Below are 72,089 nucleotides of genomic sequence, written 5' to 3'. Positions count from 1 at the left end.
AATGGAAAATCATTTAATCGAACAACAGTTAATCGAAAAAGTAATTCATCGAAAGGCAATTCCTCGAAAAAGCAATTCACCGATTCAGTCTTTCGATTAACTGTTTTTGGATGAATTTTCCTGTAACCATGCAGATGGTGTGAGGGTTACAGATGCAGAAGAGGTTGTTCAACTAATGAGTGCTCATTTTGTTAAAAGCTATCAACCTGGTGAACACGACATTGAGGTCACTACTACTACCTCTTCACTGGATGAAGAAACTCAGGCATATGAGGACGAGGTATTAGCGCTGTTGCACAAACTAAATAATAATTCTGCAATATGATGCACAGATAGGCAGACCAAGCACAGATGTTACTGATATGTAGCACTTAAAGAACGATTCGAATAGCCTGGAACACTGGACAAATCACAATGGCTATTGATTCAGTGTTAATAAGTAAAGTTATGTACTTTAGCATGATTTGATTTCTAACAGTTTTTATAGACTAACAGTTTTTACAGTTTTTATTTTATTTCTAACAGTTTACAGTTTTTATAAAATCTGTGCGATTTTATAAAAACTGATAAGTTTTGTAAATTTGAAGTTCGAAGGTCACAATACAAAAATTACAAATGCAAGTAAGAAGATAATTATGATGCTTAAACGAACATTGACATGCAAGATTGAGGAATTCATATTTTTGCCTCTTTAGAACGCCTTGATATGACCGCACCAAAACTACTGTGCACAGATTTGGTCCCCTTGGTTCGAAGTGGATAAAGAAGTTGTGGAAAGGATATAAAGAAGTGGCACGAAGATGATTTCGTGATTATGGAATGTCGATTACGAGAACAGAAGGACAAGGGAGGGGGCGTCCAACGAAGATGAGGGTGTACGCGGTTAAGAAAGAGATGAGAGCTAGAATTTTCTCTCACAGAGTGAGTGGACGAGTGGAACAGTAAATGTGTCCAGTGGGAATGAAGTGAGTAGAAGGTCTGCAACTAGAGTACATGATCTATAGTCTTCCTAAATGACTCCTTGATTCCCTGGAAGTCTCAGATAATGAAAAAAATATTTTCATGCTCAGACAATTAAGTTAGAACTCATTCCATTTTTTCAAGAATCCCATGGAATACACAAACTCGAACTACTTTCGGAAATTCGTGTGGCACTTTTACGCGATTCTTTAATTTTTTTACCATTGTCTGTGATTACAAAGTGTAATCACAGACAATTACATGTCCTTTACTCGGAACAATTTGGCTGCAAGAATGCGAAGTTTCTTTTGAAGATATTCAATGTGTTTGGTCCACGACATGAAGATCCAGGTATTACGTGTGTTACGGGAGTAGTTTCAGGACAAACGCAATTGTTGGCTTTGATAATACAGCGATGCTTGTGACTGTGCAGTTTTTTTTTTCTTTCTTTCGTTTGCATACCTGTATTATAGTTGGAACCTATGTTACTTGAATTCTGTTTTACAGGTAATTTCTGGACCAGGAGCATAGTTTTCACCGAGGTCCAATAGAGTGTAATTTGTTTAGTAATATTTAGTGGTCGAGTGTGTCGAATGCTTTTTTTTAGATCTAATAGTATGAGTCTGGCGAATTTGTTTTTAGCTAAAACTTTGTATATGGTGTCTGTAATATCTTTTAATAACGTTATTATTTTTTTTTTTTTTTGGAATCGGTATTGCTTTTGTGAGATTATATTGTATTTATTTTTGTAAGTACTTTTGTAATCTAGTGTGTACTATTTTTTTCTAGTGTTTTTGAGATTTATAGGTAAACTAGCAATGGGTCTGTAGTTTTCTAGTTTTTTACCCTGTTGGTAGAATGTTTACACCGTTATTTAGTTTGCCGGATAAAATACCCTTATCGAGTATTGCATTGATCAGTTTCAAAAATACCGGATTCGGTTGGTCAAAATGTATTATAAGATTTCTTAGACTGATGTTGTCTATCCCTGGGCTAGATTTACGGTTTATTTGTGAGAGAGCATCTTTCAGTTCCGGTTTGGAGACGGATGGAAAGAATATAGTTTGCTGCTGGCTGTGTTAGGTTGGTTTGGTATTGGGCATGAGCGGAGTGATCTGCCTGTCTTCGGTAATGTAATGTTGTTTACGAAATTTTTTGTTGAAGGATTCTGCTAGTTGTTGTTGTGGCTCTTTTTCTTGACCGAAATTATCGGCGATGAATTCTTGTGGGGTTATTTTTACTTTTTGTGTTAAACAATTCGTTGAGAGTGTCCGACTTTTCTTTTTCATATTGACACTGTCTTCAGAAAATTTCTGGAAGTAAGTTGCTTTTTTTTTTTTTTTTTTTTTTTTTTTTTGGCAGCGCGTAATTTGGCTAGTGGTTGATGTGGTTGATTTGTCTGTTCATATAATATTGTATTTGGGTGTCATTAGGTTAATTTTTTAATATATTCCAAAGATTCTTGAAGACAATGCATTGTAGTTCGCTGTTTATCCAAGAGCTTGTGTCTGTTTTCTTTTTTTTTAAATATTTTATTGACTTTTTGTATATTTCTGTAAAACAGAAGGAAACGTTTATATACAAAGTTATTGGATCTTCTAAACTAAGTAGTCTGTTCCAGTCTGGGTTTTTTTATGAGAACGTGTATAATGTTTTTTGCCATGATAGTTGAGGCTAATTTACTCTGTAGAGTTCTGTTGCCCTTGTTTATGCAGCAGCTGGTGACTATTAGATAATGATTCGCTTTTTTTGTTATTATTAATGATGATTGTATGAGTTTGTAGACCCTCTTATGTTGATGTGATCGATGCATGATTTTGTGTGTTTTTCAGTATTTCTTCGCTTGTTTGGTAGCTTATTGCTCAGTTAATGTTGTAAGCATTCGTGGCGGTAGAGGAAAGATCTAGCGTATTGATGTTGATATCTCCTATTAAAATAAGGCGATCTGTTGTTCGAGTGGTGATTAAACTAAATTTTTTATAGTCTAACCAAGTGGGAAAGAAACTTCCAACATCTTTCTCTAAATCCAGAGTAATTTAATAATAAGATTTCTCGTTCTTGAGGATTTTTGTCCAGAGGTCTATATATTGTGTTAATAAATAGCTCTCCTTAATGTATTTTAAGGCTATAATGCCATATTGTCAAGGTAATTTATACTGACTATATATTAAATAAATTATTAAAAATAACAAAAATAATATATAATAAATAAAATAATAATAATCATAAAAACCCACTTTTGATAAATTAATATTTCTGAATCTCTCCAGAAACACAAAACCCACTGTTGGAAGTTTTTTCCCCACTTGGTTAGACTAATAAATTTAGTTTAATCCTTTATCCAAGTGTAAGCAAACAAAGCTTGTGCCTGAAGTATCATTAGCACTGAGGCAACTCGTGGTAAAGGTGGACCAAGCTCTCATCACTTGTCTTAGTATCTCCCATAATGCAAAGCACATCTCCGCAAGGTGATGTATAATGCTATGCATTAAGGGAAGGCCACTACCCAGACCGGTTTCGACCTTTATTGAGTCTCGTCAGTGGGAACCAGACCCAGAGGTGGTGAATACTAGTTCACCCTTAATGCATAGTGTTATACATGTCCGTAAGGAGATGTGTTTTGCATTATGGGAGATACAAAGACAAGCGATGAGTTTACTATGAGTTGCCTCAGTCCTGAAGATACTTCAGGTGCAAAATTTGTTTGCTTACACTTGGATAAAGGATTAAACTAAATTTATTACAAAAACCCACTGGCTGATCATCATCATGGTCAACATGATGATAATGTTCGATAGCGATTTAGGACGAAGTTTTAATGTCATTACCTAATTATTTAATAGGTTTATATTAAATAATTGCCACTATATTGATGGTTGTAGATGACGCATTTGGGACACACTCATTTTGATATATCTCTAAAGTGATTTCCTTGGTACTAACAATCCAGTCGTTGTAACTGAGTTAATGAATTACCGTGAAAGGCCTGAAAGAAATTCATATGTTAACGCTTTATGTTTAACTGCGTCGTGCATGAATTATTTTTATAATATCTTATTTAACCAGAGTTAAGCTTGTAATTTTGTTTAGCTAATAAAAGCCTCCTAAAGCCATGAGATGACTGGTATTGTGTCAGCTGAGTCTGGTTTCCATCTCAGTTTGTTTGCTTCTTGTAAAAATAAAAAAAAAATAAAATAAAAAACATAAACGGTGGTTTGATTAATGCTTAGAAAAGCTGATAGATTGCAGCTAATTGACTTAGAGGAAGGACCTTCCACGTGCTTCATCGCAGCTCTACTAAGTAGCATGATCAACTATTTAGTTGGTTGGATAGTTAATTAAAATAACCCCCGAGACAGCTAATTCCAGTTCAAACTATTCTTATTATTAATATTAGTAAAAATATCCTAGAATGGTCGGTTTCTTTTGTGTAGAAAAATAGTTACCATAAAAAAGGCTCTTCTTTGTGTCCGTGTTTGGCCGATTAATTCAAACATTTTCCTAAAAATGACTAGATGCTTCCCATTTTATACTGGATGGAACTGAGCTCTCGAAGTTTGATGGTGGTGATCATCGGTCACGGTTACTTTTGGTTGGGAAAAGAGCGTTTGCATTCATTCTATCATTTCTCACTGAAAACTCACAAAGAAAAATATACTATTAGAATCTTCACTAGATTAGGGATTTCTGTTTGAAAGGAAGCGAACTTAAACGATACAGCGAGTTGCATGTATTTACAAATCATAAGTAGTCTGAGTGTTTACAGTTCCTTTCATGCAGCCTTTAATATTTTAGTTGAAAACCAAGGAAAATGTTGAAGTAACATAACGAGGAGCTATTTTTGTGCTAGATAATAAATTGCTCTTTCGCTTTTCACAAGGCTAGTGGCATTAATTTCAATAATGATTTACTATTTGAAAAACAAGCACTGGAATGTGTATATTCTGAAAAGTTTCACATTTTTAGAAACTTTCTGCGGCATATTTTAAACACTTTCGGAAATGGTGTATATTCTTCTCATAAAGAATGCCTAAAGGAAGCATACAAGTTATCTTGATCGAACAAAAAAGTATACGCATAGTTTCTGTGCTTGCTGTACCCTTTGGGCCTATTCTTCAGTCTTGCACTTAGTCTTTCAGCTTTATTGTTCCTTCATTATCTGATTCATTGTCAACCGGATTTTTTTTTTTTTTATTGAATAATGACTTCCTCTTAGCAGTATAGGTTTAGCCATTTATCTTCTGACAGATGAAAAGATCCAATGTTGAACAAGTTCTCCCTGAATTGGAGACTACTGGAAGTGATTTTCAGATTAACATAATTGGTAGTCTTTCTATTGTTTCTGTGCAAATGCAGTTGTTGGACCGAAGTATCGGATCCTGTTTACTCGAAATTAATGATCAGACGAGAATGTTTTTAAGCAGCATGAAATAAATGCCTAGATATCTTTATTTTGTTATCTGCTCTCCCTTAGTCTCTAATATTTCCTTCTTCTTCTAGCGTGATACTGGCTAAATCATTTTATTTATTTTTAACATGATCGTTAAATTCGTTTGCAAATTAATTTAGAGTATATATGCACATTTTTTGGTAAAAGCAGATATTTTAGTAGAGTGGATGGAAATGTACAATCTTTAGCTTCTAGAGGAAGATTTCCTAGCACAACCACAGTGGAATCACATAAAATATCTACCTATCGTTCTTCTGTTGTTCTCATTAAAATGATAATTATGATAGTTAATACTTGTGGTTGAGAACAGTATAATTTATGTATTCATTTGAACTGTTGTATATATCTAAAACGATTTGCATTATTCTGAGTTGATTCATACTGAGATATAAAAATTACATTTTACTGGCTTATTAGCCAGTAAAATTATCATTTATTAATGACACATAACCTTTATTCAATGCGTATGGAGCTGTATAAGTTTATATCCTTGGTTTAGCGATATTAACTTAAAAACTATAAATTATCGCTGTTGGAACGAAAGTTTACAGTAAAAACTGAATTTAATTTTCCCATCTTATGGTCCGACCACCAAAACCAGTTTGGGTTTTAATAAGGCGATGATCATAAAAAACATGGTCATCATTAATTATGCACTTTAAATAATACGCTTTATCCTTGAAGATATTCGAATACTTCTTGGAAAACAGCAGAGGATCTCAGCTGGGCATATACCAAGAAGAAACAGAGATAACGGTATTTCTCTGTTTCTTCTTGGCATATATAGCGGCTAGTATAGGTTGCGAGAAGACGATTGCGCACTTTTATTGCGTTTTGATTGACATACAATATCTAGCTTGATATCCAGGACTTTGTCCCCAGCATTTTTCGTTAGGTGCGTCCACTCTTCGGAGAAAACTTATGATTTTAGTTTTCTTAGTACAACTGTTGCTTTCAAACACCAAACACTACATAAAGCTAACGAACACGATAGGTTGTTTCTCAGTGTACTTCTATTCTGAAACAAAGGAATCATCAACTAGATTATCGTGAATATTATAAAGTGTTCAAGAAGATCTGGGTCGGATTTAAATAATGTGCGGAATAGTGCTACTTTCTGCAAGGTAGCTCTTCCGAGCAAGAACTTCGAAGGAGAAAGAGTCGTGGCGTGGGGCTGCCCCTGTTCTTACTTTAGACTGAAATTGTTAATCACATTGCTCAAAACTCTTCATTGATCATTTTCATCGTCATTGTGAGTATTGTATATTGACATTTTCTACAATCACGTGACACCTATAATTGGTGTTTTTTTGGATTTCTATCGTTCGTGTTTTAATGCTAAAGCGCCTCTGTTATAAAAGGGTTGATAATTTAGTGTGAGGCGATTCCATTTCATCTTGAAAAGTCTAATGTTTCTTGTGTTATAGATGGGAATTTGAATCCAGGTACCACCTGATGGACGTCGCCTCGCGACAAACTTAACTATGAAGTGACTTAAAAAAAAAACGTATTTCTAGAATTGATCTGGATAGCCTAGATATACATTCTGATGTAAATCCAAGATTCACGAGGGAAATACTAGATGAGGACAGGACAATTTATCTTTAATGGAACATTGTTTTGTATGTGTGTTATGAGGGGGGGAATGGACTAATCTCTAAATCAGATGTATACTGAAACAATATTTTTTTATTCCTTAACTCTGTGACTCACGGTATCTTGAAGCTCTCCTGTCCTACTTAAATTGCATTCATTGGCATATCCACTATATTCGAAAAGGAGTCTGGTAAATTATTATATCTTATTCGGATGCTTCTGTCTCCAACCCCTAGTTCCTTTCGAATAAAGAATTAATCAACTCAGGAATGTGTTACTTATCTTCAGAAAGAAACTACATATTCGACTATGATATCACATCTCTCTTTCTCCTGCTACTTTATTTTTCTCTTTTTCATGCGCCCTGCTATTGCACCGTAGGTGCAGTATCGCACACAACCTTTATAATCACAGAAAATCTTTTATTTGTCATGTATTATTTGTCATATTTGTCACGTATATACAAGTGAGTGTATTGCTGAATCTCACAACCTTTAAAGAACTGAAGTTGTTTACTCTTTGTAATTTTGCATGCTGAATTTAGCATGTCGTCCTTGTTTTTCTAATAAATATGCCGATATGTTTATGGATTTTGCGATGTAAATATTGTTGGTTGTGCAATTTAAACTCACTTGTAGTATGTTTAGCAAAGTTTTCGAGAAAATGCTAGAGTGCAAAACATTTCCTAATGTTCGTTGAGCTTAGATAACCAAGATGTAACTGAATCCGAGATTCAACTCAGTGGCTGAAATTTTAGACTTAGCTAAGCTCAAATGCAAATGTCTAACTGCATCGACACTTTGTGTCCTGTGATGAATCGAAATTCACCGGTGACAGTATCAGCAACATTCGCACTCCACAGTTATGGTTGGAAATGACTACAGTTTTCGACATCTACGTGGTTCAGTATTTCACTGCGATCAGTTCATCGGCATCTATTTCCGAAATTCATCTATGATTTCTGAAGGAAGAGTTGTGTTGTTGCTATATGATGTACCTTTGGCTACGATGAGTGGCATGTGTATTCCAACATAATGGCTCTTCTCTACATTTTTTAATGCATTGAAAAACGCATCTCGAATCATTTATATTTAAACACTTCTGAGTTTTGTGTACATGGGGATAATAAAATGACCGAATAGAAGAAAAAATGGAAACACCGCTGCAATTGTTAGGCCGCATGTTGGATGGAGCAGCCTGTACGAGAGACAGTTCTAATGATGAATGCGATCCACACACACACACCCTAATACAACACGTCATCACTTCCGGAGACAAGTATCCAGTGTCAAGACAGAGACTTATTGAAAACTATTACATAGAATTAACTAAATTTGCTAATAAAATCAATTTCCACATAAATACTGTTATTATGTGAATTATACTGTATAGTGTTAATATATGTATATATAAAAAAATCTAAATATAAATATGAAAATCAATACAAAAATATAAATAGAAATGTTAATCAGTACTTATAAGCTACATGTAATATAAACATTGTATGCAATGGAGCATGTAGGAATAAATTACCTCCTGGTAGGGTTACTATTAGGAGGAAAACGCAAAGCACGCACGCACGCACACACACACACACACACACACACACACACACACACACACACACACACACACACACACACACACACACACACACACACACCACACACACACACACAGAGAGAGAGAGAGAGAGAAACGAGCTGCATTGAGGCCAAGGATGGCATTTTTAGAGCCTATTGTAAACATGAATTATTTGTTCTGGCATAAACACTTTATTAGGTCTCCATATTCTTATTTTTTACTTTTAAAAATCCTTAATTATTTCTTAACAGTGCAAAGCCCTATTACTTCACTATGAGCTAAATGTTCATAGGAAGTTTTTTTTTCTTACTAAAAGAGACTTCTATTCATACATGTGTTCATATATTTGCTCATATCTGCACGTATAGCATGAATTCTAGGATAGTGTATTAATCCAAGGGCGTACATGCGAGAAAAAACGGCTGATAATAATAATAATAATAATAATAATAATAATAATAATAATAATAATAATAATAAGGTGTTCTAGCGTATTAAGTGATATCACTTGCAATAGGCCTGAAATTACCTTTGAGATGTATATTTCAGATGTGATTGCCAGAGAGATGTGATTTTAATGTCTTTCTTTGTGCTGAGCAACCCTAATTCCACACGTCTGAGTTCTGTGATCGAGAAGTTAAATCAAAAAAGGTGGTTTTGCTTGGACATTAAGAAACTGCCAACAGGAGATAGAATTTTATATTCGTTTTAAGGTGTAGAAGTAATTTGTAGTTTTTCGTATGCAATAGCTCTTATCTCATTTTATTGCATTGATTGCGAATTTTGTAGGTGATTGTGAAATAGTTCGTGACAGAATTTCGAACTGTTAGTGCTCATACAGGCTGCAAGTATTTATATTGTTTCAAAAATAATTTGTAGGTTAGGAATAAAATGCTGTATTTATAAATCTCATTGACTGAAAGTATTTTCGAGACTTGAAAATCTTTCTTACCCGATTGTTTAGTTTTGCACTAAGGAAGATTGTCAGAACTGTTTTTTTTTTATGTCTTCAAATTTTGTCTACATCGTTTTTTACAGTATTTTCTGCGATAACATGCTACAAGAAATGGCAGAATATATTGTGCGTAGTAAATGTCGAGTTTCGCTATTCCTGATTTAGGTAATGTTCTAAGAGTGTTAAGATTTTTATAGACATATATTGAGAATGATATTTCTAAGGAAGCCATGTATCGGAGTTCAGAATATATGCTATTTGTTTTCGATCGTGGTGATGGAAGTTTGTAAACTCTTGATATTTATATTGTTAGGGTTAACATGCTATTTTAGTTCAATGACAGGTGGTAGTATTTAGTCAGAAAATTGTCACTATGCTATTTTTCTAGTCCGTCAATTAATCTTTGCCAGGTTCATAAGGTACAATGTCATCTGCCTACATAATAATGCATGAGTTAAGGGGTAATTTGGAGATATACTATATACTAGTGTGGGTGGTTAGGGACAGATCGGAATGGAGAGTGTATGTTCGTGGAGTCGCCAGGATTCGGAAACGACTCGATGGAACGTAACAAACACAAAGTGTGGATGGTCGGCGGTAGATGGCGTTGGTGTAGTTGCGGTCAGTTGGCGGATTGTGAGTGGTGGAGGCGGAGTTGTAGAGTAAATGCCCTCCCTCGATGAGTCTTTGGACCCCCTGAAGGTGTCACGCAATAATAATAATAATAATATCATTCATTCATGTAGATGAAGAAAAGCAATTAGAAGTGAAGTTAGCAGATGACAGTACATTACCAAGTGCTTGTATTTATTTATTTATTTATTTATTTTTTGTTTGAGAATGAAACAAAGTACTAAATACTCACATCAGCAAATGCTTAAACTTATACGTCTATATTTTGGACGGGTAACTGTTGGGATATGTAAGCGTTTCCAATAAAAATTGGTATTTTTAATGCCAAGACTGTTATCGTTAGAATGATCCTGTGGTTTCCTCTCTTTGAGAGGGTTGCAGCTGATTACTAGGGAGATAATGACGCACGGTGGTTTCCCGTTGCCTTCCTTGCCGTATTTCTATGACTGTAACCTGCGTGTTCACGGGTATAGAATGCATTATCAATTTATTGTTAGAATACATAATCAATAAATATTGTTTATTGATTGTAAATCGAATTGCACAACAATCTGCACTTACAAACATTCACATTCGGGCAATAACCTGTAGTAACTTGTAGGCCAATGAAATGTAAAACAATTCAATTGTTCAGTACTTGCTTAGATATCAAAGAATTGATGGACTTGACTTAATTTGAAGTTCCATGATCGCAACAATGGATACTTCGCTGTAAAATATAAACTTTTTTTAATAATTCACACGACCAGCCTTTCGATACTTACTGTGTAAATTTCAAATGTGGCTTTTAAGTTCGAACTACAGAAGCGTTCGTCATCTGCTGTGTACAACTTCATCCGAAGTTTTATTTTATTTTTTATAAGCGAAGACTCTGCAGCGTTTGGCTTGCAATGACAAAATCATTCCTTGAAGGGTGACCTTGACTACCTGTTTTGAATAACTTTCTTGTTTCTTTTCACCATACATTGCCTTAGAATTAATTATTAGTATGTTTTTATTACACAGTCGCAGTGAGTTTCTTGTTAACTCATGAAGGAGGGAGTTTCGCTGATGTCGTTAAGAAATAAAAGTTGCATGGCAACACAGTAAGAGCCATTTTATTTTATACGAGACTGTCACATGCCGAAGACACAATGAACCTCAAACTGAAACACCCCGAGAGGTAAAGTTGTTCGTAATGCTCTTTCCTGGAAAAAGAAATCAAAATAACAATGGCAAATTAAATTTTTTTCTGTGAATAGACGGTGGCTGGTTGTTGGCTTATTTCTAACAGGCTTTTAGAAGGAATCGACGAATATAAATTACAGCATTTCCACTGGGAGATTCCACAGTTTTACAGTATTCGTTTTTTTGTTAGCAAGTTTCATGCCATGATCAAGTCGTTTTGTTGATAACGTATTTGATGTCAGTGGTAGAGTGTAAACGTTTCATCTTTGTATGTAAGCACTTGAACCTTATCATTATTACAAAGTTATCAATGGAATTATTATTGAATTAAAACAAGTAGGCTTGTTCTCAAGTCAACTACTTGTTCTTTTGACTTGTGTGGCTGTCGAGGCTTAGATAACCCTAACCCCAAGCAGTGATGTTCATTGTGATTGTGAATTAGCTCGAGATAAGGCACAAAATGCACTCGTTAAAGGGAACACTGCGTAGCTGAACTTTAACAATATGCTTCTGACCTTGGATGAAATAGTTTTGAAAATTTTCACGTCACCGATAACAGCGTGCCGACGAGTTGATGTTATCAAGTCGTACCTCCTTCGTCATTACTAACGATGTGGTGGGTGTATGTGAAATCGTGACGATGCCGCTCTTTCCTCGTGAACTTTGCATTCTCGTGAACTGAGTGTGCTGGATGTAATGCGAAGGAATTGAGTGGGGCGTGGGCTGACGAAGAAAGCGCTTAAGCCAGTGACCAAATGTTGCTTGTCTCGATCGTACCGTTTTCGGCGTTGAACGATGTTACGCCGCACGTTTTTCGAGCGGCAGAGGCCAACCGTCGAAGGTCATCCCTCAGTCCCGCAGTCGGTTTTGTGTTGTGCGCCTGAGTTGCGTCAAGCGGGTTGTTTAAAACGCCGGTACCTTGCATGACACGAGTCTCTGCAAATGTAAACAGACGAAGTGCTGGGGTCAGTAGAAGTTGTAAGGTGTGTGGGCAGTTCCGTATGTTCACGTGGTAATGTTGGCATTTCAAGCAGTTGCGTAATTTTCGAAGACCGTAACGACCTCCGTTTAATGTTCTGCAAAGTCCGCCGTTTTTGTCGGTCACAGTGGCAGTAAGTCCGTACGATGATAAAGTTAACCCTATCCTCGTTAACAGAGCACTGTCTGTGCGTGTCGGTGTCGACTACAGTGTTGGGATGTGCTTTGCTAGCCGTTGGTACGGGATGTGCGGCGATTTCGAACGCTTACAACACGTGCGGACAAACAGTCATTCCCGCATTCTCTTCAGGCGGATTGCTGCTTACTTTTGGTGTTAGTTCGGGAATCGTGTACTCGGTGAAGCGTAAGGGATGGGCAGAAAAGCAGAGGACGTTGGACTTGGAGGAGTTGCAGAAATATTTACACACGGAAACAGAACTGAGTTCGAGGGATGGTGCGCAGTCAGTGGGGATTCCAGAAAATGTGGATACCACCCAGGAGGAGGTATGTGACAGCTCTTTTTCTGACCTCGGGTACTGATTTTAAAATTTAAGTCACGATTATTTGTTCTTGTGTATTTTTAAAACTGTTTCCTGGCTGTAAACACACTGCCCATCTGGCGAGTAAAATCCACATTAAATTATTCAAATAACAAGTACAAAAATAAAAGATGCGGTTTCCATAACACTGGCTCGCCACTCATTTTTCGAAAGAAACGAATAGTGCAGTTTTTTTTTTTTTTTTTTTTTTTTTGTAAAATGGGGAGAGAGTAGAGATAATGAATATTTAAAGTATTGAGAGAGTCTGATCTTCTGTCAGGCTTTTTGAATACTTTTATAAATTATTATATTATTACTGCACAGTTTGTAATTTTGCTAACGGAATTGCAAACACAAATGGAATTGGTTTTTAATGCTGATTAAACGTATTCCAACGTAATTTTTGAAATCAGGATAAAATTACTAAGAATTCGGAATTTTCTTTTACATGAAGCATGTTCACGAAAATTTGTAAACCTATTATATCTATAATCCGTTATCTACCTTTTTTGTTTTTCAAGATGCTTTAGGCCTAAAATAATCAGCATCTAACGCCGGGTGATGCAATTCGCCGTTCACTTACGTTGGATCTTACTACAATTTTTCAGATCACCTCTGTTTGATTAAATCGACTCTTAAGTGGTAAAATTAAGTAGACCCAATAGAAATGATAAAGTAATCACTCGGTTTTTTCATTTATGTCGGTTTGGTTTAAATGGGACTGACCTTTTTTTTTATGGCTAAATTAGTCAAGCGATTACATAACGAATGGACAATAATTAGTCACCCAAAACGGTCCTACGTTCCATTGCAGTGATCATGAATGAATTGTGTCACCTTACAAGGATGCCGTTGCGACATGCACTTTTTATGATCGTATCTGTACTTTGATGTTGCTTCATCAAGAACAGAAAGAATTTACGTTGCTTCAACGTGGAATCTCATATTTTATATAAATGTTTTTAGATATAAAAAAGAGGTCTTTTCTCTTAATGAACCAATGATGAATCCTCATCAAGTATCTTGGGGCTGACTGTTTCAGAATTGTTTTTATGATGGCACAAAATGCTATTTGCAGGTTGTTTGTCAGAACTAAGTAATCGCTTCCACTTAAGACACTATTAGTGGAAATAGGAAGTGAGGTGACAACTTGGATCACGTCATATCTACGGGTATTTGTTTAGAGAATATAAAACGATGCCTTTAGGCTACACGAGAAATCATTTTAATATCTAAAAACGTTTTGAAAACTAGTTTCAAGGTCTCCCACTGACTGTTTGTTTTTTAACGATTTGCCTTCCACTTAGCGGAAAGCATAAAACTGTTATCGATGTCAAGGGTACTGCGTTATCAAGAGAGAGAGAGTGTGTGTGTGTGTAAAGCGATACTCCTCTTACGGATGAGTCACGTATTTTCTCAGGCCCTTCCTTTTATATTACAGGCAGAAAATGAAATGAACAGAACGCTGTCTTGAAAGATATTAAGACAGCTGCACGTGGTGATTGACAGTGAATCGTATGGTATGCGCAAGACTGGAAGAGAATGTTTCAAGCGAAAATGTTAAAGACGCCCCCCCCCCCCCTCCACGTAGTGAGGATGATGATGTAAAGATGTGCCAACAATATAAGAAATGTTTATTATGTGTTTTAGCTTCGTGAAATTTCCTTTTGTTATAGTGTGAATTTTAGTTTGTGGTTTCTACAAACTGTCGGGCATTTTATCTGTGGTTTAGATATCATTGAGAAAAACAGCCTCAGTTATGCAATAGTTCATCTTGTCGCCATTGAGTCGTGAAAGCAATGTTTCTTGATTTTAAATGTTTAGAATCTTCGAACTCTCAAGGGGGATAATAAAACTTTGAGAAAGTTTTATTATTCCCCAATGTTTGGAAAGTTCATGATTGGAAAAATTATGTTGATCTGAAATTTTGTTACCATGGCTAATTCATTGTGCAGTCGTTTTGCCTGTTACTGGTGATTTAAATTAAAGTGCAACAGCTTACATCCCGCAAGACACTCGCATCCGAAATGGAGACATAATGCCACGTGTACAAATATAAATTTCGAAAAATATCTAAAATGGACTCTTGCTATAAAGAAAAATTTTCAGTAGTTGCTTTTCTTTGTTCTCATTGTAATATATTCAGTTCTTGCGAAAGATTTTTCTTCGTTATTTGACGACTGTTCGCGTTTGTAAATGATTTCCATGTTTAAAGATTTACTGGATCATTAAGCCAGGTATGAGATATTGCACTCTTTCTGGGTAAATTCGTTAGCACAAGTCGATAAACTTCTTAAAGAGACCATTACATATTCATTGCGAATATTTAACAAAGCAGTCCTTAAATAAGACCTGATAGCGATCTTTTGTCCTTTACCACAACCACCCACACAGCACGGGCAAGTTTAATTCACGCTAATAAACTGGCCAGTCTACATTAGTTGACAGCATACGAATTAAATTTGACATGCAGGAAAATTAGTTTGTGTGCTACGCTCATTTAGTATACTTGAAAGGCTCGTTTTTGTCAAGACTGTTGGCCTATTACAGGATTATTCCTAAGGCCCCCATAATAGTCAGGGCATTCTGACTTATCCTGCAGTATTGAAGGCCAACAGCCTTTTGAAACACGAACCTAAATACATAAACACAGAGACAGACAAGTCAGGTGTTGTGGTGAGTTTTGTGGCGGTTCGAATTTTTTCTATTATGTGTGCATACATAGAAATACTTGAACAGAAAAACATGACTGATTTTTATGTTTATTTTATTGTTATTATTATTTTTTTTTTGTGTGTGTGGGAATAGGAGGAGTTATCAGGATGTCTTATAACGTTTGCCGTAATCATCAACTCGGTAACGTGGTAATATGCTGCGACCACGTTTGTCTAGGCTCACGTAGTTGAGTCACGGCACCTTCCTTAGTGTGGAAAGGTTTCTGTGCCGATAACCTTAATCTCAGTCGTGACTAGTCGAAAGCTTATTCAGTAACCAGTTTATCCTTAATTGTTGGGATAACCCAACACCCACTCACTGCTTTTACAACGGAATATAAAGCTTCATAGATGTACAGATGATAATACCACGCAACCGTGAGTCAGTTTAGGTGACCGAAGAAACAGTTGGCTGCACTCTTTTTAAAAAATAAAATGTAAAATTATGATTCATAATATTACGTATCCATTAATTATTTTCTTCGGATTTTTGCAGTTCGAAACAGGTGATGTTAGTGCATTATGAAAAAATATATAAGGAAAATATTACACCCACCTTCTGGCTACCCAGAGTGAATTTGTGATGAAAGAAGGATAATTATCAAAATAAATAATAGTGGTAACACCACTTGCGTGGAAGGGACCCAATATAATAAACAGAACTAATCTTTAATTTTCTGGTACGCGGCAACAATTTTAATTGGTAATCCACGGACTGTTATGTACTTTATATTCCATTCCTTTGATTTGCTTGTTGTCTACACCGATGATGTACTGTTAATTTCAAAATACGAAAGCTAATTTCAAAGTACGAAATATTTGTACTTTTCATTAAAGACCGTGGTTATCGTGTAATTTATTATTTATAATAAATAGAAGGAAAACACTAAACCAGTAATAATAAGTTATAGTAAACTAAATTTGAGATGGTTATATGCTTGAGCAGCTGGCTAAAATATCCATCAAAAAAGTTCGTCAAGGAATAGAAGTATTCCTTCATTCTGAAGGAAAATTAGGAGATATTGACCGATGGCATCAAATAATACATTTCTATTACAAACGTATATTCAGGCGGGGCTAATTTTGGCTAATAAGAGATTAGTTGAACGATTTGTATATTTCCATAACTTGATTATCCGTTTTATTTCGTTATTTATTATATTTTTTAGAAAATAGTTGAGCAACTAATTATTGTTCTGATCATCTTTTAAAAACTAAATACCATTTTTAATTAGCATTTCGAGAGTCGACTCCCCTAATTGCTGACGCTCACCAATTCCCGGTGATTGGAACCATTGCACCATAATCCTCCTCCTCGCGCACACATAACGAATATATCTGCCTAGCTTCAAGTATCTTAAAGAGAATTCACTTGCTTGACCCGTACATGGCGTTGCTGGATTTGTCAGGACTCATTTATTTTATATTAAAAAGAATTTTTCCGCTTTTCAGGACGATATAAATATTTTGGCTAAATTAAATGCTAAACTGTGGATTCAGTTCTGCATTTAATTTATCTTTTGAATTAAGCAATGTCTTATGAATATACTCTATACGTGCATTTATTCGCCATTTACCCTTCCCTAAGATGGATATTTTTAACAAAGAAAAAATATGCACAAAAAATTCCGCTGACTTGAATGTTCCCGCTCTCCACGGTCTCGGTTCGAATTCCATTATGGGCATGGTTGGGTATGAATTAGGGTGATAGTTGAATTCCAACGTCGTTAAGATCGCCATTTTACATATTAGAGACCTGAAGTAACTTGACAACATTCCATGTTTGAAATGCATGATTTACACAAGAGAACATTAAAAATGGATTCTTTAACTATTACTGTTGACACATGGTTCAGTTTGAAATTATGCATTTGCAAAAAAAGAGTACTGTTTATTTTTGAGTGGCTGTGCGCTTAGCAACCATATGTCTGGGGAAGGAGTGTCCTAGGTTCGATTCCCGTCGGTGACGTGAGGAGCTGAAGGATCTTCCTCAGCCATAGCCAAGTTAGCCGGTCTTGGGCGCGGGCAGTAGGGTTTTCCCGCCAGTTTATCTGGCGTTTTTCATCCCACAAAGCAGGCAAAACTGGCCTTGAGAACTCAACGCTACAGGCCATAGGATACACCGGGGCATAAGGCTGACCACCTTATCCTGTAAACGGAGTGAGGTCCGATGATCAATGGACTCTCGACACCGCAAGGTAAAAGAGGGTATAAGGAAGATGAGATGATGTTTATTTTTAAATATGTTCAAATTATTATTTTCAATAAGAATGTAAACTCAGTAATTTTCATTTTAAATTATAACACTTAATTTATAATGGCAATTATAAAAAACGGAAATAATTATTTACAGTTGGTTTTTCGTACGTCAAACGGCGCATATGAGGGAGTTTTTTTTTATTTAATTTGAACTCTAGTTTTAATTTTGTATTCTGTGTTTGATATATTCACTGCAGTACGCCTTCAGGCGTGGGCGTACTCAATTGTGATAATTCCAAATGTTTCCTTACTAGTGTCCACATGATTTTCTTTCTCATTTTGATCTTTTATGCAGACAGCAACTAATTCAGATTAAAAACAAAATCTGAAAGGAATATCCTTCAATAATTTTTCAAAAAATAGATAGAGTGAAACATATATTCTTAGGTCAAAATGTAATAAATGCTTTATATACAAATAAATTACGTGGTAAAAAGTCCTATTGTTAACCCACATCTTTTTTTGTATGAGATCTACTTACTTTATTATTTGTTGTTAGGTCTCTAATTTGATGAACTTCACTTTTTTTCATGATTACACCAATCTGCTCTTATAAAAGTTTTTCTTCTGTTTTTGGATTTAGGAATTTTTCGACTTACATTCGATTTAAATGAAACCAAATCATCTTAAGGATTCTGGAATTCAGAAACAGCCAATTCATCGTAAGTTTTTTAATATAGTGAAGTCATTCGTTCACTTCGTCCATTCTCCCCCCCCCCCCCCCCCAAAAAAAAAAAAAAAAAAAAACAATTCTATTATGGGTGGCCTCCAGTGTTGGACAGACAGTTTTATACATGAAAATTTATCTGAACTTTGTTTTTTTTTTTGCTCCATATGAATTCGCTCAACTTGCTTCCCACTCTACCAGCTGCAGTTATTTAACAAAGACGAAAGTGTCATCTATTTAAGCACAGTTTATACCATTTTGACATCGAATTTAATGCCCCTTTCCTTAATAATGAGATTCATATTGCAAATAAGAGCCAGCGAGTGTAGCACTCTTCGTGTACTTTAATTATTCTAATTGTTTGTTTTACTGAAGGATTCCTTTTGCTGTTCTCTGACACTTTACCCCTAGCGCGCACGGGTAACGTATCCTGGAATACAGATAGATCAGTTAGCAGTGATGTCATTTTAGTATTGAATGATTTGAGTTCTAATCATTTGTCGAAAATGGCGACCTCTATCGGTATTATCACCAATACTTCAGTCGTTTTGTGTCGTGTTTCTTTACAGGGAAACAACCACATACGCTGTCCTTTATCATAGTAAAATAAATAGCAAATTTCCTCCTTCGTTGAAAGCACTCACGCAGTCATTTCTCGCAGGCTGTGTAAATACTGTGTTTGTTCACCTGACAGAAGTATCCAACTTTCATTTTTTATTTTTCATCAAATGTTTGGTTTCGGTAAATATTATGCCTAGAAATTATTTTCGAATTCACAATTATTTGCAAAATGAATTGATTCTGGATTATATTTTGGCTTGTATTTTCTCTTATATGGTTTTTCTCTTGCACTTGATGAACTGAACATACCAGAACTGTACGTGTAGCGATGTCTCCGACTATTATCACCACTACTAAGAAAATGTGATATGCAGCGCGATCAATCTTTCGCTTCTACTTAGACGATATAAATTTGTGTTTTGAGCATAATTTCATTTTACACCTTATGATCTCATAAATTCTTTTATGTTTTAAGTTATAACTGGATCATAATTATCCGTATTTAACTTGTGCATAATTTTTATTTTTGTTGTTCTGAAGTAAATCTTCAGACGTTTTCTTATGCTTCACAAGTATGTTTGCAGAAATCTTGCTCAGACTATTCAGTAGGAAAATCTTTCCATGTAGTTCTCACATTTAGTTTTATCTTCCTATTTTAGTTCTGTTTCCATGTTTTATTGCTACAGTTGATCAACAGAGAGAGAGAGAGAGAGAGACTGCATCTGTGGATTGATGTCTTGGAAAAGTTTGATGATACTTTATTTCTAGGTCATTTGGTCAGGTTTAGCACAAAGGATTAATGAATGATTCCATTTCATGGTCTCTCTTCCGAGATTTGGAGCTTTCTTTCTGTTCATCGCACATTACATGCAAAGTTCAGTTTCAACTGATAGTGAGGTACTGTGGCACTACGTTTTTGACCTCTGTGCCGCCTTCTTTATACCAAAAACCTTTTCCAATTGAGTGCAAAAAGCCACTAAACAAATTTGCCAACACGAGTTCACCGCACTTCTGTTTTCGTTTGGCGAACTTGACGCAAATCAACACGACTTCCAGACTGTCGACTTGTAGACCTTAAATTCTGATTTCCAAACCCCACTATCTTATCTAAGGTAGGATTTATTCCATTTGTACGTCTAACAGTAGTGAAGACTTATCCTTTAATTTGGGATAAGTCTAACCGCCTCGCTTTCATATTAGAAACGTTTCACAAATAATGTGAAATGTTCCATCATTGAATAACAATCTCACATTTGGAAGTGTCCCAGCATCTTTCTAATTCTTGACTCACAGGGAAGCGAGGAATTAGTTTGATCATGATCAGTCTTTGAAATCCAGATGTGTTAAGTTGTGTTTGCTGTAGCTCGTTACTGTCTATTCCATAATCATCATGCGTATCAAGGTTTTAGGCCTAGCATGGCCAGTTCCGGCGTTAGAAGTCATCGTTGAATCTCTTAGGAGGACGTCCTGGTTTTCTTTTCCCTAATGGCTTGTACTTTAAGGCTTATTTTGGTAATCGTCTGTTTTCATTCTTTGAACGTGTTCCATCCATTTATGTTTATATTTTTTAATTTTTTCTATTATTATTCCATACTTCAGCTCTAAACTAAGAACACATTTTTTTTTCTCCTGGAATTCCATTATATTGCAGAAGAGTGCAGTATTCTAGTAATCGAATCCAGTTTTTTTTAATTGCTCTTGGTTGGAAACCTACAGCAGAGTTAAGTACCACGAATGGAATTGGGATTAGACAATCTAGAAAGCTTCTTCTAGAGACCATACTTGAAATGCTTTCATACCAATTCTATTCTCTACTAGGCGAGTCGACAGACTCGCACTCAGCGAATACAATCATCTACCGCCCAAACAAGAGTTCGAACATCAATGCCACAGTAGAATTCTAACAGACAGCCTTGGTTAGCGAGCCTGGAAGTTAATCACCGAGCCAACCAGGTCAGAAATGTTGAGCCATCTTTTTGCTCCACAACTTTCTATTGCTCCATAATACTAGTGTACTGTAAGTTGAGCAACCTCTCGTGTGTGGGAATACCATCATACAAAAGAAAAAAAAAATCCTCTGATCTCTTCCGAATTAGCGAGGAGACTTTTATAAAACTCATAATTCTGTATTTGAGTATATATTATGCATTCTAATTTACTTCAATATTTCAGGTTTCTGACGGCGTTTTCGTATTGAAATATACTCATTATTGCTATATTCTTGGATATTTCCTCTCATTCTCTTAGTTAGCTGATAAGAATTTTCGAAGAAATTTCTTCTCCAGAATATAATCGCCTTTAATTTTTCACTTCGATCAACTTCCATTTCTTATGCAGTGTTTCTTCCCATTTCTGTTCTGTTCGTTTCTGTATCACAGTCACGAATAACAAGATACATTTAACATTTCGGTGGAAATAGGTGTTTTTCTTTTCTAAGGATTTTCTTCGGAAATAGGTGTTTTTCTTTTCTAAGGAATTTCTTCGCCAGCACACTTATATTTTTAATTCTTCATCATAGCTTTAATTGCGCCGGTCTCAATTCCATTTGACTCAATCCTTGATTTATTTTCAGTAGCTTGCAGAACTAATCTATAGCTTTTAGGCAGTACTGCATAGTATCTCATGGTAACTTCCAGGAGACTACGCGTCTGTAGATGAACGGTCTTAGAGGTCTTTCGTCATTGACGAACTTTTTCTTCTAGGCAGGTTTTCAGTTAGCAAATTCTAACGCAGGCAAGTAGAATTTTTCTTCTGGAAGAAATTCATTTTTCCATCATAAAGTGTATTCGGTTAAGGATGTTTATGTTAAATCTAGTATACGGTAATTCACTGTTATTCATAAACTGTATGAACACATTATTTAGAAAAGTGATATTAAACTTGATATTCAAATAGAGGATATGAATCTTATTTCTTTACTCCATACGTATGTTATCCTCCAAATAAATCTGCTAAACTGAATCTTTCAGAAACTTACTATTACCACTCTAAGAATATTTGCTTCTTTGCGCTCCACTCTTAAACGAAACAAAGCTCGTCTCATTAAATTATTGGGTTTCCGCAAAAGTGCCAGTATTTTTAATGCCAATATTTATTTAAAAATTAAATAAATAGTAACATGTAGTGAACGAGAGTGTAAAGATTCATTTTTTGTTTTATTTTATTGGGATGAAGAAGTTCATTGTGATCTTTGTGTGTACCCGCTCTAATTTAGTCTTTTAACGAAATTGTGGTGAAATCACTTGCATATACTCTGGCTTTATTCATTTTTACTTCAACGTTAGTAGAAAATACATATGTTGGGATCCAAGATCAAGAAAGGGGTAGTGTACGTTTCTAAACGTATCACTTGTTTAAACTTATTCTCACGTTATCTTCAGGCTTATTCGTTGGTTAGATTCGCCTCAGTTCTCGTTGTTGTAGGTGTTGAATCATTGACTCAAATTCTGCTTACTGTAAAACGCATTGAATGTTGTCTTTAAATCTACTACATAGTAAGGCAGTTTGGATTAAAACTGTTCAGAAGAATTTTGCAATATTACAATCATTTGTAGTTTAGACTATTAGCAATATGTGAAAGAAAAAAAGGTCGTGCAGCTCAAAAGTGAAATAAGTTTGGTTACTCCTAAAATGCTAATGACTTAGCACATTTTTCATTAGCTAAGTAACATCTAGAATATCTATCTTCAGTTCTCATATCGTCTTTATCATCCGTAATTCATTTTACAGCACTCTTTCCTCAATTTCTAAGCTTTTTTCAATAGCCTTGAGAATATTTTGCTACCTTCCTGATATTAATTTTCTATGTTCTTACCAAATCTTCCCATGACTTTGTTTAGATAGTTTTACACAGTGCTTCGCTTTCTTATATTTTTTCTCTGTATTCTCTAAGAGCACAAGCTGACTTATTTGCCAGGAACTTTTGATAAGCTTTCTTCTTTTCCTCGACTGCCTCTTTAACTTCCTGAATCCACCAGGATTTCTGATTTTTCTGTCCTTAAAGACAACTTCACCACATGCCTTTCTGGCTGAATCAATCAGGGTTAGCCACCGAAACTCCAAAGTTTGGTTATTGTTTTCACAAACTCTTTCTTTTTTTTCAATGATGTTTGTGTATTTGAGTCTATAGTTCACATCTGAAAGCTGGTCAACTGATTTGTTTTAAACTTTATTACACACTCGTCTTTTCAGTGTGAGGTTCACTTCCTATTTTAAATCCTCTGTATACTCTTGTATCCTGAAACAGTTGGAAAACATCGCTATCAACTATAATATTGTCCGTGAGATTTTGCTTATTTCTTGCATCTTCTCTCCATGTGAATTTTCGTGTACATTTTTATGTTGGAACGTGGCTTTAGTGTTGACTAATCTATGACCCAAACAGAAATCCAGCAGCCATTTATCATTATTACGTACGATCTTTCTTGATAATAATGGCGTTAATAATATTATTATTAGACGACTAGTGCTTTCGAATTGGAACACCAAGTTTCGGTAGCAATCTACATTACGAAATTACAATTCTTGGCAGGAATAGGAGCTTCCATTGCTTAGTCCATAACATGATATAGTTCAGTTGGAAAGACCTGCATTCGGATTCCATATGGGAGTCGGGTGAAAAGTTTTTTCCTCCTCGTAACAAGCTTTTTATCCTGCAAAGGCCTGGCCAGAGAACACCTTTAATTGACAGATACTATGAGATTACATGATAACCATCTTGCCCATAATCATTTCCCTTGTATGGTAGCATATAAGCCAGCCGTATGGCTGAGGAATAGAATTACTATGAGATTACATGATAACCATCTTGCCATAATCATTTCCCTTGTATGGTAGCATATAAGCCAGCCGTATGGCTGAGGAATAGAATAAAATAGAATTAGATAAAGTATCTGTCACAAAGTGAAGACACTAAGTGACTTTGTCCAAGTCACTTTGTGTCTTTCTTCATTTGATCTCTGGAGCGGCGTTTCTGGGAGAATCAAACCATTAGTCCAACACCGTACTCGTGCGAGTACAACCTTTCCTAAGTAAGATACATATATAAAACCTGACCCTTATGTTACCCATGGTACTGATCATGTACGATTGTTTACAGTTCTTCATGGGTCAGCCTGTCATGAAAAATAAATAAATGAATAGCACTCAGAAGCTTCTCATTTTGTTAAGTGATTATTACGGAAAAATTTGTTTATTACGGCAAAACTTTACCTGTGTGGTAAAGTTTATGGTTCCATAATGCTAAACGGCCAGAAGAAACAAGAATGCTAAATTTTGTAGTCGTTCGTCCGATTACCGCAACATTTTGTCGACTTTTTCAACTGGCTTCCAGAGTTAACTTATTTTCGACGCAAGAAGCCGTAGTTTTTTCTTTGCGGAAACTCGGGTTTTAACCGTACATCTCAGGAGGGAAAAAAACGCCATAGAACACACCCTGTTTCAGATTTCAATATGAGTTAGGGCTTGAGATTCCGAGAAGGCGTCAGCTTCCTGCTATTTTCATCCCATGCCTTGAAAATCATCGGTTTCCACGAGTCCAATTATGATTGATGGCTAAAGGTGGAGACCACTAGATCCCAATTTCCACAAGTTAATTAAGGCTAAACGAGCTTCGCCTACTACTCCTTTTGAAGAGGGAGGCATAAGAGGATTTATTTATTCACTTTATGATGATGATTTTTCATTTTCACACAGAACTAGATTTATATTAATATAAATGATTATTTCGAAACCCAATTTGCTACCACTCTGTGGTTTATTCTGTGATTTAAAACACTTTACAAAAGATTTATAAAATAATGCATTAAAACTGAATTGACACAAATCTCTTCTTTATCAACAGTGCTTTAATGATCAGTAGTAACTTTTAGACGGACAAGATGTGAATTTGTACTACTAATAAAGAATGGGGTGCCTCTTGTATTCTGTATTTATTTCTAGTCTCATCTTCTGCTTAATTAACGTATCCCGTTTAATTGCTTCATTCAGTGCTCGTTTGAAGCAATGATAAGGCGTTTAAACCTGCCTATATAATATTATGTGTATGTAGGTTACGCATGTTCTTTGATCAGTGTTTCTTAGGAGTTGAGGGAGGTTAACTGAGGTCCCCTCCAGACTAAGTCACCTTCATTTGAAACAGACAGCTCAACATTCATCGTATCCTTGACGGAGGAACCTTGTTCGGTTCTTTCAAATGCATTGCTGCTGTTGTGAAGCTGTGAATGTTGTTCTCTACTTTTTTATGTATTAAAACAGAAATAAGCTGCCTTATTAATTCTCCGTAGTTTTAGCGATTATCGTTTCTCAATTACAACTGCTGCTGTACAGTGTGGAGGTAGTCAACGAAGTTAAAGCAGTCCAGCAACAGAGAAACACCGCCATACACCGTTCTAAAAATCGAATGTAGTCTTTAAAAGTACAGAAGTTAAACAATTTAACAATTGGCTGCCTGGTTTGCCTATCGAATATCTTTTCGTGTGTTGAAGTCACATAAAAAAATCGGTAAGCAGGTAAAGTGAAGCTAATAGTCTTGTATTTAAGGAATGTTTTCTTTTCTAAAACAAACACCGAATTCCAATTTAATTGGGACTTTTTTTTTGTTAGGTGCGATGCAGGCGACCATTTAGAAGAAATACACGATTAATAGAAGGAAGTGAACAGAAGAGCGTTCGCTAATGAGTTTTTTGAAAGCAATATGAAAGATGTGTCATATATATATATATATATATATATATATATATATATATATATAATGCACATTCAACCTAAGAAGGGATTAGAAACCTATCTTAAATTACTACTATTGGTGGACTTAAGGTAAAGTAATCCAGAAACCTTTGTCCGGAGACCAAAGATGTATTTTTTTTTTCAACTGGAAGTTGTAAATCATCTCCCCTCACGAAGGCATTCGCAAACATCCATGTCCTCAGTCTCAAATCAAATCCACAACCCGCTCAATAAATAGAGGAACGTCTATCTTCAGCTATCCAGGCCGGAAGAGGAGCTTCCTTAGGTCAGTCAGTATCAACGATGCTCTTTGGTTAAAAAGACCCGCGTTCGAATCCGCCTGGGACGCGAAAGACGTTTATCAGACCTTTTCAATTGACAGTGGGTTCGAGGTCTCATATTAGAGCGACAGGGATTTTCCACCCGGAAACAAGCAAACCAAGCAGGAGAACACACACACTTAAGCGAACTAATACACTGATCTCATACCCTCAGCTGCATTGTGGTAGATTTTGTTGAATCCTGATATTGACTTTCACTTTTCTTTTGACGTTGTAGTGAATTGCGTGCAAAGTTAAAATACATTTGAAAAAGTCGACTTGGAAAAACAGTTTATATGGTGCTAACATGGAATAAAGCAGTGATATAGGAGGAAAAAAAACAATTTAATTTAAACAGTGTTCGCTCTTTTATGGGTATTGTGACGATGTTTGTCATGTCTTAATGGCTTTAATTCTTCCGGTTTTGTTTATACAGCAGCATATTTAAAACTCATTAAATATGTGTATCGAAAATCTTTTTCATTAAACAAAGAAAATGGCCTTATCGTTGTACATTTAAAAACTTTCATTTAACTAGCTAGTTTTCATTTTAATTATTCAATTGTCTAAAGACAACCTAATAAATATTGTTTGGTAAATTAATCAAGGAATATGACTACTAGATTTTCCATTAGGTAAAGTAGTCAGAATTCCCTCTTTTAAGCGTCGTCATTTCGTTTTTGGGCCTTGGTTTGTATCACCTCTGTTTTTATTTCTCATATATTTCATCTCTGCAGTATTTTTCATATATCATATTTTTGCATATCAGTATTTTTCGGTCTCCTTCTCACCATCCATCATGCTTTTCGTACAGTAATGTGGATTTTGATAAACGTAAATGCATTCTTAACCTGCTTTTTTTGTTTGTTTTTTGTTACTGACTATTGTCGTTCGGCCTTTTTAATATTCCTTTTGATTTCGACGTATTGATTATGCTAATTATGTCTAAATCTTATCTTTATTGTTAAATTTTTCATAGCCATAAAGCAGTTGACTTGTTCATTAATTTGTAAAGCTAACTTTTTTGTAACATTTTTTTTCCCCGTAATGAGTTTTTTATTTGAATGTCGTAATGATTTTTTAAAATTAAATTTCAGCTTTTTTTTTAAAATAATCTTCATTTTCCCCCCAAAATGACTTTATCATCATCCATAAAGAAGAAAGCATATAGGATAACTTTATATTCGAATTTATTTTGTTCCTTTATCATTCATTCTTTTTATTTTCATTCATTCGTATTCCAAATAATAAGGATTTTTTTTCTCGAATATATGCATTTCCAAGTTGCATTTAATTACCTTTTATTTTTTCTGTTGGTATTTTAAAACACCAAAATTTTAATTTTGGTGTTTTAAAATGAACCCAAATATAGATTTCTGCATTGATTAAAATTAAAGAGCGGCTTCACACGAAACATGAAGCTTATTTTAATGACAAATTTCAAGTTCAGTTCATTTACTCACACAATGAATACACAATTTATTTCTTAAATTGATATCGTCTATCTAGTTTATTAGCTAAAAAGTGCGATGTCTTAAACCGTTATGAATGTCGTTCATTCTTAAGGGTTTATGAAAAGTCACCTAGTAGTATGAACTTGCTTTGTAGTTCACAGCAAGCATTTTTGCTAAGACAAATTAAATATCTTCCCCAAGGAAAATTCCATAATGTCTGACATTCTCCCTTCTCTCAACGACAACTCGAAGCGAATATTAACACGGAGAAAACTGAATTATGTATTATGTTGTCACGAGAACATAAATTACTACTCATGGAGGACGCTCACTCTGTCAACCCTAAATGATACATCCTGTTCATCTAGCGATGTTAATGCTGACGAGATCGTCGCCTGCAGATACTCGCATGAAGTCTTCGAAGACAGATTGGAGATTGAAATTAATTCTGCCTTTTAATATGATATGCGTTGATCTCCTTTACATCGTTTATCTTTCTAGATCTTTCTCTGTAGCAGAATTTACGTTTACGTGTTTAAAATAAAACCCGCAGCGTTTCGTCTTTTTAAAGCCTGCATTGTGAACACCCAGGAAACACCTCGCAGCAGCAAAAACTGGAAACTGCCCATGAGGAAGTGTTCGATGTCCTCGTGTTGTCGTGCGAGTCCGCCCTAATGCGTTTTTAATTGTGGCTTCTGAGAACGTGAAGGTTGCTGTGGCGAATTGGCGAGAATGACATTCTGCATGCTTCGGAGCGAATTAAAATTTCTTTTCAAATGATTTTTCTGGATTTGAAAGTCTCCGTCCGTGGTGCGCAAATTCCATTTTCCAGATGAGGCTGAAAAATGACACGAAGAACCACTTAGTTTGAGTGTGTGTGTGTGTGTGTGCGCGCGCGCGCGCACACACACACACACATATATCTAAATCACGTCTCTAAATATATTGCCAATATTATTGTGCACTATTTATGGTGTGTGTCCGCGCGGTTAGCCAAGTGCAGGAGTCGGAAACATTTTTGAACCAAAGAGCCATTCCACCAAAAAAATTAATTAAAACAAAATTTTGGGAGCCGCAACTTCAATTCGATTTTTCCTGGCAACTCAAAGTTGCAGTTAGTTCAAACTTCGCTAAATTTGTTTTTAATTCAGTACTTCCAGATATCAAATACCACTTTTATGTTTGCATATAAATTTTTATGTTCAATAAATAAAAGAACATTAAGTTTGAGTTTTTAATCACAAAACATGTTTAAGTAAGTATAATATTGCAAAAAAATTCAGAATTTGCATTGCAGAAAGAATTAGTCCGAACAAAAATACAATATTATGTATTTTAATAGATATGATTGTTTTAATTTAAAATTCCCTAATAAGACTTTTGATTTTGCATCTTCTCAGCCCATTTAAGTAAATAGGCTGAGAAGATGCAAAATCAATGTCGGCTTTCAAACTTTCACCAGTCAATTTGTTCCTATACTTATTTTTAATGTAATTCATTGAAGAGAAAAATTGTTCGCAATTGTACTTTGAACCAAAAAGGGTCAAAACCCCCAAAACAACTTGTTTTGGGGGTTTTGACCCTTTTTGGTTCAACGCCTGGTATTTGAACCTTTTTTTATTCAACGCCTGGCATTTGAATAATTAGTTGGGAAAGAATTCCAATATTTAAATATAATTTCCTGTGGTGTTTCTTCCGTAGTTTCCTCATTTTTTCAATTTGTGCTACCATTTCCTGAAGTTTTTGTACCCAGGTGCTTTGATTCTGAATTTCCAGAAGCTCCACATGTAGATCTGCAGTTGATATTCCCGGAAAAGCTTCAATATCTATTAATTTTAAATTGCAATTTAACGGATGTAATATAAATTTCATCATCTCTTGATGCTTTTTAAAATCCTGAAACTGCTTGTAAATGAATCTAAAATTACAGTAATCATTTCAGCGAATATTTTGCAATCAACTTTTTCTTGATTTAAATTCAATCTATAATTTTTTGGATTTTCAAAATATATAAATGTTTCTTCAGTAACATCTTCGAAAATTTCTGTTCAAAGGTAAGGAATTTTTATAGTAATTGTAAGGCTGTGTTTCCCTTTCCTTGCAACTTCAAATTTAGCTTATTAAAATGTTCTGTCATATCAAGCAAAAAACAAAACATTTTTATCCATTCGGGATTACTGAGAAGTTCCACGTGATTTACGTTATAATTTTTAGTGGTTAAGAAAACTATTACTTCTTTTAAGCACTGAAAAAAACGTTTTAATGCTTTTCCTCTTGATAACCATCGTACAGATGTAAATGTCACTAAATCTTTATGTTGACTACCTAGTTCCTCTACAAATGTGTCAAAAAGTCTGTGATTTAACGCCTGAAATTGGATGAAATTGATCATTGGCACAACAACAACATCCATGACTCTTTTTATTTGTGGTAATAATCCCAAAGAATTTGCAACTACAGCGTCTTGATGCAAAATGCAACGAAATGAAATAACTTCACGTGGAATATGAGTGGAGAATAATTAAAAAAAAAAACTTATTTTTCCTTGACAGTTCTAGCCGAAAGAGTTAAGTCTTTAATTTTTTTACGTATCTCCTCCTTATTTTTCATATCCTTAAATAGAATTTCAGAGATTATGCATGCATTTTTTTTAGAAATTGACGATCGGTAAAAGGTTTTCCCGCTTTTGCTATTTCAAGGGATTACAAAAGACTTGCTTCAGTAGTATTCGACGAAGATTTCGTCCAAGTTGACAAATTTCTTTGCTGAAGCAATGTCTTCTTTTGTAATTCTTCAATAGCTTTTTCTTTCTATTATCACCCTCAGGATATTTTTTACTGAAATCTAAATATTTTTCTCGAAAATGTCGTTCGACATTACTTGATTTGTTATTTTGAAGTCGTAGATGGCAAATTAAACATTGCGGATTTCCATTTACTTCTATAAATGCAGATTTCTCTCTCCACATTTTATTGAATCCTCTGTTTTCTTCGATTATTTTTTCTTTTTCTTGAACTCATATTAGGAGGGTTATTATCACAAATTTACCTGCAAGTAAAAACACAAAATCGACATAGTAAAAATTAATTTGTGCATCACATTACGTGACACTAAATTAAACACCAGTTTAGTACCACAATAAATAAGTTAACTAACAGAATATTTATTTTGACAGTTAAAATCCGTATGTATCTAAAAACTGGTGTTTGACAGGACAGCTGATTAATTAGTTCAAATTTTTGCCGTGGCGCTAGTTACCTTAGGCAGGATTAACATTCAGCGAGTATTTCAAATGTAACGTAGTTGTCAGTTGTTCATGTCATAAAATTTCATGCGTAACACGCGTCACATGCATCGTATCTAGCGCCACGAACACGCCCTATAAAAAAACAATATTTAGTTATTTGTATTAATTATGTATCTTTTAATTCAATATAAAAGAGCCGCCGGTTCCCAACCCCTAGCCTAGTGGCTTTGCGCTTCGCAACTATATGCCTGGGGAAGGAGTATCCCAGGTTCGATTCCCGTCGAAGACATGAGGAACTTGAGGATCTTCCTCAGGCATAGCCAAGTTAGCCGGTCTTGGGCGCGGGCAGCAGGGTTTTTCATCCCGCAAGCAGGCAAACCGGCCCCGTGAACACACAGGGATACAGCCAAAAATATCCCCCCCCCCCTAAGCGGCAGACTAGGCGACAGGTCGGTTGGGAGTGGTACTAACAAGTCGCCGCATCTGAGTAATACGCGAACCCATAGGAAGCGGGAATAACGCGCAGTGAAAGAAGACTATTTATTGTGTGTAATTGTTACGCTTCTTGTAACCCGGATGAGCTCATGCTCTTGGGTTATACACAGGATGTCACTGCTTTTTACAATTTTATCATTTTGGAAAATAATTGAGATGAATGAGATGTAACGATATGCAGATGATAATGTAATGTGATAATAATTACATTACTTTTATATGTAATGATAAAACGAAAAACAAAAATTATCTGATACGAAATAAAATGCAGTCCCAATGAAATAAACGCACTGCGCTACATTTTCGGAATCTCAGAATATGCACGTTTTCTTTGTCACGCGTTGATTTTATTTTTTAAAATAAGCCCCCTTTAGCATTTCGGCTTCTTCAGAGCAAAAAGAAAAGATAGAGAAAAGATACAGAGATGTTTTCAGACCGATTTAAACGTTCTACATGTTGAATGGATTTCCATTGAAGAATTGCGCGGTAATTTCAGTGTTTAGGTCGAGGCTTGTGTTTATTGCTAGCCTTTTCTGTTCTCAAGATGAAAAATGGATAAGACTGTGCGAGATCGATGTTATTAGCATCCACATTACCGAAGAAAAATGGCTGCTTTATATTCTTTAGCCTTTCTGTTCTTTAATTTCCCTTTTCTCATCAAGACTGGTGCGAATCCGACGCCGTTCACAATAAATGTTTCTCTGAAATCCACACCGCCTCGAAGGAAATTTACTGTTCAGACGCGGAGTAATTTCTTTAGTGTGCCGAATAAGAATTGCTTTTCCATCTTCTTCGCTTCTTTTAAAGTCATTATTAACCTCCGTCTCTTCATTGTTAGGTACGAAAGCATTCGGCCATGAATTATGCAAGAAACTAATTTCCATTTTCAGTAAATGAGAAAAAAATCTTTTCATTAATACGAATATGCTCGCAGAAACGTTATGATAAATTGGAAAAGGGGATTATGGGAACTCATTTGATGCTTTTGTCATCGAAATAAAAATGAATCGTTTTTAATTTGTTTTTATCTCTTTCATTTTTAATACACGCAGACTATCTTATTTTGAAAGTCAAATCTCCTGCATTTTATATTTTAACGTCATTTAGTTCTTGTGCGAACACGAAGAAAAGCATTTTAATTATAAGGAATAATATACGAGAGTATGTTATTCCTTATAATGAAATGAGATCTGTTCAGTGTAAATTACAAAGGTAATGTTAATATTTAGCCAATTGTTTTTTTATAAAACGCGTAATATTTATTTCATGGTATCGAACATAAAATGTAGTAGAAAGTTTGAAACTCTGACAAGCTGATGAAGTTAAGTAAAAATATATCGAACCCTAAGAGACGTTCTTTCAAGCGGAAATGAAGTAATCAGCTAAGTCATGCAAAAAGATTGCACGAGAGAAAAAAATATACACATTAATAGCACGAGACTTAACAAGATCAAATATTTTCAAAATAATTGAAAAACTTCCTGGTTTTCAACACAAAGCTCAGAATCTCCTAACAGGGTATATCTTTTTTCCCACTCTCAAAACCCTTAAATTATCAAATATGTTATTAAAATTGATTTAATATCAATTTTAAATTTGATTACCAAAATTTCATTATAAATACTTGTTATTATTAAAGAAAAAGGGGTCTGAAAATTAAGGCCCCTTATTCAGTGGAGTCCAGAGTTTTGCGGACCTCTGAGTTGTAGGTTCATGAATGAAGTTCAAAGAACATCGATAACATTTTTACAAATACAATTATCTTAATCAGATGTATTTGTTAAAGATAAGAGGGAATTTAGTTCGGTGTTCTTAAGGTCGTGACTGCACACAGCGTAGTTCATACTTCAAATTCAATAGCTACAATTAGCAATTAATGCCTAACGAGTTATATGCGGCCACTCCCAGAGCTGAAGTCAAATCTGTTTAAAGAGATTCATTGCTAATTACATTTTCATAGCGAAGCTGCTATTCTGTAAAACAAGACTAGAATTGGAATAACGTTTATTCCTCCTACATTATGGAAATGTATTACTATTAATAATCCGTAATCTAGCTCAATCATCCAACCGAAGCGTTTAATAAGATGTGAATATCATTACTTTGAAAGATCATCGCGCAACTTTATTACCCAGAACCATTCTGGAAACCTTATTCTATCTTGGAAGGATGAAGAGAGCTGCAACTGTCAGTGAAATTCAACGGAACTGCGAACACTGTCACTGAGAACCCGAATATCTCCAACGGACTACGGTGCGGTTCTAGACTGATATCTTTTAATGCTGCACTAAATGATCTTCAGATAATCGTAATGAAATGAGAATTCTGCTGAAGGATACATTGCTGTCTAATTTGCTTTTTATAAATTAATATATAAAAACAGTTTTAAGGACTGTTTCATTCGCCGTCCATGCATATTCATTTATGGATGGCTGTTTCTTCTCTCTTTTCCCCCCACAAACACATTCACGCGCAGAGAGAGAGAGAGAAAGAGTGTCATTTATCCTGAAGAGAGAAGGTAGAAGTGGACAGTCATATTGAACAGACAGTCACGTGCCATTTTTATTGATGATGCTATATTAGGCGCTAGAAAAACGCTCAGGGACACTTTCCATATAAAATTAGGTTTAACGTACAAATCTTAATACAGAAGATTATGTGATGCTCACAACATTTGTGTAATTGTTCATGAATCCTTTGTTCCAGACAACCCTAATTTCGCGTTGCATTTTATGCTTTCCAGTGCATTTATTAGCACTGTGGAGCTTTTGCATAGTGCAGTTACGATAAGTGATCTTTGGTTGAAAAGACACGGGCCGGATAATCCTCTCTCTTGTATCCAAACAACATTTATAAGGGTTTTCAACTGAACGTAGGTAGCAAGGTTTCCTTCATTCAATTTCTAAAGTGTTTTCTCCCGTAAATTCGGGTTTTTTTCTTACTCAGAAAAACATGCAACTAGGCCAGAAGAACACACACACACATTTCATAGACATACGCTGGCCTTGTAGTCTTAGGTGCTTCACGTAATACAAAAAAAAAAAAAAAAAAAAAAAAAAAACCGCTGGCCTCATAACCTGTAGATTGATATTCTTTCATGATTAAATAAAATCGGAGAACTATTGGTCTGATTTGTGGCCCAATATCCATGAAAGTACCATACAAAGGCATAATGCAGAAACAAGAACATTTGAGAAAGTTTATTGTGGGGGACTGTGACATCGGGATACCTGTTCAGTGGTTTGCCCTCTTCTGTATATAATCAAAAATCTTTGGAAAGGTTTGAGTACAAATGTGAGAACAGTATTCTCACATTTGGGGCATATAAAGCGCTACTTAGGAGTTGAGCAAGAAAGAAGTAGGGTTTTTGAAAGATCGTCAGAAATATCTACCGAGGCACTTTAAATCTCTAGCCTTTATACTAAAGCGAAGAAAATAATGTAAACTTCAATGCCCACTCGGTCTTGTTTATCTCTCTTCTATTTCCCAAAAAGTGACCGCATGGCTTTCGTGTTTTACATACTTCCAACCAAATTCCCATAATCGACTATTTGGTGGATTCACAGCAAGAGCAATTGAAAAATCTATTTTGTGTGTAGGAGGATTGAGAAATACCTCGTAAGAGTTTTAACTATTTGTCTAGTTCTGACACTAAAACTTTTTGTCTTCTTCCCTTCTATTTATTTACTCTTATTTCATATAAATCTGTTAGAACATGTTGCTGCAACTAGCTACCATAATTCAGAGTAGAATAACTAAGTTAAATGAAGTGACTTTTCTTCTTTTTCATTATTTCCTGTCGCTCTCTTTGAAGCAGTTCCTCCATTTGTGTGTCTGTAAAAGCAGCAGCTACAAAATATTCAAATCCAATCAGCAAGTTGCCTTTTTTTGTACTGTCCTTCAGCTCATCTGCTGGACGATTTTATTCTTAAAATTTCGGGCAGGTTTTTCTATGATAATAGAAAAACCTGCCCGAAGTTAATCTGCATGTAGGATTGATTTAGCTCTTACACAAGCCGCACACTCACTGTGAAAGAGTCGGAATTTTGTGCAAAAGACAGAAACCAGCCTTGTTATGTGATAAAGCACTCCCGAAATAACCTCGCAAGTATTCTGTCTAATGTTGCATGTAATCTCGAAGTAGTGGCCGGATGGATTCTCTCTGCTTGCATTCAAGATGTCCGCATCAAGATTACGTGCACACACGTGGTTTATTGCCCATTATAGGCCTTGAAAGTAAAAGAAAAGCGACATAATGATGACGAGAGGCGTTTTAGCTCATCCTGTACTTTTTGCGTGATGATTGTCATGGCGAGCAATGTAAGCAGAAATATTTCTTCGGTGCGGTATTTATTTAGTTACTCTGCTGACCTATTTCGATGGCGGCACTTAATTTCTTTTCTTTTTGAAGTTTTGCACATTGGCAGATGGTTTCAGACTTAAAAACAGAACTAGAGAAACATCGTTTAAACAGTTTCCACACTTGTACATTTCTTAATTATTGTTCGTAGAGGAAAAATGATGAAGTTATGGCGGGCGAGCTGAGACTAAATCAGATTTTCCTCGAAGAGAATTTTATGTCGCAGTTCCTTACTTTATTTGCAACGTGTGTAACATTCATCATGATTGAGTGGCTGTCAACCGTTGCTATACAAATAAGTATTATGAAGTTGTATAGACAAGTTTAAGATTTTGTTGTTTTTTCCCATTCGCATGCGTGTCTTTGAGATATTCTCGTACATGAATGCGAACAGAAAAAAAAACCAAGGACTTTGTTTAGAGTTAAAAATACTTCAAGGACTGTTGATTAATTCATTGTAACAGGAAGATAGCTTTTTTTTTTGCAGATGGTTTATAATTTTTGTATTAATTTATCAATATTATTATGTCAATATAATACAAATGTTATTAATATTTGTATTAATTTTACGCATAAAATGTAAATTAGAAAGCGTAGGAATTACGTTGATAGAACTGTGACAGCCGAAATTGATCAGGATATTGCTTGTAACAAAACCGGTAATAAAATGAAAAAAAAAAAAAATCTTAGTATAAATGGTTTAAACTTCTGTGAGACCCAAACGAAGTGTTTTTGACGCAATATTTATGTGTGCGTGATAAAGGAAATGCTTATTACAGTGTCTATAGAACCTAATCGCCCTGTAGATAAGGTACAACATCCGCTTGCAGTGTCGGATCATCGTTTGCCCAACCTCATAAATCTTCCGTTGTAAACTACGCCTATGAAGTGAAGAGGTCAATTATAACATCCTTTCCAGTGCACGACTAGACTGGGGGGAAGTTAACCATCCAGCTTTTAACAGATTAATTTACTGGTAACATGTGTGCTGTGCACTCGTCATGCTCAGCCTTTGTAGCTACTGGATGTGGTCACTGAGACGATATTGACTTCTCAAAGCTCTCTCTCTTTTCGCGAGGAATTTAGTGGTATTTAGTAATCAGAAATAAGCCGGGATAATGGCTGCACCGGATTGAATGTATAGAAACTCATTTAGGAATACTTTATTTTCGTTTAAGCTTCCTTATTAAATCTTTACATATGTGGTTGTTACAAGAATGGATGCATTTGTTTTGGCATATTTTACTTCGAAAAGATCCAGTATCAGTATGTTAATTGAAATGTGACTTCAAGATAATATATCTCTCAGCAGTGCGAAAGGCTTGTTTTGGTTAATGAGAATATATCTCAATATTTTCTCACTTTATGGTGTTATTTATAAACAGATTTAGCTGTTAGTTTGTCATGGCCATTTCGGTCTGCGCATTTAATCATTTTCAGATCTTAATACAGTCGATGATGGTGACATTCTTTAACATGTAAATTCATTTAATTAATTTTTTTTTTTTTAGAATTCTTAGAAAAAAGGTAGTTAAAAGTTGACGAAGAGGTCAGTAGGTTAACTGCTATTCCGCACCTGCCGATAGGTGTCGTGGCGTTAACACCTTAACCTGGATTTTCCCTTTCTCAGGAGTGCTTGCCAGTGACTTAATATTGATCTGTTTATTATTCGGAATTTCTCACGACACACACAAACGCAGACACCTCAAGACAGGGTTGAAGAGCACAAATGACGCCTACGGCGTACAAATCTGTTTATCTGCGGTCTCGCAAACTCCCAGCAAGAGTTTTCCTCCCCCTTTGATTTGTCTGATATCAGCGTTTATTTCTACTTTGAATGAGGGTGAATCGCTTTTTATAGTTAAATACATTTCTTAAGTTATCACATACAGTAAATGCGAGTATTCTGCAGCCTCATTACCTCCATGTCTGGTTTTTAGTCTCGTGGCTCAATGAAATCGATCAGCTAATTGATTATTGTAATCAGCAACCGTGAACTAAGATTTTATAATCTGATGGCATTAATAAACTCAGGCCCTCTCCATCCTTTTGTTAATCGCCGTCTATATAATTAGCGTGTTTCTGAGTTGTGCATCGCACCTCAATAATGAGTTGTAATCATGTTTTTGGAGCAACATTCTAAAATGCACCTGGCATTTTCGTGTAAATTTATATTTATATTTTTTAATAAATTAAAAAAATATATATTTCGGTTGAAATCGAATAACTAGTGGGAAGTATTTTACTGTATAACTACAATACTCGGTACATAAAAAAATTCACGTGATCGAGTGAGTCGCTCTGGGGATGACGTCATAAGGCTACCAGTACGCCATCAAGTAGAACAATGTTTCTCAAACTTCAGATATCCGCGTACTCTTTCTTAAATTTTCATTATTACCAAGTATCCCCTAATTAATTAAAAAATAAATTCATTCATTAATTAAAAATAAATAAATTAATTAATTACTTTAAAATATTAATTAAAATTAAATATCTATTTTATTTGAATTTATATGTTTATGTAAACAAAAAAATGATTTATTTTTGAATTTTGGTTCTCTAGAGATGTCAGACGACACACTCATCAATTTCATTTGATCCAGCTGCAATATCAACGTTTTCTTGTTGCTTACAGCTACTTGTATTTGCTATATTGCTCTCTTTTGGGGGTTTTATAAATCCAATCTTTAACTAATGATCCATACGTAAGAATTTGAAAGCTAAAAAAAATACTGTATTTACTCGAATATAACTCTTTTTCCCTAAAGCTAAAAAATCGCGTTGCGAGATACGTGCGGGGATTTTCGGAAACTAAAGTTTTCAGAAAAAAACTGAAAATGGGGCGACTTACCAAGAAGCTCCTACTCGCTATCCCTACTTTTGGCATCGAGAACAGTTTCTTTATGTGCAACGTCAAAGTCATCTACCCAAATAGCGTCATCTTCTTTCCCATTATTTCGAGCAAAAGTTACCAGTAATTTAGAGGACTTGAGATACGTAGAGCAGCGAAGAACTGCGTATGATTGGTGCGGTATTAACAAAAGATCCCGCGAACCAAAGACAAATTAGCATTTCAACAGTTGAGTTGAAATGCTAATTCCCTTCAACCGAATTCCATAATATCTGAAACACATTCACTCTATATTTCTTAGTTTTAACACGTTAACGACGGGGGTGGTGTCAAGCAAAACCATATGTTCCACCGGCAACATATGGTTTTGTTTGGTGTCTATACAGCAGTTTCTGTTGGAGAGGGGATGCGATTCATTAGTTAGTGCCGTTTTTATTTGTCTCTAATTGCACTGTTTGTTGAAAAATATAATGACTCCTTTAATTATGCATAGCCGGAAATTGCCACGTACCCCCTGACGTCCTTTCGCATACCCCCGGGGTACGCGTACCACACTTTGAGAAACACTGAAGTAGAAGATAAGGAACAATTATGCGCAGCTGTGCAAAAGAAGAGAAACTGTTACGCGGATAGTTTTCAATAGTCGCATTCTAATATATGAGAAGAACAAAAAAAAAACTATTTATACAGATAACATATAGGAATGAAGAAATTATTAATAGTTATATTTGTTTTATGTTTATCTTGTTGTGTACATTTTTTTAACTTATCGTTTTGCTTTTACTATTACTTTGTGTGTGTGTGTGTGTGAGTGTGTGTGTGAGAGAGAGAGAGAGAGAGAGGGGTGTAATATGTGGTATTTTTTCTGGATTTTACTTCGCTTATTTTTTTTTTTTTTTGAAATTGGATATTTCCAAATTCGTCGCAGAATGATTTCTAGTCTTAGCGTGACGGCGCGTCAGTCGCATCCGTGATGTTTCAGAAGCACCGCTCACCTCACGTGGTTCCTTACGTAGTACGCATCGTAGAGTAGGCTATCATCGTGTAGTCACACACACACACAAAATCGAATGAGAAATATTGAAATCATTTGCTACAATAACACCACAGGCAAACTATCACAAAAAAAAACTACAAAAAAAAAAACGTTGAACATAAAAGGAGGGATAAATTCTATTCATTGCATGTGACTAAAACCACTACTGCGTTAAGAATAATTACAGATTATGCATCTCCTATAATAATAACAGATGAGAATCTTAATTATTTTGAAATATTAGTTGCAGCAAAATATGCCACATTCAGTGACTCACACTCTGGCATTTCCAACAGCAATTTAATAAAATGCTAATTAATTGTTGCTTTGCATTTATACAACAAAGTAAAGTTTGCATAATGCGTTTTGGATATTATATGTTGAATGTTATAGTGTAGTGACTTCACCAGTCGCATCGCATTTCAGTTCCCTGTTTTTTTTTTTTTTTTTTCATTTAACTCTATGCAGTGTGCTATCGTTTCACATATTTAGTATAATTATTGTGCTTATATCATTATTATTCATCCATATTTACTTTTCTTATCTCACTGTTGTGTGCTAGTCATGATTTGGAGTACAAACCAATATAATGTTTATCTTTCCATAATATTGTCTCGTATGCCCTCAAATGCATTTGTGGTTTAAGCCAATGAAAAGTCAGTTTGGTCTGCTAAGTCTCAAATCTAAGGTGGTAATGGCCACTTTAATAGAATGGGCGAGGAAAGGTTAGCAAAACAGATGGCAGTAAAGAGTCCCAGAGGAAGACCATGGTCTAGGTGGATTGATTCGGTCAGAAGTGCCTTAGAAGCACGTGAAATGTTAGATGTGGCAACATCTAAGTGCTTAAAAGTAATAGATCAATTTGGAGAGAAATTGTGAATAGGAGATTAATAATGTCAACTTATCATGTAGTGCTGTCATAGCAACCTGAACACCCCTTGGGGGTATATATAGTTCGACCACAGAAGCGAGAGCTGTCGTTGGCAGACTGCCAAGAAGAGTCAATTCATGTTGAAGGAGAGAAAGAAATAAGGCGATGTACGAATTGGTCACCAACACGTGAAATAATGTTATACAATTTCCTAACTGTTATACAAGCAAAATAGTTACCACTTTAAAGTCTACAATGATCATAAAAGAGAAGTTAATTTTCCGACGTGTAATAGTAAACAACTCGTCCCACAATACGGATTGATTACCCTATTATCGGAATGGATTCTCCTTCTTTTGACATGCGCAGAAGCGTCGAAGGATCTCGCATCTGTGGGCGTACAATATCAGGAAATTGATGATGATATTGTTTGGTTCCATATTAATTACTTAAGCTTGCCTGTAATTATTTTTTCTCCCAAGATTGAGAATATCTGATTACATTGAGTAAGGACTTGCTTAGTATGCCGATATGCATCTCAATTACTTCATTGGCAAATTATTATTTTTTTTTTCAAGGACATTTTTTCTCTTGATTTTTTCTGAGGATATACCTTTAGCATTTTTATAAGTAGTTTTTCCCCCTTCTCCCCAATTCTCTTAAATTATCATTAACTAAGTTTTCTTTTATATTTTCAGAAAAACACTGCTGTCACCTACTGGATCGAGCAGCAAGCAGAAACCGTAGGAAACCACGAGTATATGGGTGAGGAGGAAGAAAACATGTTGCGTCGGGATTACTCGAAAGAAGAAGAATGGGAAAGCGAAGCGGAAAGTTCTATATAGAGAGCGACAAGAGACGTATTTTAACTCGGACACCACTTAATCAAACCCGAATTCTTATGTTTCTAGTCATCGGCAGGTGGCTGCGCAGTCGCCAAGACACTTAAAATGCGCATGTGATTTGAGCCTGGCTCAGCGTTCTCTTTCTTGTGTTTGCGAGTGGCTTTCACTAAGCGACCTTTTTTGTACAAAGCTTTAATCAGGAACGTGCAAACAAACTTGCTTTGTAAATGGCGAAAATGAAATAAAACTATTTATTCTCTGTCACCAAATTATTTCAGATGTAATTAGATTTCGTCATAATAGCAGTTGTAAAATATCAGTTTGCGTATTAACGAAATGAAATATTTCCATGCATGCACTATTGCATGCACTATTTATATAGACATTTAAAACATTCCACCGGCTAATTCTGTTCAAGAAAGTAAATTTTATGATTTATAATTCTCATAGCAGCTCAGTATAATAATGTGTTATTGGTTTTCATACTCTAACAGTGCCCAGTAATAAAACTGGATACTGATAGTTTACCCCTCGAATGGAAAGAAAAGAAAATCAGTACTAAGTGAAATTAAAAAAAAAAAAAATTTTGAGTTGGTTATTTATTTTTTGAGTTTTGAAAAAATTAGCTTAGAAGAGGCAGTAGTATTTTGATTAACGATATTGTTCTAGCGCCATCTGAGTAGTTGTATCAGAAGGGAGTTTTGCATTCACACAATAAAACCAGATCTCTTGTGCAGAGTTACTTTCAAACAGTAGGTCATAGGTTCGAATCCACTGTGGCACAGATTAAAAAAATAAAAATCTTTAGATAGCAGATGAATTTTATTTATTCCCAGTGGGAGACCATCATCTTACTTATAGGCCTACCGTGCTTTTTTTATTTATTATTATTTTTTTTAAAGTTCCGTGTTTGGCCTGGTGCAGTATTTTCGTCTAACCTTTAACCTATCCACTGTTATGATGCAAGTTTATGGATGGGATGTTATCAAAAATTTGCTACTCAGTTGTTTTAGAGCAAGTACTGAGGAAGGATGATGTAAGTAAAAGAAGCTATTTGGCTAAAGTTGATTTACTTGTCGGGAATGTAACATTTCTCCTGAAATTCAAGCAGTATTGAAAGCGAGAACAATAACGTGAATAAATAAAAATAGTGCTGCCAGTAAAACTAGTAACTTTGCTTGTAAATTGCAGCGAATCATCATTATACACACATGCTTAGTTCATCGTTTATACATTAATTTTTTTCTAGTTTTTATTTTTAAATACGTTATTATTCTTATCCAGGTTTAGATTTATTTGCGAACAAATTCTGTCTTATCAATTTTAAGAAATCTAAAACTAGATATTTAATAGGATATCGCACGTCTTACTGTTTATCTGATAGTGGTTTATCAGCTGAGAAATCCTAGTCCGAATAAATTGTTGTTGTAGACAGCGGAGAGAAATTTTTACTTATTTTAATAAAGGTTTTTCATTGATCCTAAAATCCGTTGATCCAAGAGTGTTGAGTATTCACTAATCGTGTACATTTTACATTGCCAGTTTTTTTTCCGGATATATTATCCTCCTCCTCCTCGAGTTCAGATAGGAAAAGAAGAATATTATTATTATTAAGAGAGTCCTGCAGGGAGTCAGAGACTCATCAAGGGAGGCCACATACTACACACACCAGCTATCATACTTATTCTTGAATTCATTCACACTGCTTGCACTCAAAACATCCAATGGCAATCCATTCCAATCACGCACCATCCGCTGAGAGAAAAATCTAGCCCTCACCCTCGTTTTAGCAGCCATCATTATCAGTTTCCAAGGATGCCCTCTCGTCCTTTCCCCACCCTCCATAAATTGAAAAATTCCATGAATTGAAATCCTGTATGACCCTTCAGAAGTTGGAAAGTCTCAATCATATCACCCCTCTTTCTCCTGGTTGCTAGTGTCTGCAGTCTACAAATTCTCAGTCTGTCTTCATAATTAGTATTCCACAATCCTGATATCATTTTTAACACTCGCCTTTGTACGCTCTCCAATATATATCAGAATCACAACGGAGACCAGACCTGCAATAGTCCAAGTGAGGTCTTATTCAGGCCTTGTAAAGAGGCAAAATGACATCCTTATCTTTACATGCGAACGTTCGTTTCAGCATTGCAATTATCTTTTGAGTTGTATGCGCAATCTTTGCCACGTGACCCCTGAACTTTAACTTCCTATCTATTAACGCTCCAAGATCGCTAGCCTCATCAGTTTCTTCTAGCCTGTTCCCACCAATACAATACGACATTGGATATCTAATCATGCCGAAGTGAATGACTTTACATTTACTGACATTGAACCGACATCCATTTTCCCATGCCCACAATTCCAGCCTATTCAAATCATTCTGCAAGTATTGCATACCAGCAGCATTCCTGATTACCCTATCTATCTTTGCATCATCAGCAAATAGCTGTATGTCGCTTGTCAAATCCTCCCCAATATCATTAATGTACAGATTAAATAACAGTGGACCAAGCACTAATCCATATGGCACACCACGTTACCTTAAATCTTGCAGAATGACATCCCCCGTATACCACTTTTTGATATCCGTCAGTTAGCCATCCTCTTATCCATGCTAATATTCTATAACCTAGACCAACTTTCTCCAATTTATGCAACAGTCTTTCATGCTGTATTCTGTCAAAAGCCATCGCAAAATCCAACATTTTCATGGTGTATCAATTCCCCTTGTCTAGTTCAATGGAACATTGTTATAGAATGTGAGCAAGTTGCTAAAACATGACCCCTTCCCTTAATAAACCCATATTGTTCATTGCAAAGTAGAGATTCACAGTCAACCTATTTCTGAATGCGGGCCCTAACCAATTTTTCCAAAATCTTCACAACCATTCCGGAGATACTAATTGGTCGATAGTTGGATACATCGGTCTTTGCACCACCCTTGTGCAAGAATTACCATACATTCCGTCCATTCCTTCGGAATCTTCCCTGTTCTGAGACTAATATTAAACAGCCTGATCAAAGGAATGGCCAGTTGAGTCGAACACCCTTTTAGCACACGTGCTGATATTCCATCAGTCCCTATTGCTGAATTCTTATTCAATTTGTGCAACAGCTCTAAAACCTCGGCCTCACACATCTTCATTTCTTCACCTAGTGAAGAGGTAACAGTGAGCTAATGTTGTGTTCACTAGGGTGATAGCTTTTGATAAAAATGGGCACTCATTACCTGAACAACCTCTTCTGCATCTGCAACCCTCACGCCATCTGGATTTAGAAGAGTTATTCTTTCATTCTTTCTTTTACTTGCAGAATAGCGATAGAATTCTTGTGGGTTGTCTTTAGCATGCAAAGCCAGCTTCTTTTCATAATCAGACTTTGCTTTCCGTACAACAGTTGTGAGTATTCTAGCCTGTTTCTTATAACGTTCATAACGGACGTCATCCTTATGCAAACGGTATTCCTTCCTCATTGCCCTTTTCTTACGAATCTCTTGCTTAATACGATTACACATCCATTTGACTCATATTCTATTTATTCTTCGACCTCTCGGAACACATTCTGATATCGCATCATTTAAACATTGTTTAAATGCTTCCCATGATGCATTGTCGATATTCTTCCCATCTAGCAACCGATCTCATTCCACTGAACTTAGTTGGTCATAATTTCCTGCTCTGTAGTTCAGCATGTAACCTTTTCTGAATGGAACATTCATAAACTTAGTCACTTCCCAAGTGAGTACCGCACGCTCTCAATATAAGCGAACGATATGTGGTTTTCAGCAATTCGGGACAAATGAAGGATTTTTGCAGTTCACATTTCTTGCTGTAGTTCAGCATTGATTAAATGCACACCGTCAACCAAGAGATGCACTCGTAAAGATTTCCAATGCGTTACTTAGTATTTTTAATGTCATAATGTCACCAGGATGATCCATATTATTTTCTTTCCTTTACCAACTTAAAAATATCTTAAGAGTACGTCTTTATAGTTACATATTGAAAACATGATATTTGAACATTGATCAGTAGTTTAAGTTTAATTATAAATGAAAAACTAGTGTGTTAATAAAATTGAAAAGCATTCTCTAGAACACAATGAAGTCCAGTTCAGCAACTGGTTTATACATTTAATTATTCTTTGAATGAATATAATTTGTTATTTATACTCGCAGCATTTCCCAATAATAAACAGCGAGCAAGTCCTTTGGTTATGAAACTGCAAATATCCTGAGTGCAGTTTTTCATAGAAATCGTTTCTTTCCATCTTTTCCGAAGTCTTTAGAGGGAAATGATTACACGATTTGTTTCCGTTTATGATTAACTTAAACTAGTGCAGCGCATGGTTTGCAAACACTTTACCCAATCACCTAAGTATTATCTCTGCGAGAGTATCCACTGTGGTTTCTCTGTTAGAAAGACGTGGGTTCGAATCCCGTGTGGAATGCGAGGGATCTTTATGAAGGCTTTTCAGCTGAAGGTTGAGTTAGATGGAAATGTCTTATGATGGATTTTCTCCTGCAAAACGTGGGGTTTTTTCAAACCACGCAAAACTGACAAACCTCTGTCCATTCCTCTCAGTGTTTGCTTCTTCGATTAATGTTCTGCTCTGTTGAGAGATTTAAAGTTTGGTCACTTGAGAAATCCTCATAACAACAAATTTAAATCCAAAATTCCACATTTTTAACACTTAGTAAATTCTGCTGATTTATTCTTTTTATAACCTCCATAAGACATTTTTGCTGGTCTGTCCTCAAGTCAATTTTCTTTCATTTCTCTGCTAATTCAGTTCTAGTTTCTTAGTGTCTACTGCGACATGCAATAGTTTTTTTTGCACATTAATAAAATTGAACACTTTGGCGATATCAGTATGCAAAAAAGCGCCCTCTATCCCGACGAGCTGTAGTTCGAGAAACCTAGTACTGTGCTTGTGTCACTTGTTTTTGTAACAGAACCTGCAAAATTCAACGACGTCGAATGTAAAAGAAACGTTTCATCCGTGAGTGTGCGCGTATGCAAATCATTCGGGGAAACAGTTCACGGCGGAGCACAGAATTCTTACGTAAACAAACTTTGTTTTTCCAAGAGGTAGGAACTTGTTATCTTTTGCATATTCTAAAATATCAGCGTATAAACACACACACTTCAGTTGCACGGATAGCGAAAGAGCTCCGGTGAAAGCGAAATACCTGCACGTGAAATATTACTGCAGTCAAGGGCTTTCAACCTCCTTAGAGTGTTGGATTACATGCGTGATATTTTGATTATTTTTAGGGCTTAAAATCTGAGGTGGTTTGGAGATAAGGGAGGGGGAAAGAGGAACAGCATTTGCTTGTCGCCGTTTTCGACTAACTTTTAAGCTTTTGTTTTGCCTCCCTACTAGCATGACTTCTGTCCAACACACGCGTGTTTGTATAATAGATAAAGTAAAGGTTATGCACTTAAGAAAACAACGGCATGCAAACGAACATATTTCGTTTGCATACTGTTGCGCACATGCCTTTTTGTCTCCCGACCCCCAAACAATGCATCGTTCCAAAAAAAAAAAAGAAAAAAAAAAGCATCTCAGGATTACAGTACTTAATTATTGGCAAATCACTCGAAGTATTAAATGAATTCTGGGAATTCATTTAATATTTCAGGAAACGTCGCATGTAGGAGCATCAGTAATAGCTGATGTCCTTATAATTACGAAAACATGTCTTTGAATAAAATTTTAAAAAATTCCATACCAACTTAAATAACTACATTATTTAAGTTGACATACGTTGACTCTTAAGTATATTAAGGATTTATTTTAATGGCTAAGTGGGTTTGGTGAAATCTTTGTAATCGAAGTAAACAGATGAAAGCAGGATGAGCCATGAAAAATTTGAATGGTTCAGTCGAGCCATTCCCATTATCCCCTACGCCCTCTAACTATGCAGTATTTTTGTTTGATTTTGTAATCATAACCTTGGATTCAGCATAGTTTTAAACATTACTCTTCTGAAATATTGCATTACATAAAGTGATATTACAATTTTATTGTACTCGACGATCCAGTTTATGCAATACTCGAATGTTTTCACCTGTTTTGAATGGTGGCCCCAGACAAAAGGGCCTTTTTTGTGTATTCAGTTGCTCAGCCAGAAAATAGGAGTCGCCTAGGGGAAAGCTGACTCCATTTCATCTTTAACAGAGCTAAAATAACATAAAAGTGAAACGAAATCCAATTTGCTCCACTCGTTTTAAGTCCCGCTTTATAAAGCCTTCCCCGTAAATTTCTTTTAAAAGATGATATCCGAAGCAATCTTAGTGAGTAGATACTAAATTTATAAGATTTTTATCTTCGACTCCAAGAGGATGAGATCGGATTGTATTGCTGTTAAGTCTCAAAGGGGAGCAGAGATGTGTCGGGAAGACGATTTACGAATATTTTGCAGTGCACGCGCAATTCACGAGGAGGGAACACTGAGTTCTTTAGGCTTATTTAATTTTTCGAGAATCTCAGTTTAAAAGATCGAATGAATTATAAAAACTTATTTTTTTCTCTCTTGACAGTAGTAGTCGCCTTTCGCATCGAAAAATAGTTGCCGTGCGTCCCCCCCGGGGGGGGGACGCACGTGTTGACTTTTACCGGAAAATAATTTTGTTCAACGGGAAGAATGCGCTTTAGCCACCCTGCAGTTCGTTCCCAGAAGTCTCTTAGCGGGCCGAGTGTTACCAGTTGGGTTTTGCCTCGCAGTTTATTCCTTCTAAATCGGATTGACGATGTCGAATGCGTGTAGACCATCTTTATTGATAATTTATTAAATCGGGTCGCGCTTACGTGATAATGAGAAGTGGAGAGACTAACATGGTCTTTCCCCTCTCGCTCGGCTGCAGCGATTCGTTTCAGGAAAATTCCCGTAGCTGAAATAATCCTCGAGCGTTTCTTCTGGAATTTTCATTCTGCTGCGTGAAAATTCAAGGGAATTTGTATTCTATTTTCTTGCCTGATATCCGCGCTTGCAACAGTCGGGTAATCTTTTTGTGGAAATATGTACGCATAAAAGAAGTTTAACACGTTGTGTTATATTTTTCAGCCATACAAAAACATGCATTTTTTTATATGTGGAAGATTCAGTAAGTGATTATTATTATTATTTTTAACCCTGTATTTCAGACTATCTTGTATGAATCGTTAATTACATTTAATCTGATCAGGCGTTCTAGACATAGTAGTGTCGCCATCTATCGACAAGTCCTGAAACTACATGACTAATAACCACTTAAATATCGAATACATGACAATCTTTGAAACATGCCTTAGATAAGTTTACTTTGGTAGACGAACAGCGCTTGTGTGAACAAAATGAAAGACTAACATCTTTACACGTTAGCCTTTAGAATAGTTTATTTTTGATTCATTAATTTTTAATGCTTTCTAAAGTTTCGGTAAAACATACATTCTTCTTCTTCTTCTGCAGCTTGTCCCACTTGGGGTCGCTGTTAATGATGAGTCTCCTCCACATCCTTCTGTGTTAGGTGTCACTACATCCAAGTTCTTCATCCTCAAGTCCTCTTCTACCAGCTTCCTCTTCCCCTGCACATCCATCTGCATGACCTTTCTTCTCACACATTCGTCCTCCCTCCTCATCACGTGACCAAATCATCTCAACCTTGCTTCCTGTATCTTCGCTCCTAAGTTCGTAACTTTCACCTTTCCCCTCACATAGTCATTTCTCAGACGATCCTTTCTGGTCACACCGCACATCCACCTAAGCATTTTCATCTCCGCTACCTCCATCCTGCTGATGTTCTTTTTCCTCAGGGCCACAGTTTCCATAGCATACGTCATAGCTGGTCTCACTACTGTCCTATAGATTTTGCCATTCAGATTGATCGGCACTCCAGCCATCTCTCTCTCTCCGGTTCCTCCAACCCGCTTGTATCCTGCATCCCACTTCCTTCTCAGCCCCTCCATCTTCTTCCACTGTTGAACCTAAGTACCTAAAATCCCTCACCTTCCTGATGACATTTCCTCCCAGCTCCATATCTATCTCCTGGCCGCCGTCCACTTGGCAACACACATACTCTGTCTTACTTCTGCTCAGTCTCATACCTCTCTCTTCAGGTACTTTCGTCCATCTTTCCAGTTTAGCTGCCACTTCTTCTCTTGAATCTGCACACAGCCAGATGTCATCTGCATACAACATTGTCCAAGGCGCGTCTTCTCTCACCTCCTCTGTCACCACCTCCATCACAATATTAAACAGAAACGGATTTAATGCTGATCCTTGATGCAAGCCAATTGTTACTTGAAAACTTTCTATCTGTTCCAGACAGGTCCGAACTCTTGTCTTCACATTTCTGTACATTTCCCATAACAACCTGATATATTTCTCCGGTACCTTCTTCTTCCTCAGACACCTCCAGACTTCTTGCCTTGGCACTTTATCGTATGCTTTCTCCAGATCAATAAACACCAGATGTAGCTCCCGTTGTTTCTCTCGAAACTTTTCCATCATCTGCCGTAACCCAAAGATAGCATCTGTCGTTGATCTACCAGGAATGAAGCCAAATTTTTCCTGTGCAATCTCCACCTCCTTCCTCAATCTTCCATCAAGAACCCTTTATGAGCTATAAATTAAACATCCCACGAAAATATATCCTTCGTTTAATTCTTTCTCCAACTGTAAGCAAACAATTACTTCAACCTTGGTATTTCTTCTGGGTGTAGTTCCCACTAATGAGACCTCAAAGGTTGAAACCGGTCTGGGTAGTGGCCCTTCCCATAATCCATAACATTATACACATCTGAAAGGGTGAATGGTTTACATTACGGAATACTAAGGCAATTGATGTGAAGTCAGCAGCCTCTATACACAAGCAGCCCAGTCGTAAAATGACTTAACGCGCAAACGCGTTTGTTTAGAGTTTAAGAAAAGATAAAAATCAAGAATATAATTTCTTGGCATCTTTAATTTTATAGTATATCCAAGTGAACAACAACAAAAAAAAAAACTCGCCATACATAATGAGTAAAGCGATGGTAATAGTGCTACGCAGAAAGCCAGAGTTTCACGGCTCGAACCCCCCCCCCCCCACGAAATGTATTACCTAGAAATTAGTTTATATATATATATATATATATATATATATATATATATATATATATTTTTTTTTTTTTTTTTTTTTTTTTTTTTTAACCTTATAACCATAATCAGAGGGAACTCGAGTTGCTGAAGCTTGAATGCCACGCGTATTGGAAGTGGCAGTTAATTCATCCCGTTTTACGTATTTGCATGAAATCAAGCCCAGATGGGCCCGAATGAATGGGTTCAAATCTTACATCCGAACCATTTAGGATAATAATAATATTGAATTAGAACAATATACACATTCCTAATAGTGAAACCGATTTTAAATCCCTCGTGAAAGGCGTTTTCTGTTGAGATTAATTTATGATTCTTTATTTGAAATCCTTCGTTCAGTAAACAGTAGGGGTATCCAAATTTACGGGGTCGTTAATGACGTGTGTATCATGAAAGGAATTGCACGATCCATTTTGAGACGTTGATATTGAAGTGTAATTATAAATATTAAAGATTAACGTGGATTAAAAATATTAAAGATTAAAATATTAAAGTGGAGAATCTGATGCGACTGCAGGGGTGAGGTCACAACAATTAGTTTATCCTCCGCATGTCATTCTCAATAAAGCTTGTAAACGAAGTTAGGCTTGGTGTTTGTTAGTTGGCGAAATTAACTTAATGTTTCGATGCAACAGACATCTGACAGTCATATCTGTAAATTTAGGGACACAAAAACACGTGTTGAACAGATTATTTTATTAATTACTAATAATTATTTTATTAATTACTAATAAAATAAAACTTGACGTTTCGACCCCTATATCGAGGTATCATCGGAAGAATAAAACTGTATAAGGAACCAAGCTACATGCTCAAGCCCTGTATACCGGTAAACTAAATCTACGTAGTTAATAAATCTTTTCCTAGCCTGACCTCTAGTGATAAAAAAAATAAAAATAAATAAATAAAAATAAATAAATTAATATATATATATATAAAATAAAAAATTAAATATATAAATACAGCTACAATAAACTGCTAAAGTCCTCATGTATTAATATTCTTCTGGATAGTTCTGATTGTTATAAAATGATTTCTTTCAGTTGCTGTTGAATGTTACAAACACTTCACCAGGTTGTCTTCTTGTAGTGGGATTTTTTCTATGGCTAGTTTAGGTTGTTATACAGGTTGTAGATGGGTCCTCCACATTCTTGAAATCGTTAGGCCATCATTTTTGTTGAGATTTGGGTTTGTGTTTGGGCATTTCACATGACTCTTTAAATTTTCTCTCAAGCCAGGTTTTGGTGCGGGTGTAGGGATTTGGTATTTTTCCAATCAATTCTGTGGTATGTTTGGAGTGCGTGGTCAGAAAGGCCGTATTTTTTACTGTATCCATTTTTGATAAATGTTTGGTTGATGATCTTGTATTCTTGGTTTAGAGCCTGTTCATTAGAACAAATAGTTAGAGCTCTGTGTTTAAGGGTGCTTATGACACCTAGTTTTTGTGTTGGGTGCTGGTAAGAATTTTTGTGTATGTATTGACCTGTGTGTTTGCGGTAAACTGAGAAGGAGAGACAGCCAGAGGGAAGACGTGTGACAAGTGTGTCTAGGAAAAGAAGGGAGTTTTTTTTTTTTTTTTTTTTTTTCATTTCAATGGTGAATTGGATATGTTTGTGTTGTTTGTTTAGGTGGCTAAGGAATGTATTTAGAGCTTCGCGGCCGTGGGGCCAAATAGCGAAAATATCGTCGACGTATCTGAGCCAAATTTTGAGTTTTAGACATGCTGTCTCTAGAGCCCGTTGCTCAAAGTCTTCCATATAAAAGTTAGCTATTGGGGGAGAAAGTGGTGAGCCCATGGCTGTACCTTCTTTTTGAAGGTAAAAATTGTTTTGCCACATGAAATATCCGGAGGGGAGTACGTGGGCAAAGAGGGCCGTGATGTCATGTGGAAATATGTTCTGTAGGAGCAAGATCGTGTCATTGATTGGCACATTGGTGAAAAGGGAAGTTATGTCAAAGCTGACTAATAAATCTTGGGTTGAGTGTAATGTTTTTAATTTTATTAGTGAAATGTTGTGTATTTTTTATGTAGGAAGGGGACTGACCTACCAATTCCTTGAGTGTGGCAGCTAATTATTTGGCTTTTGGGCTGTCAGTTCCTTCAACAATCGGACGAAGCGGTGTGCCTAGTTTGTGTATTTTTGGCAGGCCATAGATTCTGGGCGCACGGGCATATTGAGGTATTAATTTTTTTGTTGTTTCTTCGGGCCATGTGTGGACGGATTTGATTAATTCAGTTGTTTTCTTACCAGCACCCAACACAAAAACTAGGTGTCATAAGCACCCTTAAACACAGAGCCCTAACTATTTGTTCTAATGAACAGGCTCTAAACCAGGAATACAAGATCATCAACCAAACATTTATCAAAAATGGATACAATAAAAAAAACTATTAACAAGATCCTCCATAAAGATACGAGTAAGGACAAAAAAAGATTTCAAGAATGCTATTGCCATTCCTTATGTTAGAGGCATTTCTGAAAAAAATAGACAGAACATTTCGCAAATACAACATTAAAACCACCTTTAAACCCCCAAATAACCTAAGACACCTACTCAGTTCTTCTAAAGATCCTCTTCCACACCTAGCCCACCCAGGGGTATACAAAATACAATGCGCATGTAACATACCATACATAGGGGAAACAGGGCGAACTATCCCAATCAGACAAGACGAACACAAACGGCACATTAAATACCTCCATTTTGGTAAAACCGGCCTTTCTGACCGACCACGCACTCCAAACATACCACAGAATTGATTGGAAAAATACCAAATCCCTACACCCGCTCCAAAACCTGGTTTGAGAGAAAATTTAGAGTCATGTGAAATGCTCAAACACAACCGAAATCTCAACAAAAATGATGGCCTAACCATTTCAAGAATATGGAGGACCCATCTCCAACCTGTATAACAACCTAAACTAGCCATAGAAAAATCCCACTACAAGAAGACAACCTGGTGAAGTGTTTGTAACATTTAACAGCAACTGAAAGAAATCATTTTATAACAATCAGAACTATCCAGAGGAATATTAATAGATGAGGACTTTTATCAGTTTATTGTAGTTGTATTTATATATATATATATTATTTATTTATTTAATTTTTTTAATTTTATATATATATATATATATATTTTTTTTTTTTTTTTTAAATTTATTTTTATTTATTTATATATTTTTTTATCACTAGAGGTCAAGCTAGGAAAAGATTTATTAACTACGAAGATTTAGTTTACCGGTATACAGGGCATGAGCATGTAGCTTGGTTCCTTATACAGTTTTATTCTTCCGATGATACCTCGATATAGGGGTCGAAACGTCAAGTTTTATTTTATTAGTAATTAATAAAATAATCTGTTCAACACGTGTGTTTTTGTGTCCCTAAATTTACAAATATGAGTGCTGATCACCGTGTAACCTTAAAAGAAAGAAACATCTGACAGTGGCAGCTGTTAACGAATGAAGCTCCAAGTATTTAAGTGACAGCTCTTATGTCACATTCCATTAAACGTATGAGAAGTTACCTTCGGCAACATGAGTGTTTCCTTGGCAACCGTGGAATAAGGAGTGCTTGGCATGTGAAAATGAGTTCAGTCTCACCGAAGAAAACAATACTAGGCTAGTTATCAAGTTTTAATAGCTGAGATTTGTACAATCAAGCTCCACTTATAGGAACTTCGGGATTGAATGGCGGTTGCTCCACTGCGATCGGCTCTTCAACCACCCCGAGGCCCTCTCTCTTCGACGAATAGTCTGGCGGTGCGTTGGGGCTCATCCAGTTGGGATTAAACATGATCGGAAACGAAGGATCGGCAGAAAAAGGGTGGGCGAAGTTCGTAATGTAGAAGGGACCCGTGATGACTGCAGCTGGGGTTACACTCCGTTGGCCGTCGACGGTCAGCGGACTCACAGATTTGGACAGTTTGCGAAGAGTTTGGCCTAAATTAACGCACAGAACGATAACCACGACTAGCAGGAAGCCGCCAGTCGACAACATTAACGGACCCAGGATGTTGAACATCGAAGTGATGCCTCGGAGCGAACTCTCTTCTCGCTGAGGATACGGTGGGAAAGCGATCACCGTCATGGCGGTGCCTGCGAGGATCATCGCAAACGAGATTCCCGTGAAGATGGCGATCACTGAAAATTGAATCCATGACGTGGACACCACTGGCAGGGTGGGTCTGGAGGATGCCTGTTGAGAATCGATGTCCGGGCTGATTACATCAAGCGATGCAGACTCCATCTTGTTCTAGCTAAAAGACAAAAGTGTTTCAGAAGATATTTTCAATTTTTCACTTTGTTCGCTCTATTAATTATCGTAAACATAAATTCGTTCTGGCTGTTTAATTACATTCAAACTTTTTAAAAATATATATATTTTGACTTAACATGAAAACTCGTAAAGAAGGAAATAACAAAACTTTAGTATTGAAATTTATGAAATTTAAAATGCTGGATAATAATTATTCTTCTGGTATTTGAATTTTAAGTTAGCAGTAATGTTGGTACGTTAAATTCGTCAGTACATTACAGTAAAGTTTGCCAATGTAATTATGGAAGTGTCGTGAGCAGGGGCGAATTCTCCATGCCTTTTATGCTTACTTCGCAAGCTCATTACTTAAGAAAGAAGTAATATTTATTTGTTAATAAATGCATGCATTTATAAGTATTCCATTCAGGCTTTTATTTGTGTAGACAGAAGACGTCTTAGGCTTGCGCGGTAATAATTGTACTTTGCGTTGTGTATCGAAGGCCGATGCTTGCTCGTCTAGTCAAAGCTACCTTGGCTTGTCGGTTGTGTGAGTTTCCAGGTCCTCGCTGTAGCACTGTGATTTCATGCGCCCTCATAGCCATTTCTGCTCCCTTCACGTCGTCTTAAGCACAGGCCATACGCAGTGAAAGTAGCTCTAACCAGTGAGCTTCACAAATTGCGTGTTGGTTGTAAGTTACAACCAACTTTTTATGACGATGTCATTGACCAGTATATAAAGAGGAACCGTAGGATACAATTTGTATTCAAGTAGCTAAATTGAAAAAGATAGAATATCATTTGTAAAAGAAATGTTGTATTTGTATGATTAAATATACATAAATTTCTAAATATATAGTTTTAAATGGTCAGTAATTCATTATTCCGCTAATCAGACTTCAATCACATCTCTCACTCCCTGAATGACAACAAGAGCAAGCGTGAATTTCAAGACCAGCATTCGCCTCTGGTCGTGAGTTTCCACTTTGCCTGTGAACACAATCCGAAATAATGAAAACAGTTCTGTTAGGCCACTGTATTTCTTAAACAAAACATTTATGCAACAACACAGATTCTTCCAAAATTTTGTCGCAAGGTAGCGCAAAAAGCAAAGCATCTCTCGTCAGAAATTAGAGCTTCATATTCTGTCGATTATTTATCGAAATACCTCACTTAAGCGTTATTAGGCTATTTTGTATAAATTAATTTATCTTGTTCAATGAGGATCTGTTTTAATCTTATCACAAATGTCCAAAGCTCGCGGACAAAGGGTATTATTCAGAGGAGAGAGCGTGGAATAAAGGTGTCGAAGGAAACAAACCTTATTGATGAAGTGTGCAGGGAATCCAATAGAGGGTACGACTTCGTTGAACATGTCTGATTTCTTGTTGGTGGAAGGACAAAAGTACTTTACTATTCATGCTGTGGTTTGCCTTGCTTTTAAGTTGAGGGATATTTCTGGCTCTGCTGCAGGGTTATTTACAGATCATCGAATAATTGGAATAATTTTCCAAAACCCATGAAGAGGGGATATTTTCAAGCTTCGAATAGCAGAGGCACTCTCCCATGATATTGTGGCTTATACAGTCCTTTGTTTGTGTAATTGATTTATATAATAATGAAATGCACTTCGTTAGTAAAATTTAAAAAAAAAAATTGGGATCGTCGTGATATTTAAAAGTTATAAATGAGATTAAAAAAAATAAAGACAGCTTGCATAAGTTTGAAACGTTATTAAACTATTTTGGTTACATTTGTCAAACAGACCACAGTTCTTTTTAATCAATGCTAAAAACGATGAAGATAGTCTTCGCTTGGTTATAGATCGCGTTGTTATCGTTTATAATAACAAGCGCCCTCTTTCGAATTAACTTTAGTGATTAAATTTCGTAGTGTTAATTGCAAACAATATGCATTTATCATCACCGTCTTTTCCATCGTGTTATGTGATTAAACTACCAGACTTCGTGGTGCGAGATCAGCTAAGAGTTCGCTCACCGATTACAGGTCCCTCGACACTTCTGCGCATGTCAGAAAAAGGATAATCCCTTCCGATAATAGGGTAATCAATCTGTCTTCTGGGATGAGTTTGTTTATTATTACAGGTCGGAAAATTTAGCTTTTCTTTTACGAACGTTGTTTTTAAAGTGTAACTATTTTGCTTGTATAACAGTTGGAAAAATGTACGTAGAGTATTAACAAAATTAAAAAAGGTATAGCATAAAACAAAAATGTAACTAAGTTTATTTTTAAGAAAGTTTTCTATAAAATAAAAATAATTATGATGAAAAACAGAAATTTTTTCAAATGAACTTAGATATTCTAAACTTACAGTTGAGAGAACTGAGACACTTTAATGTCCCAAACTGATTAATTATTTATGACTTGTTGTGAGTCTTTCAACAAACCTATGCAAAAAAAAAGGTTGGAAAAAAATACCATTATCAAATCCTTTTAATCTTAATAGTCATCTGATTCGGTGTCCGAATCGCCATCATTTTCACTTAAACTGATCACCAAATATGATCAGTTTAAATGAAATTCTTCGATAATTCCGTCTCTGTCCCAATACATATTTTCCAATGAGGTGACATGAAAGCAATATTTTCCCCAGTTTTGAACTGTAATACTATCAATCGCCTGTTCTGAAAGCTTAAAAAGTTTCGACATGTCAATATCTCCAGTTACGTTGCGATGGCGAATGAAACTTTTCACTTCTGCCCAATAGCATTAATATCGCAATGATATGGTGGTAGCCTCAAAGCTAGAAATCCATGCTCTTTGAGCATCGTGTGGAATTTAAATAGTTAGTTGTGGGCGAGTTTCTTTTGACCAAATTAAGCAATTCAATTTTTCGCATATCTGGGGAATGAGAAATGTTATTTGCAGAGAGCCAATCCATAAGAACTTGCTTCTTATTAGACCAATTTGGAACTTTGTTTAATCGAATAGAGTGATATGAAGCGTTATCAATTATAACAACAGCATTTTTAGGAAGGTTTGGAATCAGTTTTTCTTCTGCCCACTTTTCGAAGATCGTTGAATTCATTTGCCAATGGTAATCTCCAGTAGTTGAATTGGCTTCGTATAGTAAGTTTGAATTTGGTAAAAAAAACCCATTTCTCCACCCACACACAAAATTATTATGCGCCGCGAGGCATTTCCGGTTTGTAGCACTCCACATTCTTCTTTAGACTGCCAACATTTTCCATAAGTTAAATTACTATCAATCCAAGTTTCATCTAGATACACAATCGGTCTTTTCTCCTCCCTGAAACGTCTTATTGCTCTCAAATACTGAGTTCTAGATAAAACAATGTCACTTCGCTCCATGATAAGTTTCCTTTTATTCTAGGACTTTTTAAAACAAAATCCGATTTCATGAAGTATTTTCCTTAAAGTTTATCTTTTCCAAGGAAAATTAATTTTTTCTTTAAGCACAGGAATCAATATTTCGGAACAGTTGGCACTCTTTTCTCGACCACGTAAAATTCGTGAATAATTCTTATAACGTCTACATCAAAATCATTTAAAGCTACGGTTTAGATGGTTTTCTTTACTCTGGCGCCTTTTTTTTAGGAGATTTAAATTTTGGCTTACCTTCACTTTTTGATTCCCTACGAATTCTTCTAACAGCCGACCCCGATACGCCCGCAATTGCACTTGCACGTTTTACGACTTGAGAAAGGGGAACAAGAAGACGGCCTTCTGACGATTCTTTTTCGCAGAATGTCAGCACATTATTCAATATTCTTTTGCAAGAGCTACTGAAACGTTTAACAACAAAACTTGTTGACTGTACTGGATCCATCATACAAATTAATAATAAAAAAATAATGCAAAATGAGAACAAAAATCAAGCTAGTACTAGTATAGCGACAGACAAGAAAGCACGTAATTTCGTTGGCGACCAATTCGTACATCCTTCATTTCTTTCTCCCCTTCAGCATGAATCGACTATTCTTGGAAAAATGCCAAGGAGAGATCTACAAACGGTGGGCGAACTATGCTGACACTGTTATTTCAGACACTGACAATGCATGTCTTACGGTTCGCTGTGACTGAGCGAAAATATATCGAACAGGAAGAAAGGCAGCGCTGTTTCTTCTTTATGCTTTCCCCTCGCGATCTTCACGAGCGTAAATAATTCCTTTGAATAAAATCACAGTTCCAACGAACCAGAGAATTATTCTACAATTTTTGTTAAAAATTGTAGAATAATCGCCGTATATTTTCAAACAAATCGCCGTATATTTCAGGCAGTTGGACGTTTCCACCTCATTGAAATCACTCAAATGAAAAATGAACCCCTCCCCTCATGAATCAGAACTGAGTAATTATTCTGATACATAAGATCTGCTATTGGAATAATTTATATTTTGAATTTAAAAAAAAAGAAGTCACGTTGACTAAACATCAGAAAATGGTTTGGGATCATTTTAAGTTTTAAAACAATTTGTTATTCTCTTTCTCGTTTTTTTTTTTTTTTTCAATAATCAAACTGCTGTTTTTAGAATCGGCTTCTAGGATCGATATTCCACTTAAACTGAAGTGAAATATCAACGTTCAATGGCATGAATATCCTCTGGATGTAGACGCAAAAGCATTCATGATGATCGCCTTGACGTGCCAGAAAAAAAAGTTGATACTATTAGTATGGTTAACGTATACGTAGTAGTTTCTGTGCTAAAATAGTGCAGTTTGTTCACCAATGTAATATTGCCATATATGATGTTGATAAAATTATCAGTCACGATTAGTTTATAATCATAATTACCATCACTGTTGGTTATACATCACCTAATAAACATTTGCTAACAAAAATGCAGTGATTTCCTTCGTTCTAAATAACTAAAGCTTTGGATGAGTTACCCAGTTTCTAATTAAACTGTGAGAAGATACTACGGGAGGCGTCTTATTGAAATCTTCGCCATGAAAAATGCAATACCATCGGATTTAAGATTAATGCTGCTGTTCAACACTACCCGAAAATATAATGTTCATAATATATCCTGCTTAGTTTCGGAAATAGCCTATTGATAACCAATATATGTAAACAGTGGGGGGGGGGGCAGCAGATTCTTAACTTAGACGATTGTGATAACCGTGTGTAGATATTGCAGCAGCCCTGTTAACTTTCACTGCTTGCGATGTTAGCCTTCCTTTCCCGATAAGAAGATCGTGTTCTAGTTAGCGGGAGGAGTAGACAACCGTCTCTATTTACGCGTGATTATGACGCTACAGTGACTTTCAGAGGAGAAATGAAGTCTTATGAGACGTATAAAGGCAGCCTGAGGGAATGGCGAGAGTGCATGCAATTGTGTTTATCAATAAAAGCTAAATAAAAATCAGTCTTCAGCGAGTGTTTAGCTGTGTATTAATACTATGAAGTATTTTCATCGAAATTTGAAGTCCTCATTAAGCAAATACCAGGTTAGCTCACCTCCCTCAGTTCTTTTTTTTTTTTTTCCAAGTAATGTCAGCGACGCTGTTTATGATATACATTCCGTGACACACAAATATTTACCGATGAGAGAAAACTAATAAAGTTAAATCATTAAAGGGAGGGGTATGCTGCACTGCATTAAACTCTAACTCCAGGAGACCTATTTCCATCTGCAGCGAATATAATTATTTGATACCACTTTGATGGAGAATTCAAGCTCTCTACGATATCAACGGCCTCGTATTCACTTTAATTCCTTTTTAAATCTAGATGATTTGTTATTATATGCATAGCTTTCCCTACACCAGTCTAATCCTATTCATAATCAAAGACGGCATACTCTGATGATCATATATTGAACATCCGTCACATGATGTAACGTTCATTAAATGAGCATCTGTGCCGTTAATACATCGATGAAACGAGATTACTCATAGAAGTGTATTTCCTAAACAGCTGCGCGAGTTCGCCTGTGTTGCGTTTGAAATAGGTGCTTAAAGGAAATAAAAAGCACGTAATGTGTTTTCGTGAGCTTGTAAAAATGCTCACCTTAATTCATGTTGATTTACTGGATAATCTGATCAGCATCAGTCATTCTATGTGTATAACCTAATCCCTAGTGAAGACAACCTGACATATGCTGTGTCAATGTTTCCGAAAAGAGGCAATATTACTAGCTTTCAAAGTATCTGATCTGTGAAGCGCTTGCCCATGTAAGAAATCTGAACTCACTAGCGAATGCACACTGGGACAACCAATATATTAAATTTAGCGGGTTTTTTTCGTATAAAAAATATCGAAAACAGAATTTTCGCTGAAATAAAAATGAGATCAGCTGTCGACATCTATAATATAATATTTTTTCTTTTTATCGCCCTGCTGAGTTTTCGCACGAAGCGTGCATTCGCGTAAAACAGGGAGGCAAACAGGAAGATGATATTCATGGCTTTGCGTCCTCTGAAAACTAATATCTCTCGTCAACGGCAAAATACAGTGCTTACAGTGATGTGAAGAATACTGGAGAGTCTTCTGACGAGCAAAAATAGGATTTGTTGAGTCATTTGTAGAGTGGATCATTATAGATTCATAGTGGGTATAAAATCTAGGTTCGAAGACCAACAGATAATGGAGTGTGTCCGGGAAATCTATACCGAAAGGGGGATATGCTACGATCTCTTGACTGCGAGTCTCAAAATTTTCTGGCCTTCAGTATCATCGCACGGTGCAAGCCAAAAATGTTCGGGAATAGTTCGAAGAGTATAATTCCATCAGTGATCTTGGCAAGTGTTATTAAATGCCTGGAAATCATTTGGGAATCTTTAAGAGAGCTGAAGAAAATTGCTATTCCTCCAATCATTGGATCCAGTCTTCTTGATGAAATGGGATCACTTCTTCAACCTTCTGGTACTGTGTACAAACCTCATTTAAAGATCACAAGTAGTTTTTTCGTTTCCATTCCTCCTTCCCCCCAAGCTTGATACTTCAGCTTTAGTGGGTTATGTTATTGGTGCTGATGCAATAGACAGTCCTGCTAATTTCATGTTTTAGTTATTTCAACTGAGTTAATGCTATCCAGTATTAACTCACAGAATGCATTTCATGCGACACCATGCTAATATTAGGGAGACAACAACCTTTCACAAATCCTTTTTGAAGGAATAAAGCAAGTAGATAGGAGGAATATTTGGTACGCAGTTTTGTTCACTAATTGCTAAGCATTTCAAATTGTCTCAAAAAACAGCTAATAGCTTTGTTCTGTCAAGTGAACAAACAGAAAATACAATCAAACTATAATAGTGCTTTTCTTTTTATTTGTAGAGAAAATACGCATATTTGGAGGTCATATTTAGTCGTTTTCCTGAAGGTAAAAAATGTACTTGTACCCCAAATCATTCTTCCATTAAAGAAACTTTCTCGGATTATGTAGTCTAAGAGTTGGTTTTTTTCTTTTTAATTTTTTTTTTAAATTTAAGTATAATAAAATGAATGTCTTTTTTGGAGTTGCTATTGAAATAAATCTTGAATATTTGCAGCAGTGGACTTAAAGAATCGGGTCAGTAGAACTATTAACTTTAAAAAGAAAGAGGGGGGGAATTCCTCATTTTGTTGTAACACGAATATCCATTTAGGCTAGTTATAGTGCTGATTCCCCCCACCAAACTTGATACTTCAGCTTTATTGGGTTACGTTATTGGTGCTGATGCAATGAATTCTCTCCCTCTTGTTTTCTACTTAAATCGGGCAGCATTGACCATTGATTTGATATCTTCCTAACAAGACTCCAGACATCGACTTCAGCGTACTCTCTAGCAGTGAACGCGGTGCCTTCTAATGAGGCCAATATCGCTGCCCTTCGACATTTTGAAGCATTCGTTCGTTATAGAAATGAGGTCAAGGCGTTCTATAAACAGTCATCTATCTGTACTTAACTGCAATCATTATCGCATAATAAATAGATGAAACTATAATATAATTGAGGATGGAGACTTACCCGAGGAAAACATCCTATTAAGGATCTTCATGTGGCTTGCGTCTCGTACACAACCGCAAAAAAGGATTTTGTTTCAGTGAACGAAGCTCTCCCTACTTGGCCGGTGCTGTACACTTACCCTGCAGTATCTAGGCAACAAAGCCAAGCGATAGCAGATCGATTCGGGTGTCTAAAGAAAGAGAAAACACCGTTTTGAAGGACGCAATTTATCACAGCGCGGAAAATACATTTCTGGAAGAAATCGAAGTATGCCAATGAAATTATTGTATTGCCATGGTAATAGATTTTACCACAAGTACGTAGAGAAGTGCTTCATTTAACACAGCATTTGTGTTATTTTGCGCTTGTTGCACCTAGAAATTCTAGATGTCACTGTGAATAGTATTCTACAGGTTAATCTCGACATTCGATTTTATAGTAGGTTAGGCTTTGTCTCTTTGTTATTGACCCAATATACACGAGTAAGTTTTGTATTCCGAGAAAATGCAGCTTCCTTTCTAGTTAATTTTCCGGTTCCAGCGGTCCTGATGTGACGTCAAAGTGCAGCAGGCATTCAAACTTTCGATTGTTTATTTATATGATGAGACCAACGCAGAATGCAATGGACATGTGCATTGATGTAGTGGAAACACAAACTGCGAAGTGAATGGGGAATAAAACTACGCTGTCTTTAAGAGCGAAAGTTGGTCCGCTGTAACGTTGCCATTGCTGTCTCTGACAGATTAAATACTGTTGCAGAGAGAGAGAGAGAGAGCATATCGGTGGCCAAGTTTGAATTTTTGCTCGTGTTTTATGAGCAAGAGTTCTAATTCAGTTCTTGTTCATATTAACTGACCAGGTCATCTAACTTTATTCTCTCTTGATCTCCAAGATAGCATTCTCAAGTGCACATAAAGGTTCGTCACTCCCGTGTTGATAATTCTTAAATAAGTACCCCATCATAACTCCCTTTTGGATTATTGCATTCGTTGTATTTACTGAAGAATAAAACGACTTAGGACATTATTTCAACATGACGGCTATCGTGTGCATTTATGCACTGTTTACCTCAGACATATATTTTAAAAAATGAGAGAAAATATATAAAAGTTAAAATAATGAATAGATATTTTTATAAGTCATAATTCAAACACTAATTCTATGTCTGCGATAAAAAATGTAGGCATATCTTGAAGATCTGATTTAGAACCGAATTTAAGCATTTTAGAACTGGCATTATTAGATGAATCGTAAAGGTGAGTTGAGAAATAACTAGAATTCAATCGCCAGTAAATAATCAGCGGAGCAGAAAGATAATGGTGTATGATAATAAATAATAGGACGTGCACTAGTATCAGTCATTAGTCCATCCAGCATCCGATGTTTTAGTTCAACTTTGATATTTAATTAGATTATTATAGTCATTATATATAAGGACTGGCTTAAAGGGACGAAGCAAGAATGCTTTTCATCTTCCCCGTTATCTCTATCTGTAGAGGACTGTGTAGGGATAAGGTGTTATCGAGCTATTAAAGCTCTGATCATGGCAGGAGGATAACAGCAATAGCCGAGCCTCAGTTAGAACTTCATTGGCTATAGCATTGCCATCCATTACCCTCCAAGGGTATTAATCACACCATCTCCTTCTTTAATTTAATTTGATATTGACAATTGACAATTGACATTTATGTCTTTAAGGGTGAAGCAAGATGCTTTTCATATTCCCCGCTATCTGTCGTGGTTACAGTGAGGGTAAAATTTACGAGCAGTTTGCTCGCCCTGAATGGGCATGGAGATTATGCATCGTTATAGGAGGCTAATATAGTTTTTGGTCTTCTATATTTGAATATGTCCGTTGGCTCATATGCTGCAGCTTGTTGAATCAAATCATTGGGGTGTGTGGACGTCTTTAGAAAAAACTTGGAAGCTAAGGATTGTAGATAAGAGAGAATATATGGAATATTTGTGTCTCTATGGAGCTGGCTGTTTCTAACATACCACGGGGCGTTCAGAATCATTCTCAAGCACTTGTTCTGCACACGCTGAATCTTGATAATGTTAGCGTTAGAGGTGTGGCTCCAGGCTGGAGAGGCATAGGTGATTATGGGACGAATCGTCATCTGGTAAAGTTGCAATTTGATTCTGTTGCTGAGCTTGCTATTTCTATTAATTAGCGGGTAAATCTGAGCTATGGCTTTAGATGCTTTTGCACATGCAGACTTGATATGTTGGTTGAAAGATAGCTTTTTGTCGAGAATTACACCCAGGTAATTTGTTTCTGTCTGCCAGGGAATTTTAGTATTGAATAGTAACACATCTCCTGCAGGAGACATTGGCCTTTTTGAGAAAAGAACCGCTGAGCTTTTCAGGGGGTTGACTTCCAATCTCCACCTAGAGAACCAACCCTCCAGCTTTAGAATGTTTTCTTGAAGCTTTCTAGTAACGAAGTGGGGTCTGAGGGATCTGGTTAGTATTGCCGTATCGTCCGCATACAGCGCTAAAATGGAAGTCATCGGATTGTGAGGGATGTCTGACATGTATACAGAAAACAGCAATGGAGCCAGTAGAGATCCCTGTGGCACTCCAGCAAAGATATGGCGCTGGGACGATATAGAACCGTTAATTTTAACTTGCATTGATCTATTCTGAAGATATGAACGGATTAGATGAACCATTTTTAGTGAGATGCCGGCTGAGATAAGTTTGTGCAGGAGTCCAAAATGCCAGATTTTATCAAATGCTTTAGATAGGTCTAGGAAAACAGCTCCTGTGTACTGGCGCCAGTTGTAGCTGGTGATGATATATTCCACAATTCTATGGATTTGCTGGGTAGTACTATGGTGTTGCCGAAAACCAAACTGTTCTTTAGGGAGGATGTTTAGGTCATTTATTGAGGTTTGGAGTCGTGAGAGGATGACCTTCTCTGCAATCTTACCCAGGTTGGAGATGAGACTGATTGGACGATAATTCTGCGGTAAGTGTGGGTCTTTGCCTGGCTTATGTATAGGAATCACATCAGCCAGTTTCCAGGTGGAAGGAAAATAGTGAAGTCTTAAGATTGCATTTATTATACTGGTCAGATGCACTATAGCTTTTCGAGGCAGCAGCTTGATCACCCTGTTTGAGATGCTGTCTGGTCCAGGAGCTTTATTGTTCTTAAGTTTTTTAATAATATCATATAATTCAACAGGTGATGCGGGTGCAATATGATCAGCACTGGTATCCGGGAGGTTTAGTGCATGTCTAACCTGTCTGTGGATTTTATACAGATGATTGAAATCAATGTTGTTATAAGATGGTTTGCACTGATCCTCAAGATTTTTAAGTATGGCTTCTGCCTTATCTGCATCTGTGTGGAGTTAGATTCACCGCACTTGGTTTCAAAAATGAACAACGACATAGTCACGGCCAAATCTGCGTTATCATGTGTTGGTTTGGGAGTCTAGAAATATCTAATCTTGAACATCGTGCTAACGACTGACAACACGCAATGACCTAATTCGACCACGAATTTTATTATCCAAAATGGCTTCTATTCTTAGATAAAGAAATGACCTCAAGAACGCACAGAACTGTTCTTCTAATAGCGGAACCACTGGAGATGTTTCGCTTAGAAACTCCCGAAATTTAAGCTTTCTTTTGAGAAGTAAAGCAATTGGAACTGTCACGGATTTCAGTTTTTTTAAAGATTCTTTTTTCAGATAGCCTTGTAGGTTGTTCTCTCGCTGAGAATCCACCCTCCATTCTCATATATTCCGCTCCTGTCTACCTGGAATCTTGTTTTCTAAAGTGCGAACGGTCTCGAGGATTGTAATCCCAAATAGCGGAATTAACTGACGGGATTAGAGCATCGTGATATTATCACGACTCTCATGATTTAGACGATTAATATTACGTTATTGTACTGAACAAAGAAGTTATTTCGCTTGAGTTACTTTAAAATCTTAACCAAGAATCACGCGGTGTTCTTAAACCAAGTACCGTACAAGTGAGTCACTAGGTATATTTCTTGTAAGAGAGAGATAGTCACTGACTCTTTCTCTCTCACTCACTCACAACAGATGCCGAAGGTCAAAATTCGAACTACGATATATATCAATATTATCGATTGTTTATTTTAACAGGCAAAAGCAAAGTCCTATCCGTGAAAGGACTGGAGCAGTTGTTTCGTATGTTGTTGCTTTGTTGTCCATATGACAATTGTGGTGCAATCTGACCCAAATGACGTCTGAGGGGATTGTGAGGAGGAGGTGATAGAATGTAAAATGCTGTAAATGCCCCAAAAGCACATTGATCAATCCCTTTAAACCATATATATCTCGACTATCACACACTTCTTACATAAGGTTAAAGTTTGAATCTTGAGAAATGCAAATGTGAAACAAGTGCTGAGAGGCAACTTGATTCCGACATTTTAATCGGCGGTAGTTGTCGAAGACGTTGCGGTGTTGCTTTAATTTCAGAAGAGAAATCTTACATAATGAACAATTAAATCAAAAGGTAAGTACCACTGCGAACTCCATCGCACAGTACAATGGCCAACTTTTTTTTTTCCATATGATGTGTTTTCTTAAGCAATATCACTTTTGCGAAAAAAAGGCGAAAACAGTCCAGAAAGAAGTTAGAGAAATTAAATAATGTGACTTAAGTTTTTGCGATATTTTAATTTCTTCTCACTTATTTATTTACTTATTCCAAGTGAACCGAAAATTTCAGAGCTCCTTGGACAACGTCAGAAACATCTATCCAATCAGTTCTTGTTCATGAAGGGGGTTGAGACCCCTTATTGGGATTGTAGATAATCGAATGCATACTTACCTTATTTGGGAGGAGACAATTCGCCCTTCGATCTCCATATAAGATCCTTTAACTCAGTTCAGTTGAAAGCCCCCCCCGCATAAATATTCTTAACAAATAGTTAGAATGAGGGCGTGTAGAGGTTGATAAAGAACGTTTGGGGGGGGGGATTTCATTTTTAGTGAAATGGTTAGCATAAACAGTTACAAGTTGGTTGATACAGTCGTTTGGAGAGCTGTGTCATAATCAATTGCATAATCAATTGAAGACGTCAATTGATTATGCTGATCTTCTAACCAGAATTACAGCAAATCGAAGCTTTGTCCTAATTGCTCTTGTAATGTGAGTGCTGCTTGACTCGCCAGCTAGGACTCACAGTAATAGCTTCTGCTTAACTTCCCATTCCCAGTATGACTTCCTAGTTTATAATAAACATGAAATTATCAACACAAGTTCTCACCTTTTACACCACTACCACATAAACAGTAAAAAAAATGCAGCCTACATGCGCACTTTCGTACTGTTAGCGGATCTCAATGTAGGGAGAGATTGCACATCCGAGTTATGCAGTGATTTGAATTTATTTAACTAGAACTCATTTACGTAGTCATTTAACGAGAATACGAAGGACTCTTTTGTGGTCTTTTCCTCTAAATGGTCGTTGCAACTCCTCAAGGAGTTGCAACGACCATTTAGAGGAAAATGAAATGAAATCTTGTTCCCGAATCATTGAAGACTGTTTGGAAGCAAGTATTTCGTCGCTCATTTCATTTAAGGTGGGAGTTTAGTTGTATTTTTAAATAAAAATTTGGATACTGTGGGAAAGATATTCTGAAATATAAATTTATTAATACCCAGCTTTACAACGATCCCATCATACGACACTTCTCAGTTATAACCGATGCCAATTTATCCGATGGTTTACGATGCCCTAAACCAGGATTTCCCAAATTGTGAAAAATTATCAAAATTAATATTAATATGAGCCTGGAATGGTTTTAAATGCTGCGACTCTCACCAAGGTGTTCCGTCGTAGGAAACATTTGGGAAACGCTATCGTAAACCAAGCGATGCTTTGTTTTTCGTAATCGTTCTGCTTTCGCCATCATTGCTCGCTACATCTGTGTTAAATCCTTTCGCTGTTTATTATAAACTATTTCTATTTTATTTTGCTGTCGTTATAATAATACCAGACAAAGTTCAAAGTGAGGATGTTTCTGGTTAGAAGAGGTCGCATAAACCTGTTACATAAGATGAAAGTAATTAAATTTAATGACGATGGTGTATCGAAAGCAGAGATGGGCCGCGGGCTAAACTCGCCCTGCACTGATGTTATAATTGTTACAAAAGTTGAAAGTGAAGCGTTAATACTGCAGTTATCCACGAACTTGACAATCTTATTTGCCGAAGTGGAAAACCTTAACGTGGACTACTTAGCAACCTGTAAGGCATGTTCCACAGCATATTTTATTTCTCTATAAAGTGCCACCCTTTAGTGCTCTGATGCTTTGCCCAAGTGCTACAGGATTTTGATTTTAAGGGCGTTATGTGAATAGGATTGGAATATATAAACTTATAGCTTAAAAGTTTGAATATTTTTTGTAATATAAAGCACACGTTTTAGCATTCACAATTTTTTAAAACGTTCCGCATCATATTGCACTACTTTGTCTCAGTGATCTCTCAAACATCCTCGACTATGACACGCCATGCATTGCACTGAAGGATTGTTCACCTTTTTTTATTTGCATTTAATTTTAGAATGAAAATATGTTCTATACATCCATTTATAAAGATGAGTAAGTAAATTAAACTATTTTTTCCCTATTTAATAAGGTTAGCTTTTTGAAAAATAATTTAATCTCCAACTATCAAGCAGAAATATTTCGAGTTCATCGGATTTGTTTCTTCCACTTTAATCTTCCCGATACCGACAATGAATGAAGGGTTTTTTCCTTCGCCAGACAGTTTTCTTCAAGTGCTTTAGGTTGTTGCTGACATTAAATTGGAAAATTGCGCAGTAGACTGACCCCTTATATCCATCCCACGACGCGCCTGTGAACTGAGAGATGTAATTTATTCGGAAGTGACAGGTTTGAAGGATTATTCCCAGAGAGGAAGATTTATTGCTGCTCTAAACGAAAAACGATCAAGTTAAGTTACTTGCCGAGATGCTCCTTGTTGCTCTGGAGAAGGGCAAGAGTATGACAATGTGGTCGCTTCAGTTTCTCCTACCCCGCATTTTTTTTTTTTTTTTAGCAATTCTTGAGAAGCTCGATGCGTTACTTTATTTCTCTTTGACAGCGAGATAACTGATGACATTCCGGTTTTATACAACCGGAAAATAACCGCTGTTGCTACTCTGTTGGGATTAATTTAGATGACATCTACTCGATACAGATTTCTTTTATCGTTTTGGGAAAAGATTTTCTGTTTGGGGATCTAAAAATGTCCCTGTGGGCGTTGCACTTGAAGCCTTCGGATGCGATGGACGCACGGACAACATGCGCCGTCTAAACATAGCGAAACCACTCAAGAAACAGTAAGTTTATCGAACTGAAAGTAGCTGCGAGAATGCTGATCCGATGCACGAATAAAAGATAGTAAAAACCTGTGAGGACATTCATAAAAGGAATAGGTTACAATGTCTGGTATAAATACTTGTGGATTCAGCTTTTATATTATTGATTCAGTGTAAATTTCGATGCTCTTGCACGAGTTCAGGATTATTTTGTGAGCAACAATGTTTCAGGGAATCATTCTGAATGCTTGCTTATATGTTGCCGAAAATGTCGGTACGAATTAGGAGGAATGCGAATCAGAAAGTGCTACTGCATTTACCTCTTCACGCTTACTGAAATTACCAGACGATTAAGACAGCCCTGGCTCGATCACAAATTGCAACTTGTTTTCCTGGATTGTCATCGATTCGAAATTGCGACATTAGCAACGAACCACGTTGTAGTTCTGTTATAAAGAGGAATAGAATGGTATGTACAATCAAAAGCGGGAATCACCTCTTAGTTTTCTGTCATAGTTTATGTCAGTTTATAATTGAAATATGAGTGCAGCTTTAGAAGTAAAAAAAGTAATCTATATGGTAAGAGTATCAATTATCCTTAGGGATAGCTGAATTGCCGATGAAATTACCTCTTGAGTCTGTTGTTCGGCGACCCTCGAAATAGTTCGCCGAACAGCTGAAGTGAGATCCTTTAATCCTTTTCATAAACCATTAAAATGTGTCGAAGTGTTCGCATGTTTTTTTCTTATTTTAATATTCGTAATTATCGCCATTTTGTTTCGCTCAACTGTGAAATTCCACATCAAACTGGAAAATTGTCTCCCAAAACTAGGGAGACAGATTTATTTGTTTTTAACTCGAATCACTTAAGCGTAAATCACCGACAACGTAAAGTTTTTATTTGTCGTAGGAAAATACCCAGTTTTTTATGGGGGACTGAAAATTAGGGGGAGGAGAAGTGAATTTCACTTACCCTCCCCTGACTGAATTTCAACCTACTGAAATAGAAACATAGTATATTATTTTTCTTATATTATATTATTTTCTTAATACATTATTTTTCCATTGAAATTGCTTGTTTTTCTTACGATAAAACTAATCAGCTCTTATGAAGTAAAGTGTTAATTATTTGAAAAAAAAAGTTGCCAAGTATCAAACAGTTTAAATGTTTGTTTATTTACATTCAATGAGAAAGATTCGTTTTCTTGAAAAATTAGCCGTTTAAGATGTGAGAAATTAAAATAAAAATTCAAATATCGATTTCACATAGTGGTTGTGTATACTGAGGAGCCATTTTATAAGCCGCACTGCGATCATCTCTGGAATCGCCGCTTTGCAAAGCCAATAACGTGCCCATTCCAGGCTTTTAATTTATATAAAGAAATGGGAGAAAAAGAGAGACTACCTCTCTACCATCGGCCAATTTTCCTTAGCGACTCTAAAGTGAATTTTGAGGCCTCAAGATTGTCAACGGGTGAAGTGCCTGCCTAAGAATTACGAAGATGCGTAAATGAACTGTTCATCACAAAAGTGTCAAGATTGTTCGGAAAAAAGGGAGCAGAAATCGGTCTTAAACAGTGCTGTGCAGGAGACTGATCGAATATTGCTTCTAACAGTCAGACTCGGATGGCAGCGTAGTGCAACATCTACTGACTATAACAACAGAAGGTGCAATGCCGGAAACCTTAAGGATGGCGTTATTAGTATTAAATGATCTCATTAAGTTCTGCACTCGGAATTAAGCAGCTACTTGTACAGTGGGCACTGGGAGAACGAAACTGGACGCTTCTACTAGAAGAATATCGCCTAATCTGAATTCTGGCTTCTCTTGGCATTTTGGCTGCTAAATCAGGATATGGCGAAAGTGTGTAACGAACGCGCAAGTGAGCATTTCATTGTAAGAAGAGACCACGTTAATGATTTTGTGCTTCGAATGAGTCGGAAGAATGGATTGATAGCAATTGATTGATTTCCAATTACTAGATTGGTCTCTTGCAGAGATGGATGCACAGGGAGAGACTGTTCGTTGAGTTCTTTGTATCTGTTAAGATTTGTGATTTGATGTGTAACGTAGTAAGATGATTTAAATTTGAAGACTTATGCCATAACTGAATACACTAGAATAGATAAAACTGTTCACATTTGGCATGCCCTTAACAAATTACGCTTTTTTTTGCTATTGTTCGGAATATTTCCCCCTCAA

At 36.1% G+C, this 72,089-nt stretch overlaps 1 protein-coding gene across 1 annotated transcript; it reads left to right on the top strand.

Moving 5' to 3' along the window:
• Positions 1-11,984: 11,984 nt before the first annotated feature.
• Positions 11,985-41,543, top strand: LOC150099081 (uncharacterized). Its single transcript, XM_090405353.1, has 2 exons — positions 11,985-12,827; positions 41,125-41,543. Exons 1-2 carry the CDS (start codon positions 12,471-12,473, stop codon positions 41,269-41,271), a joined length of 504 nt encoding a protein of 167 aa, XP_090261479.1. The 5' UTR covers positions 11,985-12,470; the 3' UTR covers positions 41,272-41,543.
• Positions 41,544-72,089: the final 30,546 nt, after the last annotated feature.

Source organism: Typopeltis vanoorti, chromosome 15 (genome assembly GCF_054136105.1).
Source record: "Typopeltis vanoorti isolate ZY-2024b chromosome 15, IOZ_Tvanoo_1.0, whole genome shotgun sequence".
In the NCBI taxonomy this organism is placed as follows: Eukaryota; Metazoa; Arthropoda; class Arachnida; order Uropygi; family Thelyphonidae; genus Typopeltis; species Typopeltis vanoorti.
The sequence above is the reverse complement of the archived record's forward strand: the minus strand, read 5'-3'. Positions and strand labels throughout refer to the sequence as shown.

Bases quoted from the DNA above. Each gene is read 5' to 3' on its own strand.
- LOC150099081 (XM_090405353.1), top strand. From the start codon at position 12,471: ATGATAAAGTTAACCCTATCCTCGTTAACAGAGCACTGTCTGTGCGTG. The intron at 12,828-41,124 runs GTATGTGACAGC...TTATATTTTCAG, and splicing joins TGGATACCACCCAGGAGGAG to AAAAACACTGCTGTCACCTA.